We start from the raw sequence: 72,089 nt of genomic DNA on the forward strand, positions 1-72,089 counted from the left end.
CCCATTGGGTCCTCTCCCTCCTCGCCTCGAGCAGGAGGCCTCGGCATCCTGACGTGAACTCCGCTTCGTGTGAGGCTCCCCAGGGAAGGCCTCGGCTGGGAACGCCATCTCCGCCTCGCCCGAGGCTCTCCACAGAAGGCCTCGGTAGGAGGCGTGTTCTCTGTATCGCGCGAGGCCTCTCGCGCGAGGCCTCGGCAAGGAGCCTGATCTCCGTCTCGCGCGAGGCCTCATTCTCCATGTCGCTCGAGGCCGGCTCGTCCGCGGTCCATCGCCCCCTGCCTCGGCCGACTCTCCCGACAACGTGTCATGTCTCATTAATGCTTCAACCACTCCCGCAATCTCAGCCGGACGGTGGCTCCATGCCACAGAACGGCTGACGCGACCTGAGGTCGCATCAGCGCTATGCCGGCCGGGACAGGGCACGGTGGGGATTACCGGCTACTGTGTCCCACCACTGTGTCCACGATCAGTGCCATACCGGCTAGGACAGGGTACGACGGGGATTACCGGCCACTGTGTCCTAACGCTGTACCCATGATCGGCCGCCCGCTTAAGGCCTCGACACTGTACACCGGGGCCTCGACACTGTACACCGAGGCCTCGGCGATCTTGGGGTTCGTGCCTGTCGAGACCCCCCCACCACGGTACAAGCCTCGACACCAACCAAGTCTCGGCCTCGTGCATAGTCCATCCACAGTGGCTTGCACGTTCGCCGCCGCATCCACTCCGAGGCATTCCCAGGGCTCCCACGACGCATAGGATCTGATGGGACGACCACGCCACCCCAGTACCCCAAGGATGGACCACTCCGACGACCATGCCGCCACAGGAACAGGCCACAGGGCTCGGACATGCCGCCCCTGTTGGCACGACACCGTATAGTTAACACATGTACTGTCCTTGTCTTCCCTTCAACTATAAAAGGCGAGGACTTGGGCCATTTAGGGGGAGGAAAAGAGGAGGACACCTTGTAACACACAGACACGCACACATTCCAGCCGCTTGAGAGCAACGTCTCAGACGGCCCACACGACACCCTGTCGAGACCTGGGACTAGTTCCCTCTCTCCCTTAGCTTGTAACCCCCTACTACGAGCACTTCGGTGTAAGGAACATGAGTTCGATCTCTCAGACTGGACGTAGGGCGCCGATTGCCTGAACCAGTATAAATCTTGTGTCTCTTTGCATCACCATCCGGAATCGGGAGCACGCAGAACAAATTCACTGGTCGGTCGTGGACCCCCCGGTCTGAAACACCGATAGTTGGCGCGCCAGGTAGAGGGCTCTGCGTGTCAGTTTCATCATCCCAGCAGGTTCCAGATGGCAGACCCCGTACGATCATTGCATCTCGACACCGTGGTTTGGTTCGGGAGCCTAGAGTTCATGTCTCTAGGGCATGAGTACGACATGGTACTCCTCGCTCCTCGGGCTCCACCATCCGACGATGAAGTTACGCACCGGCAGCCCGGGCGTAGGCGGCGCCTGGGCAGCCGCTCTCGCCGCGCTCGCTAGGCACGACGCGAGCAAGGCCACCCCAACGCTACGCGAACCCAGGGCGGCACGCCACTCCTCGCCGATATCCTGTGACCAGCTGTTGGTACGGGGTCCCTGGCTGGGGACCTGTCTGGCCTGAGCTTGGACAAAGGAAAATCACCGGTGGCTCGCGGCGATGCCCAGTCGTCAAGCTCCGCTGCACCACTCCCTCAAGAACTGACCCCAGCGGAGCAGAATCTGGCGACGACACCATCCCCATACCCCTTTGGGTTGAGAAATGCTGCCGCTTCTTACGCCGACACATACGCTGCCGCTCACGAGGATCCCTCAGAGCGCAGCCAGCGCTTCAGTCTCGACCTAAGCACGCACGCCGACTCCTCGGATGAGGACGAGGCATGGCCCAAAGTGGATTTCTCCGGGCTCCACGACTCTAGGGCTTTACGCTAGTTCTTGGCCGCAAGCGACTACTGCTTTGGTTACTCCGACTCTGACGATGAAGGCACTTATGATCCCACTCGCGAGTGTTTCCATGTCGGGCTTGGGATGCCGAGGGCAGGCGAAGAGGACGAGGCGGCAGGTAGCCGCTCCCCACTTCACCCAGGGGCGGGCGCCGCCACGCCCCCACGCATTGCCCTGTCGGCCGCATGAAATGAGAACGTCGCTCTTGCACGACCTCAGTGCCTAGACCTAGAGCAGCTCTGTGAGCTCTAGGCCAAGGTCAAACAAGACCAACTCCTTCTGCAGCAGCTTCGAGACTCTCTCGAACAAGAACAGTGAGGCCGTAGTGAAGGCAAGGGAGCCCGACGGAGGGCCCGCGATGTGCATCACCGCATCCACGACGACGAAGGGAGTGAGTAACCCCCAGTCTTCAATCGCGCTAGCCAGAACATCGTGGCTATGGCAATGCTAGTCCGCGCAATGCCCGAACCTTCTACCACGGAGGGGCGACGGGTCCGCGGTGAGCTCCGCGATCTCCTAGAGACCGCTGCAGTTCAGCAGGCTGAGAGTTCCACCTCCCGATGGCACGGAGGCGCCTCGAACCTACCCATGGCACCGCCTCGGTAGGAGAGGGAAGCCCCGGCTCATCCCGAGCCCGACCGAGCGCCAATAGCCCACAGGGTCCCCATGCTTCTGGATCGCCTCGGCAATCAACGCGAGGTGCAGGGAGACCATGAGGTGGTCAGCAGGCAATGACGCCACGACAACAAGGGGCCCGCTCGGGGCTACCACCCACACTAAGGCGGTCGCTACGACAGTGGGGAGGACCGCAGTCCTTCCCCTGAACCACGAGGCCCTTGGGTCTTCAGCAGGGCCATCCGCACTGCTCTTTTTCCCACCCAGTTCCGGCAGCCGGCCAATCTCGCGAGGTACAGCGGCGAGACCAACCCAAAGCTCTAGCTTGCTGATTACCGCCTAGCCTGCCAGCTAGGTGGTGTGGACGATGACCTGCTCATCATCCGCAATCTCCCCTTGCTCCTGTCAGACTCGGTGTGAGCCTGGCTCGAGCACCTTCCTCCCCCGCAAATCCACGACTGGCGTGACTTAGTTAGGATCTTCGTCGGGAACTTCCAGGGCACATACGTGCGCCCTAGGAACTCTTGGGACCTCAAAAACTGTTGCCAGAAGCCGGACGAGTCTCTTTGAGACTTCATCCGGCGCTTCTCCAAACAGTGCACCGAGTTGCCCAGCGTCGGTGATTCGGAGATCGTCCAAGCTTTCCTCTCCGGCACCACTTGTCGGGACTTGGTCCGAGAGTTAGGTCGGAATGTGCCGCGCTCTGCTGCCACGCTTCTTGACATCGCCACCAGCTTCGCCTCGGGTGAAGAGGCTGTCGGAGCCATCTTCCCCGACACCGACACCAAGGGTAAGCGGAGGGATGAGGCCCCCGAGGCCTTATCCTCCCACCTTCCTAAGAGAAAGAAAAAGGGGCGCCTGGGGAAGCAGGAGGTCCTAGAGGCTGATCTGATCATAGCCACGGAACGCAAGAACCCCCGAGGCTTCAAAGGCCCCAGGCCCTTCAACGACATGCTCAAGAAACCCTACCCTTACCACCAGGGCCCGGTCAAGCACGCTCTCGAGGATTGCACCATGCTGCGGCATTACTATGCCAAGCTCGGACTCCCCGACGACGACGCTAAGCAGAAGGGCGCCGATGGCCGGGACGAAGACAAGGACGACGGGTTCCCCGAGGTATGCAACGCCTTCATGATCTTCGGTAGGCCCTTGGCCTACCTTACGGCGCGGCAGCACAAGAGGGAACGCTGAGAAGTCTTCTCGGTCAAGGTGGCCACCCCCCAGTACCTCAACTGGTCTCGAGAGGCAATCACCTTCGATCGAGATGACCACCCTGACCATATTCCGAATCCCGGGCAGTACCCACTGGTCGTCGACTCGATCATTGGCCACACCCAACTCTCCAAAGTATTGATGGACGGAGGCAGCGGCCTCAACATCCTCTACGCCAACACCCTAGAGCTCTTGGAAATCGACCGGTCGATGCTCCAAGGTGACGTCGCACCCTTCCACGGCATCATGCCAGGGAAGCGCACACGACCCCTCGGGCGCATCGACCTTCCTGTCTGCTTCGGCACCCCCTCCAACTACCGTAAGGAAGTCCTCACCTTCGAGGTCATCGGGTTCGGGGGAGCCTACCACGCCATTCTGGGGCAGCCGTGCTATGCCAAGTTCATGGCAGTGCCCAACTATACCTACCTCAAGCTCAAGATGCCAGGCCCTAGTGGCGTCATCACGATTGAGTCCATGTACGAACATGCATACGACTGTGACGTCGAGTGCATCGAGTACGCTGAGGCTCTTGCGGAGGCCGAGACCCTCATCGCCCACCTCGACCAACTCAGTGGCGAGGTGCCTGACTCCAAGCGTCACGCGGGGGCGTTCGAGCCTGCTGAAACCATCAAACTCATCCCGGTCAACCCCGCCTGCCCCGACGACCGAGCGCTGAGGATCAGCGCCACCCTCGACATCAAATAGGAAGCCGTGCTCGTCGACTTTCTCCGTGCAAACGCCGACATATTCGCATGGAGTCCCTCGGACATGCCGGGCATACCAAGGGAGGTCACCGAGCATGCCCTAGACATTCGGGCTAGATCTAGACCGGCGAGGCAACGCCTGTGCCGCTTCGACGAGGAAAAGGGTAGGGCCATCGGTAAGGAGATACAGAAACTCTTGGCGGCCGGGTTCATCAAAGAAGTGTCCCACCCAGAGTGGTTGGCTAACCCCATGTTAGTCAAGAAGAAAAATGGGAAATGGAGGATGTGCGTAGACTACACCGGTTTGAACAAAGCCTGTCCAAAGGTCCCTTTCCCATTACCTCGAATCGATTAAATCGTTGATTCCACCGCAGGGTGCGAGACCTTGTCTTTCCTCGATGCGTATTCTGGTTACCATCAGATCAAGATGAAAGAGTCCGACTAGCTCACGACTTCTTTCATCACACCCTTCGGCATGTACTGCTACGTGACGATGCCCTTCGGCCTTAGAAACGCAGGTGCCACGTACCAACGATGCATGACCCAGGTCTTTGGCGACAACATTGGGCGGACCGTCGAGGCCTACGTGGACAACATCGTGGTCAAGACCAGAAAAGCCAAGGGTCTCGTCGATGACTTAAGAATAACCTTCAAATGCCTTAGAGAAAAGAGCATCAAGCTCAATCCCGAGAAGTGTGTGTTCGGGGTCCCCCGAGGCATGCTCTTGGGATTCATAGTCTCGGAACACGACATCGAAGCCAACCCAGAGAAGGTCTTGGCCATAACCAGCATGGGACCAATCAAAGACCTCAAGGGAGTGCAAAGGGTCATGGGATGCCTTGCGGCCCTGAGTCGCTTCATCTCACGCCACGGCGAAAAAGGCTTGCCTCTGTACTGACTCTTGAGAAAGTCCGAGCGTTTTTCTTAGACCCCCGAGGCTGAGGAAGCCCTCAATAGACTCAAGAGGCTGCTCACCAATCCTCTCGTCCTGGTACCCCCAGCCATGAACGAGGCCCTCTTACTCTACGTCGCCGCAACAACCCAAGTGGTCAGTGCCGTCGTAGTGGTAGAGAGGCAGGAAGAAGGGCATACTCTGCCCACCCAACGACCTATTTATTTCATCAGCGAGGTGCTCTCCAAGACCAAAGCACGCTACCCCCACATCCAAAAGCTGATCTACGCCATGGTCCTGGCCCGGCACAAACTGCGCCACTACTTCGAGTCGCACCCAGTGACTGTGGTATCATCCTTCCCCCTAGGCGAGATAGTTCATAACCGGGAGGCCTCGGGTAGGATAGCCAAGTGGGCTATCGAGCTTATGGGGGAAACCTTGACCTTTGTGCCTCGAAAAGCGATCAAGTCTCAGGTCTTGGCCGATTTCGTGGCTGAATGGATAGATACCCAACTGCCACCTGCTCAAATTCAGATGGAGTGCTGGACCCTGTACTTCGATGGATCCCTAATGAAGACCGAGGCAGGCGTGGGCCTGCTCTTCATTTCGCCCCTCGGAGTACACATGCGCTACATGGTGCGGCTCCACTTCACCGCCTCTAACAATGTGGCCGAATATGAGGCCCTCATCAGCGGCTTACAAGTCGCCATCGAACTTGGGGCGCGGCGCCTCGACGTCCGAGGCGACTCATGGCTCGTTATAGATCAAGTGATGAAGGAGTCAAACTGCCTCGACCCCAAAATGGAGGCTTACTGCAAGCTATTACGATGCCTAGAAGACAAGTTCGACAGTCTCGAACTAAATCACGTCGCGCGAAAGTACAACGAAGCCGCCGACGAGCTGGCAAAGATGGCCTCAGCACGGGCCCCAGTCCCTCCGAATGTCTTCACCAGAGACCTCCACAAATCATCCATTGGCCACACCTCGGCAACAGAGGAGGGTCCACCTGTGGAACCCACGATGAAGCTCGACGCTCCCTCTATTGCCGAGACCCCCCTTGACCGAGCCTGAGGTCATGGAAGTCAACACCAAGCCTCCGCAGACTGATCAGAACGCGGATTGGCGAGTCCCATTCCTCGATTGGCTTGATCGAGGGGAGCTCCCTGACGATAGAACCAAGGCGCGACGGCTTGCGCGCCGAGCCAAGACCTATGCCCTCTACAATGATGAATTGTACAGACGAAGTCCCTTAAGTGTCCTCCAATGGTGTATCAGTATCGAGGCGGGCCAAGCCCTACTTTGGGATTTACACGCAGGCGCTTGCGAGCACCATGCGGCGCCTCGGACGCTCGTAGGGAATGTGTCGGGTACCTTAGTATGGGGTACCCCAAGCAAAACATCAAATAGGGTTGCTAAAGTCCCATCTAAAAAAAATAATAAGAAAAGCTAGAAGGTAAGTCGTGGGCCCCTCACCCGCCACGACCGAGCCCACTGGGTCCTCTCCCTCCTCGCCTCGAGCCTCGAGCGGGAGGCCTCGGCATCCTGACGTGAACTTCGCTTCATGCGAGGCTCCCCAGGGAAGGCCTCAGTAGGGAACGCCATCTCCGCCTCGCCCGAGGCTCTCCACGGAAGGCCTCGGTAGGAGGCGCGTTCTCCGTGTCGCGCGAGGCCTCTCGCATGAGGCCTCGGCAAGGAGCCTGATCTCCGTCTCGCGCGAGGCCTCATTCTCCGTGTCGCTCGAGGCCAGCTCGTCCACGGTCCGTCGCCCCCCGCCTCGGCCGACCCTCCCGACAACGTGTCATGTCTCATTAATGCTTCAACCACTCCCGCAATCTCAGCCGGACGGTGGCTCCACGCCATAGAACGGCCGACGCGACCCGAGGTCGCATCAGCGCCATGCCGGCCGGGACAGGGCACAGCGGGGATTAGCGGCTACTGTGTCCCACCACTGTGTCCACGATCAGCGCCATACCGGCTGGGACAGGGTACGACGGGGATTACCGGCCACTGTGTCCTAACGCTGTACCCATGATCGGCCGCCCACTCAAGGCCTCGGCACTGTACACCGGGGCCTCGACACTGTACACTAGGGCCTCGGCGATCTTGAGGTTCGTGCCTGCCGAGACCCCCCCACCACGGTACAAGCCTCGGCACCAACCAAGTCTCGGCCTCGCGCACAGTCCGTCCATAGTGGCTTGCACGTTCGCCGCCGCGTCCACTCCAAGGCATTCCCAGGGCTCCCATGATGCACAGGATCTGATGGGACGACCACGCCGCCCTAGTACCCCAAGGATGGACCACTCCAACGACCACACCGCCACAGGAACAGGCCACAGGGCTCGGACATGCCGCCCCTGTTGGCACGACGCCGCATAGTTAACACATGTACTGTCCTTGTCTTCCCTTCAACTATAAAATGCGAGGACTTGGGCCATTTAGGGGGGAGGAAAAGAGGAGGACACCTTGTAACACACAGACACGCACACATTCCAGCCACTTGAGAGCAATGTCTCAGACAGCCCACACGACACCCTGCCGAGACCTGGGACTAGTTCCCTCTCTCCCTTAGCTTGTAACCCCCTACTACGAGCACTTCGGTGCAAGGAACACGAGTTCGATCTCTCAGACTAGACGTAGGGCGCCGATTGCCTGAACCAGTATAAATCTTGTGTCTCATTGCATCACCATCTGGAATCGGGAGCACGCAGAACAAATTCACTGGTCGGTCGTGGACCCCCTGGTCTGAAACACTGACACTGAGCTACCTTCAAATGACTCTGAATAACACTAACTTGCTCTCGAGCTTCTTTGATAAAATCAGGTCCAAAATAACAATGGTCACCCACTTCAACCCAATTAAGAGGTGTTCTACATTTCTTGCCATACAGGGCCTCAAAAGGTGCCATACGAATGCTTTCTTGATAGCTATTGTTATAAGAAAACTCAGCTAGAGTCAAGCATTCGTCCCGCCTCTCTAGAAAAAGAGATGACACAAGCCCTTAATATATCCTTAAGGACCTAATTGACTCTTTCTGTCTAACCATTAGTTTGCGGATGATAAGTTGAACTTCTGAGGAGACTAGTACCAAGACATTTCTAAAGTTGCTCCTAGAAACGAGAGACAAAGACTGACCCTCTATCAGAAATAATGGTAAGAGGAACTTCATGTAGGGTCACAACCTGATCAAAATACAACTTGGACTACTTCTTGGTTGAATACCTTGTATCCACCGGGAGGAAATGAGCGGACTTGGTAAGGTGATCCACAATGACCCAAATAGAGTGATACCCCTTTGGTGTGCGGGGCAAACCCACAACAATGTCCATGGAAATATCCTTCCATTTCCAAATAGGGATGGGTAAGGGCTGTAGAAATCTAAGCGTACGCATATGGTCGGCCATAACCCTTCCACAAATGTCACATTCTAAGATGTATTTGGCAATGTCATGTTTCATATTTGGCCACCAATACAAGTGACGTAAATCATGATACATCTTGTTACTTTCTGGATCAATGGATAACTTGGAGTTATGAGCTTCATCCAAAATCTTTCTCCTAAGCTCCTCACTTGACAGAACAACTAATCTGTTATTGAACCTTAGTACACCTTGACCATCAATACTAAAATGTGGACCACGCTCTTCAGTGATTAACTTCTTAATCTGAGGAATTCATGAAGTATCTTGCCTTTGCTCGATAATAATTTGCTCAAGTAGATCCGAGACTAGAACAATGTGAGCTAGCACCTCCGCATGGTTGAGAAACAAAGGTGCTTCTTCAACTTGATATGACTTTTGTCTCAAAGCATCAGCTACCATATTAGCTTTTCTAGGATGGTAATGAACCTCCACATTATAATCCTTGATTAGCTCTAGCCATCTCTATTGCCTCATGTTTAGCTCGGACTGAGTGAAAATATATTTGAGGCTCTTGTGATCCGTATAAATATGCACTTTATTTCCCAACAAATAATGCCTCCAAATTTTTAGAGCGTGCACAACTGCAGCTAGCTCTAAATCATGGTGGGATAATTCAACTCGTGCTTTTTCAACTAACATGAAGCATAAGCTATCACACGTCCATCCTGCATAAGCACACATCCCAATCCAGTCCTTAAGGCATCACAATACACATAAAATGGCCTATCAATATCTAGTTGGGTGAGAACAGGAGTAGTGGTAAGAAAGTGCTTCAGAGCTTGGAAAACTTCTTCACAAGCTGGACTCCATACAAACTTGACATCTTTCTGAAGCAACTTGGTCATTGGTTGGACTATTTTGGAGAAGTCAGGAATGAAACACCGATAATAACCAGCAAGACCAAGGAATTGACAAATCTAATGCACTGACTTTGGAGACTTCTATTTTAACACATCTTGCACCTTGCTTGGGTCCACAGAGATACCCTCAGGTGTCAGAACATGTCCCAAAAACTGCACTCGATCTAACCAAAACTCACACTTGTTGAATTTGGTATATAATTTGTGTTCCCTTAGCCGAGTCAATACTATCCGAAGATGTTGTGCATGCTCTTCATTGTTCTTGGAGTATATCAAAATATTATCAATGAACACCACTACAAACTTGTCCAACTCCGGCATAAAGACTAAATTCATGAGGTACATAAAGAATGCAGGAGCATTGGTGAGACCAAAATACATGACTAGGTACTCATAAAGTCTATACCTAGTAGAGAAAGTTGTTTTTGGTATATCTTGTGGCCGAATTTTAATTTGATGATACCTAGAACAAAGATCAATCTTTGAAAACACCATTGCACCAACCAACTGATCAAACAAAATATCAATATGAGGTAAAGGATACTTGTTCTTAATGGTCACCGTATTGAGAGGGCGATAATCCACACACATCCAAAGAGTGTCATCCTTCTTCTAAACAAAAATAGTTGGGCAACCCCGTGATGAAGAGCTAGGACAGATAAAGCCCTTCTATAAGAATTCCTCTAACTACTTCTTCATTTTTGCTAGTTCTTTAGGAGCCATGCGGTAGGGACACCATGAAATAGGAGCAGTGCTAGGTTCTAACTCAATAGTAAACTCCACGTCCCTATCCGATGACAACCTAGGTAGATCTTTAGAAAAGACATCCAAAAACTCACAGACCATAGGAATAGAAGCAAGATCAAGAGGAGCTTCAACATGAGCAATAACTGGTAAGGCTAGATCTGAGGACATAAGGAGAGACATCCTATCCTTGGAAGAAGGAAGCTGTAACGCAATAACTCTCTGCTTAAGGTTCAAGACTACCCCATAAACTCGCAACCAGTTCATGCCCAGAATTGCATATATGCCTTGCCCAGGCAGCATCATGAACTAGAGATGGTAAGTGTGAGTGGCTAGCACTAATCTGATTGTGTCCATCCGAGTATTAATGCACAACGCACAGTCGGAGTACTGATTCTATAGACAATAGGAATAGCCATAAGAGATATATTGTGCCTCTATGCAAACCCTATACTCATGAATGAATGTGATGCACCAGAATGAAACAACACATATGTTGGGTGGGAATCAATGGTAAACATACCAGCCATCACAGGTTCATTCTACAAAATCTCCTCAGTCTGAGTGAAGTTGACTTACCCAGAGCGGCTTATGGGCACCTTCTTCTTGATAATCGTCCTCTTGACCAGACGGGAGTTGTCTGAAGGCTGGGAAGACTGCACAGGCTTGTTCTGTGGACACTCCCGAGCATAGTGGCCCTCCTTGCCACACTTGAAACAAACACCAGACTTGTTCCCCTGTCCCTGACGAGGCAGAACCTACTGTCCCTGAGGCTGCTGTTGCACCTATGAAAGGTCCTAATATGGCTAGAGAGGGTGAATAGCCTATTTAAAATCTACAAACCAACTAGAGCAATTTGATTAGTATGACAAATAGCAAAAAGCAAACTTGCTCTAGCTCTACAAGGGTTGCAAGCCACCTATCCAATAATTCTAGTTACTATGATCACTAGACACATAATTTACTAAGTCACTACTCACTAAGAGCTCTTACACTTGTTACACTAAAGAGTTCCACTAAATGAACTTAAGCTCTCAATTCTAGCTACACTAAAGAGCTTACTACAACTAGTTTGCGGGTAAGTAAATAAGTAAGTAAGGTGATTATACCACCGCATAGAGGAGTGAACCAATCACAAGATGAATACTAACTCAATCATCAGGAGAATACCAAAGGGCAAGAGACAACCAATTTTCTCCCGAGGTTCACATGCTTGCCAACATGCTACGTCCCCATTGTGTCAACCAACACTTGGTGGTCCGATGGCTAAGAGGTGTTGCACGAACCTTGTCCACATAATTAGACACCGCAAGAACCTACCCACAAGTGAGGTAACTCAATGACATGAGCAATCCACTAAGGTTACCATTTGGCGCTCCACTGGAGAAGGCACAAGTCCCCTCACAATCACCAGAAGATGGCCACGAACAATCATCAACTCGTGCCAATCCTCCTTCGCTGCACCAAGCCATCTAGGTGGTGACAACCACCAAGAGCAATAAGTGAATCCCACAGCGAAACATGAATGCTAAGTGCCTCTAGATGCAATCACTCAAGCAATGCACTTGGATTCTCTCCCAATCTCACAAAGATGATGAATCAATGATAGAGATGAGTGGGAGGGTTTTGGCAAAGCTCACAAGGTTGCTATGTTAATGCAAATGGCCAAGAGAGTGAGCTTGAGCTGGCCATAGGGCTTAAATAGAGAGCCCCCACGAATAGAGCCGTTGGCTCTCTGTTCTATAAAAAGTTAGGCCAATTGGACGCACCGGTTAGATCGACCGGATGTAGGACCCCAGCGTTTGGTCGCACGATGCACGCCACGTGGTCCCTACTTCAAATGCTGATCGCCCAATCTCAACAGTCATCAGTACATTTAAGTTGTGACCAGACACTCTATAGTGTAGGACCGAACACAGGACCCTAGCATCTAGTCACTTCTAGTAAGGTACCACTCGCGACTGGATGTGTCAGTTCGATCACAATCAAACATAGAAGGGGCAGCATACAGTCGAGTCCAGAGAGCTCTCAAAGCTACTCAACTATGACTAGACATGTTCGGTCGGTCATGATCGGACACAGCAATAGCGTCCGGTCCTTCTCCTCTTCTCTGCACTGCCACGTCAGCGGGACTAAACGCACCCACTTAGCGTCTGGTCAAAGACCGATGCTAGCGTCTTCACTGCTTCCATTGACCAGACATGCCGGTCCAGTTGAGGCAAGTGTCTGGTCCACTCTGTGAAACCCTATCTTTTCTGTATAGGGCGCCGATGGGACCATCGGACTATCCACACTCTATGGGCAGACACTCCGCCAGTGAAGTTTCGAACCCTTGCTCCCAAGTGCTAAACACAATGTGTATCACCTTTGTGCATGTGTGTTAGCATATTTTCACAAACATTTTTAAGGGTGTTAGCACTTCACTAGATTCTAAATGCATATGCAATAAGTTAGAGCATCTAGTGGCACTTTTATAACCACATTTTGATATGAGTTTCACCCCTCTTAATAATATGACTATCGATCCTAAATGTGATCACACTCTCTAAGTGTCTCGATCACTAAACCAAAAAGCTCCTATCAATTTCACATTTGCCTTAAGCCTTTTGTTTTTCTTTCTCCTTTTCCAAGTCCAAGCATTTGATCATCACCATTCCATCACCATCATCATGTCATGATCTTCACATGCTTAATCACTTGGAGTAGTGCTACCTATCTCATAATCACTTTGATAAACTAGGTTAGCACTTAGGGTTTCATCAATTCACTAAAACCAAACTAGAGCTTTCAATCTGCTGAGTAGGTGCACAATAGTGGGTGGGAGGTGCCTGGTAAGCCTGCTGAAACTAACAGGACATCTGTCCACCCAGAGAGTGATAGGACATCCTCCTGACAATCTACACCTTCTGAGCCTATGGGTGACTGAAGATCCAGTGATCACCCGCTTGTGCTTCCACTCCACCTGAGAATCACGCTGAAGTCCCTCCATAGCAATGGCTGCATTCATCAAAGCACCAAAAGTCTGATATCCCCCAGTGTATAGCTCCTTTTGCAAGATGTAAGAGAGGCCACGATAGAAATGGTCCCTCTTCTTCTCATTAGTGTCTATATGGGTCCTAACATACTATGCAAGATGGTTGAACTTGTTCACATAATCCATCACAATCAAACTCCCTTGCTTTAGATCTAGGAACTTAGTCAACTTCCTATTTAGCAAACCAATGAGAATATAGTACTCACGGAAAGCAGTGGTAAACTCCTACCAAGTCACACGGTGGTTCGTCGGCTGCATGGCATTGAAAGTATCCCACCATGCACTGGCAGACCCTAGAAGCTGCTAAAACTTCTACTCTAGAATACAAAGCTAATGCTCTGCATCTTGAGGCTCATCAATTAGCGTGAACATGGGCGGGTATGTCTTTAAGAAGTCCGAGTAGGAATAGGGCCCCATAGGAGCACGAGCACCACCTCTGTTCCCACCGTTGCCATTAGGGCCTCCACGGGCGAAGCCACCAATAGCTTGGGCAAGCATCTCCAAGGCACGGGCTGACTCGCATTGAGCAGCCAACATCTCTACCATCATCTTTGCATGGGTCATCGGAGGTGGTGGTCACAGAGGAGGAGCCAGAAGTGGGGCCTTGTGGCTGTCCCCAGTGGTGTTGCCATTGTCCTCACCATGACCGTTATCACCCTGGTCTACCCCAGCGCTAGTACTCCCCCGACCAGATCTTAGGTTCATCTATAAACAGATAAGAACCAACCATTAGGGACAACCCTCCAGATTAGGAACAAGAGACTTAAGAAATGATAAGCCTTTTATTAAAACATTCTTTTAGGTTATCCTATCAATTCACTAATCCAAATTATACTTGTGGGGGAGATTAGTTTAAGCAAGATTTTCTTTTCATGATGCATGCATCGTCCTACCCGTTCACTCAAGCCAGAATATAGTGGCATTTGCAAAAAAAAATTGGCACATCGTACGCTCACTTTCCGCTTGCTAAACGATTCTTATGCAGCGTAAGTTAGTGTACCTATAGAAAATTGATTAGATAAAACCAGTGCTGCTATCCTAGATAGACCATATTGCTAGGGCTTATACTTATTTACATAATTTTATCGCATCCTACTTTTCACAAAGCTTATGTTGGTCAAATTTTATGTTTTGAAAAGAATTTTTAAACTCATAGACTCATTATTGTCTCTAATACCACCTATGGCAGAACCACCCAAAATAACACACCTTTGAGGCACTTGTCTTCCACTAGACGTTAAGCACCCCGAAAGTAAGCTACACTAGATGGTTCTGTCGAGCACACCCCAAGGGAGAACTCAAACAATCTATGTTTTTCATCTAGAATCTAATAATGAGAACGAGTTTATAATACTTAGTCTATTTTATACAATAAGAGTTCTCGGAAATACATTATTACAATACCAAGTTTAGAGTACGGAATTTAAATAACGGAATTTAAATAAACATCTAATGATAAGATACAAGGATCCGTCTATGCCCACCAGAAGAATCCTCTACACAACAACCACTCCTCAAGTTGCACCTACAACAGGGGTAAATAAACCCTAGGTACACAATATACTTGTAAGACTTATCCAACTAGTGGGAATAATTTCCCGACCCTAAAGGATATGATAAGCTTTATGGATTGCTAGGTTTCCTTTTTGTGAAAAACATTACTAGTAGTGAATCCTTATGTATGTGTTTTATTAGCAGTCATGATTAGTTCATTAGCTAACCGTTCTATGTAAGCACCTGTTCTAGTTTTAAGCAAGAGTTGAGCAATCAGATCCATTCATCCCCTTTCATCTTTCAATTCTTACTATGGTGCTAGACCATAGCCAAGTCGTATCGTATCATACGATGATTCATGAACCAATGTATCCCAGCTAGATACCTCGAAACACATGCCTCGCTTATACCCCAAGCACAAGCAAGACCAACCCACCACTGTCCTGTCAAGGGGTCCAGGTCCCCGTCCAAACTTGGACTCCAAGCCCCCACTCCTGAGTTCTGGACTTAGTGTGGTGCTTAGACCTCCACCATCCTCACCTCCAATTAGTCGGTCCGAAAAGAGCCAGAACCCATGATAAGAGAGCAATGAGCCTTCCCGCTTATATAAGCAAGTATGTGCTCAGGATAATAAGTCTGTGACCTGTTTACCATCTATAACAATGGATAGTTCTTAATCGATATGGATAGGGAAAATAGTGTAAACAAGCTATGCCCTATTGGCCATAGGACACAACCTATTACACCCACCAATACCTGTGCCACAGCCCTGCCCGGTCTCCATTTCCTTTTACCATTTTATCATGAGAGTAATAATAATAATCACCTGTTGTGAGTAACGGTAGGTTACTCACGCTATCGATAGCCTAAGCATATCAGCTACTCGACCTATGCTAGTAGGACTCATAGGTAAGTTTATCTACGCATGTAGTTTCAATATAAATCCTATAACGTGAATGCATATCACATATATATATCTAGTGATTATTCAAAATAAGGGTTATGCATTGAGGCTTGCCTTGGGCAGGCGGGGTGTCAACTAAGTCAGTCGCTGGTGGCTCCGAGGCTTCCTCCTATATAAGAACCTTCTCCTCATACTCCTCAATCACCTCCTCGTACTCCTGCTCTCCGGTGGTCACGAACTCCACCAACTCGTTCTCTGCATGTATGCCATGACGATGCAACACTTAGCATTTATGCAACAACAACTCTTAAAATAAGAATATGCATACTAAGCTACTAAGCTAGCTCTAATGACTAAGGCACTAAGCTAACTATCATCTTTACCAAGCAAAGTGTTGGGTTCAACTAACAAACACCAAGCTTTACAAACGGATGATATATCTTTATTTCTACTAATGATTTAATGTATATTTGAAACAAAGAGCATTTAACTACCTTTATGTTTAGTCTATTCTAAAGCTACAAAAATTACAGTGAGCACATAATAATACCACGATGCTGCTATAAATTTTTTAGGGCTAAAACTATCACCAATTTACCACAAAAATTCCTACAATAATTCTTCTAACAATATTAAACATTTTCAAGTGATTTAATAGCTCCTGGTATCAACATGCATATATATGAACTAAGTATACTAATAGATAGAGCACAATTTTAGGACTTAATAGAATTTATTTCATAATTTTTGGACACCTACATGATTTTATATGATTTATCAAAGATCAGCTCAAAAATTATATTAGAAAACTATTTCTAATTCCTTATGAAAAAGAAAAATGAATTCTCCTGCGTGGCCCACGCGACGCAGCGTGCGCGTGAGCACATGGCAGCCAGCTATGCGACCCATGCGGAGATGGCCCGCGACAGGGAAACCCCACGTGCACTGATGTTTTTGCAAAATAGACCCTTCTCCTGAATTACAACTAAGTACTAACACTATTTCTCCCTCTCTTCACTTCACACTTAACCCCTAGGCCTTTCTCTAATTCACCCGCGTGCACCCTCGGTGACTCAGTGCATGACAGCACGGTGAGCGGCAGCACTGAGCACCTACACTAGACACCTAGGCCTGAGTGGGCCCACCTAACAGGTCGACACCATCTTTGACCTGAGCGGCTATGCTAAGCAGCGGTGCAGGGTGACACGATTGGCTAGAAAAGGTTGCTGCGTGCGGCCATCCACGACGGTGGCGCCACTGTTCTAGTGGGCTGGGGTAGCTACAGGCCTAATTGATTAGCTCATGAGCATCAAGAGGCTACCATGGACCAGGCTGAGGTGACACTTGGGGCGAAAGATGTTGGAGGAAGGCTGGGCATGTGCGGCTGAGCCGTGCGGTGGCGCACCACGGCGACACGGTCACGTCAGCGATGAAGGGGAGATGATAGCGGTTCAACTAAGGCGTGCAAGTGGAGAGGGAGTCAAGGCGATGCTAGTTGTGTAGAGGAATTTGCACAGGGGGAACTGATGGAGGCTAGCCAAGGCACGAGTGGTGATGGGTCTTAACGGTGCGGTGGTGGGGCGAAGCTCCAAAATTGAGGCTCGGCTGAGCCGCAATCAAAGCGGGGTGGGGGCGGCTGGAGATGGGATGTGAGGGCGGGGGTACAGACAAGAGGGATTGATGAGAGGTGACCCAACGCAGCTACGGCGCCAGTGTGATTCGACGGTGGCAGGGAGACATGAGCAGAAAAAGACGTGGTACGGCAGGTGGGCTCAGCTCGTCCTCGCCTTGGCGAGACGCGAGCGGTGTGATCAGCACACCCACGTGCATGCACTACAGATAAGGTGTGCGCGCGTCCGACCAGCGTGGCCCATGCGGCCATAGTGCCTTAAATGATATGGCGACGGTGGCTCGGCCATGTGCGCGTGGCAACGACAGCCTTGAACTGGGCTAGCAACGGTGCGAGGTTATAGTGGATAGGCACAGATGCAACAATGATGCGATGGCAGCGGCAGCGTCATGACACGAGGCTCGTCGATAGTACTATGATGCGATAGAGTGCAGCGCGGCCATGGCGGCACCAATGGCGGCAGCGTGAGGCAGGGCAGCAGTGTGCAGGGCCAACGGCTCACTGCGGCTGGCCTCGGGGTCACTGCGTGTGGCGGCACAGGGTGACCGTGTGAGACACGGCCATGTGCGCGGCGTGGGAAGGCCGCGCGGTGACTGCGTGCATGGCGCCAACCAACCTGAGACATGTGACGTGCATGAATTTTAAAGCGTTGATCACGACCAAACTGTTGCTCCTAAATCTAAATTGGCTTCACTACACTCCAGATGGCATATGGAACTACTAAATCAAATCATAGCACTACACCACTCCTCAACCCAATCTCTCCAAATAAATTGATAAACATAGCAACGTCTAGCTATCCACATGCTTAAAAATTTCTGTGTTTGAGCTAATCTTAATTTCAGATTGCATTTCTAAGCTACTAAAAATATTACTTAGCAATATTCTTTTTTAATACCAAGTATTTCATTGTCATCTACAAAGTTTGTACTTCAAACTTTATTTAAGTGTCATATACATGTTCTATAGCATTTTTGTTCAATAAAAATTAGTTTACACCCCTACTTGTTAACTGTATGAATCATGGAGCAACTTCTGTTTTGCATTTTTGTTGATCGTTTTAGTTGCAATGCATTATCTACTCACTTCACGACATGCATTAACACACAAGTATGATGCTCATGACATATTTTAGTAAATGATTTAGGGTGTAACACCGAGGGTGTTACAGTTTATGTACGAGAAGGCAAGGTCTCACCCTATTCGGTTTGCCCTCTACTACACTTGTATTCTCTTGTGCTTGTGTAGTTGCTAGAGTAGCTCAACTACTTGAGTTGATTACTTCGAGTAGCTACTTATTGTGTAGCTCGATTAGTTCAGCAGCTTTCCTTGGTTAGATTGAGTGCTCTAGTAGTAGATGTAATCCTTGCTACTAGAATTATTTAGGAGGCTTGCATTAAAGTGCACTAGGCTAGGCTTGTAGTGGCTATTAGGGCTATCTCTTGTACTAATCACTTGTGCCTACTGTCGTTGGCTTGTTGCATTGAAGGAATTTTTAATAGGATATTCAGACCCCCCTCTAGCCATCCTAGATCTTTTTAGTTGTACAGTGTTGATAGTCATATATCAACTAGAGCATAACATAGTAATACACATTCATGTTTAATGTAAAGTGTTGTTATTAAATCTAGTGTTGTAGATAATAACAATACACAAAACTTCAAGCTTGCTTGCAATTAGTGTAAGGTAGAGATATGGAGTCAATTGGAAGGGACGCGACTAGGACTACAAGTCCTCATATTTGCACTCTACGATAGATTTAGGATAGCTATGCCTATTAAATATATACTAGGTGATACCTCGCGCACTACAAAATCTTTAGGATATTATTTCCAAAATGCAAATTTGAAAAGTATGTGTAATAGTATAATTGAAACTTACTGAAGTCATATAAGAACCAAATTCCTTAGATGAATACATGATTGGTAAAATAAAGATAAATGGATGATTATATTGAGTAGGAAATAACATAAATGTGTAGTATATGTGAAACTTGGGCACATTGTGTAAGAACCAATATTCCTTAGATGACAATATCTACATGGTTGGAGACAAGTAGATTTGTGGATGGTCATCCAAATGTATGGTAAGAAACATGGTTCAGGTAGAAAAGAAAACAAAATTCATACATTGTGTAACCGTAACTACATTTGGAATGATAAAATAAAATTCATGTATACCATATATGATGTGATCATTCGTAGCAACTTTTATAAATGAAATAGCATCGAAGAAATTAAGTGGTACTAAGATTTGTACATTTTTTTCTTTTGCTAAAAATGACCTGGAGATGTGAATGTGAATCTATGTTTTTCCCTTTTGGTGTGTAACAAAATAGTGAGAACAACGTGATTTTTTAACAATGTGATTGGATGATTTACCTATAGATCCATCTACATAAAATTTTTAGCATTGTGGTTGCATTCATATATCTTCTGTCGATGCCGCGCCTACACTACGGCCGCGGGCGGTGCTTGCACTACCGCTCTAGGCCATGCCCCTCCCGCACCCACGCCACGACGCCATTAGCTCGTGCCACTAAAAGTCCCAGTTTGGTTTTGATAATTGAGTGATAATTTCACCGGACTAATGAGGTTTCATGTGAGATGAACAATGAAGGCCATGGAGGAGAGATGGCATGTGCATGTGATGCAAGTGCTCAACTAGTGAATAGTTAATGAAGATGGTGAGATGATAAAAAAAGAATAAGCATATTGATTATGATATATGACATGGTCTCATAAGACAAAAAGATGGTGAAGATCAATGCAAGGCTTGGTTGCAAATGACCATGTGCAAGTGAGAAGGGCAAGCAAGAGGCTCAAGACATGATGACCAAGGCAACGGAGCATTTTGTCTAATCCTGGATTATCTATTATGTCTCGGCCATGGCTGTCCTGTATTGTTTCGTTGCGTGCTTCACGTGTCCATCGCTTCAATGCATATTGTGTGGGTAGTGTCAAAACACATGTTGAAAAGTAGTGTTAAGACTAACAACATCACCAAAATATGCATAGTCAATGAGCATTTTAGCGTCATAGGTCAATTTGCAATGCATATTGGAACGACGGGTTCTCAACAATTTTGTCCTGGAAGTACAAAAGCATGCTTCCTACTTGACCATATGCCATCTCCCATTACCGCTTGCCTCGTAAATAGCTCTTGTGATCATGAAGTGTGTAACTAAGATTAAGTGAGCCACCAACTTGGATAATGGCTAACTCATGTGCCGCTTTGGGCTAAATTCCTGCATCATCTCAATCTCAAAACCTTGTAAATCTGAAATTTTCCTATGGGACACCATCAAATGTGAAGTTTGTGGCAACCGAAGAATGTGATCGTGTCCCAAAATTAGATCAGTCACTTTTAATTTTCCTTCTCTCGGTCTAGAATAAGACCCATGCGAACTTGACAATTGGTTATAGTTTCAGCTCTTGGACACTTTGTTAGATGACCTCTTTTATCTTGCAATCAATGACCCTTATTTGCACAAACAAATCTGCAGGATCTAACCTTCCCATCCGACTTTCTTTTGTTTGTGTACCTTTTTTCTAACCTCAAAACTCTTTTGACCTCCATAGCTAACCAAAAACATCTAGGCCTCATTTATATTACTAAATTCCATGCCAACTTAGAGGTAACAAACCAGAATGAAACACTCTGTACAAATAAAAACTAATGATGAAAAGATGTTATATCTGCTGCTAAGTAAAAATCTGAACAACAGAAAAGCTCTATCGGATCTCATGGACAAAAAGGAACAGCCATGGTGTAACACACCTTTTTTCTCTTCCATCTTGGATATTCAGATTTAGTTTTGATGCATGCAACAAATTGATGTTTCCCTCGATCTGCCATCTCAATTCTCAAACATGCAGATTTTCCCTTGAATCAAACCCAAAACAACCGAATGAGTTACTAGGGAGGACAAAAGCAATTAGATCAAAGTACGCTGGAACCTGAGCACCTAGCACGCACCCTGAGCATGCGGGACGACGAGACGATTGCCGGCACCTGAGACTGCAGCAGGATGATGAGACGAAACATGAGCAGGCGTCCTAACCTCGTGCCAAAAAAGCCAAGGGCCGCCCTAAAAACAAGAAGGAAAAAAATCCATTTTACCTTTCTAAACTATCCTCAGTTTAGTTTTTCTCTCTGAACTTCAAAACCGGGTAAACCATCTCCCTCAATTTTTAAAACCGTTCATTTTACCTTTCTGATCCAGTTATAGGTGGGTTTCAAAGATGGTTTTGTCTTTTCTTTTTTATTTATTTTGGCTGAATTTTTTAAAAATTATAGTAAATCACAGAAAAATTATAAAATAGAAAATCTAATTTTCTTGGACTCCACATGAGTACATCTACAGTGAATATATAATATGGTATACTTTCGTACAAAATTTTTGCTATAGCTTTAGATCTATGTTTTTCTGTAATTAATTTAAAGCTACAGTTTCTATGATCTAATTATGGTGAAATTTTTATGATGGGCTAATTAATATATTATTGAACTGTATTAAAAATTTTATGCTCATTGGATCATCTATAACTGAGTTATAGATTTATTTAGTTTTATGCTTGTTAAATAGTTTTAAAATAGTTAAAAGTGTGTAAAAATAGAAATGAGTATAAATTTTTTACTACAATTAAAGCATATAATAATTAGACCACCATAAAAATTTTACTATAATTGGACCATAGAAACTGCAGCTATGAATTAATTACAGAAAAGCATAGATCTAAAGCTACAGCAAAAACTTTGTACTAAAACATATCATATTATATGTTTTTGTATATATCTACTCACGTGGAGTCCAACGAAATTGGATTTTCTATTTTATGATTTTTATGTGATTTACTATGATTTTTTAAATATTCAGCCAAAATAAATAAAAAAGAAAAAGATAAAATTGTCTTTGAAAACCATGTATAACCCGGCTTGAAAGGTAAAATGAATGGTTTCAAAAGTTGAGGGAGATGATTTTCGAGTTCAGAGACGAAAACTAAACTTTAGAGGATAATTGCCCAAACAACAAACGCCTCGGCAAAAAGAAAGAAAGAAAACGAGCCGCACAACTCGTTGTTCTGGGAAACAGGCCGTCTCTTCATGGGCCGAGGACCAGCTGGCTGGAAGCGTGGTTGGTCTCCCGAGTCTCGCCGTTGGATGGAAGTGGACGGTCCGATTTTGGTTAGTGCAGCCATACGTCGCTCGGGCCAAGTCAGGCGATCTGATTCCCTGTCTCCCACCTCGGGCACTCTCAGGCGCGAATCGGATCCTGGCGGCCCCCTCCCACCGGGCACTCTCAGCTGTCGGCGTGGTGGCGTGCCTCGGTTCGCTGACTTCGGCTCTTCTCCGCCCTTCTGCCTCGAGGTCTGCACCTCCTCGACTCGTCGCCGACCTCCTGTGATCCTGCCTCGACCTCGGCCCTCCACTGCAGATTCAAGACATGGAGGATTACCCAGCCATAGGTGCACAAAGTTGCAAACTCTAGCTTGTTGTGCTCTACAAATAATAAAGAATATGCTAGGGTTTATGTAGATTTCGAGATAAATAAACATTGTTGTGCATTGATGTAGAAACTTATCTAGGAAATTCAACAATAACTTGTATAGATCTGTATATCTGTTTTCCAAGTTCTCCAAAGGAAACCTTTTCTTATCTGCACAAATTTAGACACGTCATTTATTGAGTTTTACCATACTGTTGAGTTAGTTGGTAAGCTGAGAATGATCTATTTCAACTTCAAGTGAAGTGTAGCATATTTTGGAATAAGCAGGAGCCTGGAAGATTAATTACAAAACATCTTTTCAAAAGGAAAAGCATTGCAAAGCAGCATAGAGTCATGTGGTGCAACGGTTCTGCTATACTGAACTGGAGAGCCGTTTTGTCTAGAGAAACTGTCAGTTTTCACTCGTGTAGTATAGTGGCACTATATTGTGGTCCAAGTTCAACAGGTTTTACAATATTTGTTCGACATTTGCATAACTCAGATTCAGTTGTCTGATCAAGAGTTTTTGTTTATTTAGGTTTCACTTATTTGGGGGAGTTTGGTGACGGAAAGAGCAGCTGTAGAAAGCTTCTAGATGGGCATAATCGATATCGCTGACGCAGGAAGCCACAACCAGATACCATGGCTTCTGCAAGCTTTATCACATGCCGACAAGGTCTCTTCTTTTTACCATTTTCTATGTTTTTCCCTAGTCTATATTTGTTTCAATAGATCTTCAGAGTTATGAAAGTGTAAAACCGATATATGCATACATAAACCATGAAAAGTACACTGGTGATCAGCTCTACCTCCCTGCTTTATTAAACTTGTAGAGCTTGCATAACATTTCAACATGTTGCAGAACTGAAAAACATGGTTCATAGGATGCTACTCCACCATGCTGCACTTTTTTTTTTTGCCCTTTCAGCTATTTTCTTTCATGCATTGATCTGCCAATGGTGCCCTTATATTTGATGCAAGCTCCTTCTAATGCTTTTTAGATCCCAACTGCCCCACCAAACCTTTTAGATGTGCTGCCCATAATGTTCTTCACCACTTGTGGTGCTTACAGAGATGCAACTTAATCAGAAACCCAATCTGAGTTGCTTCTTTCTTCCACTAGAACTGATCTGCATGTGAGACTTGCCTTAATATATTGCACTATACATGCAAGGCTGAGTTTCATGTATTTTGCTCTGCCAAGTGACAAGTTATGTTTAGCCAACAACAACAACAACAACAACAACAACAACAAAGCCTTTAAGTCCCAAACAAGTTGGGGTAGGCTAAAGTTATGTTTAGCCATGGAAAAAATATGCTGATTCAATTAGTTTGTTTGTTCATTTTGTCAGAGAAATACTGGATAATGCCATGGGACAAGTAAATCTTTTAGTACTCGATTTATAGTATCTCAGTGCTAACTAACCATCCACCTAACCAAATAAAACTAGCTATACACATCATGCCGAATAGAAATTAACTTACTACCATGTAGTGCATTTGTAGTCACTAAGCCTTTCCATTTAGGCTCTGAAAACTGCTGTCACTTGGTAACATTTCTTAGTTGGTTATGCATACTTTGTCATGCATCTCTAATAATTTTTCCCTTGCACAGAGAAAGCAAAAATGCTTAACCACAAGAACCCACCTTTTTGTCACCACCTGTTGGGGAAAGCCCTTTTGTGTATGATCTCCCGTTGGTCAGTACTTGGCGTTTGCTTTAGAAGAGCCTGCTGCTGTTTTAGTCAACTACATATTTTGGTATGGAGAGGGACCTGCAATGCACATACTTCTGAATCTACGATGTCTCCTAGCAACATGAGCAAGACAGATGTGTATTGGAGCAAAGTCTAAACAAGGTAGTAATTTCATTTATATCTAACCGAATTGTAAATCAATTAATTAGGCATTGACATTGTTGCTGATCACCAACGCAGAACGCAGTGCTCCATCCACCGGCCCTTCAGCATTCACAGATTCACCTTTTAGTGGCAGAGGACCACAAACTTTGTGAGCAGGTAGAAACAGCCGAGTTTACCCCTTCACATGTTTATTTGACATTTGGCATTGAAGAAAACTGTTGTTGTTTTAGTTGACTAGACACTTTTGTGAACTTCTTTGTGACATATTATGGGTGATTTCTTTTCATATTATAATCATGGATCTGCTTTAGTACCATGAATGTAAATTTAGATCAGTGTTACAGAATACCGGATAAAACATTTCATACTTAAGAATTCTGATCAGCATGATATATGGCTAGAAAAAAAACCCAAATGGGCTGTACCGTGCTAGGCTGCTAGCTTACTAGCTGAAACAAACAATGTCTATTGCTACATCCGTCCAAAAATGATGCAATTCTAGATATGGCCAAAATCAACTATCTTAAGTTTGGCTGAATTTATATAAAACAATATCAACATTTATGTCTCCAAATAGGTTTAGGCCTCCTTAGGTTTACAGGAATTCCATGGGAAAAATGGAGGATTTCCTTTTCTATAGGATTGAACACTGTAGCACCCTTTGGCTCCTAGGATTGAACCGTTGGAAATTGGAAGGAAACATTCCTGAGCAGCTGATTTCATAGGAAAAGTACGGGAAAGAAATATCCACTCCTACATCTTTGTTTCTGTGGCTTGCGTAGAAACGAGGCCAATCAAGAGCCAAATCAATGATATCACAGAGAAATAAGAGCTAGAAGACAAGCATCACATCACACCACGGGAGATTATACAATTCCTATTCCTATGAATTTCCTATACCCATCCAAGCACCTACCTTGATCCTCTGTTTTGCAATTGTATTCATGCAAAATTCCTATGTTTTTCCTATTCCTATGCTTTTGCAATCCTACGTTCTAATACTATGAAATATATTCTATAATTAATCAAATTTGAAATCTCTCTCTCACGTGGCCATCCTCGATGTCCCAATCATCGAAGCCAAGCAAGAGAATTTGGAATCCGGCCAGTTGGGTAGCCAGTTCCAGCTTAGGATGGATATATGTGGGGAAGAAGCTCCTAGCATCGTCCAGGATGACTTTCGTTTCCTATTCCAGTCTCGCAAGATCCGAATAGGATTGTGAAAGGCTGTGAATTTTGAATGGTTCCATAGGAGTTTCGCCCACCCTGGTACCTATTCAGTATCATAAATGTTAGCACATTTTTGTATAGATTTGGTCAAACTTCAAATCGTTTGACTCATTGAAAAGTGAGAATTACATTTTTTTTTGGGACGGAGGCAGTACTTTCTAACCATATGTGCAATATGGCCTGTTGTTCCTTCTCTTATGTAGCATACCTGTCTAAATAACTCTACATATATAACTTTACATTTCTTAGTTGTAATGTGTCAGATCCGGTTAACAACAATTTCAGGTGATATATGTACTGAACCAAGAGAAACATCTTCTTTCTCTAAAAGGGCGTACCCAGTGTAGAGAGCTCCCGCTCTGTGCAGGGTCTGGGGAAGGGTGTCAGTGGCAAGCCTTACCCTCGCCTGTGCAATGCGAGGAGACCGCGACTCGAACCCGGGACCTTCCGGTCACAGGCGGTAAGACTCTACCGCTTGCATCAGGCCCGCCCTTAAAACATCTTCTTTCTCTATTTACAATTATAATTTTCTGAGAGTTGGAGTGATAAGGCGGTGGGACAGGTTAGCTTTCAGCTTGCCTTGGCAAGAGAAATTTTTGCATCAGTTCGAGATCGCCCAAGACAACCGCCAGCTTTCCCCTGGAGAAGTATGGCTCAAGAACAATCTGAAGAAGCATAGCTTGGCCCTCGCATCCCTCAAGCGCACAATGGCTCGCTTACGCTCAAGGATCAGCTGGCTCAAAGATGGTGATGCTAATACAAGACTCTTCCATATGCACGCCCGGCACCGGAAAAGGAAGAATTTTATTGGGAAACTTATTACAGGAGAACGAATTTGCACCAGCCATGAGGACAAGGCTGCAGTCATTGATGATTTTTATGAAAACCTGCTGGGAACCTGTACAGTTAGGGAGCACACAATCAACTTGGCTGATTTGGGAATTAATGCACAAGACATGTCGGAGCTTGAACTTCCCTTCACTGAAGATGAGGTGTGGAGGACGATCCAGCAGTTACCTTCAGATAAAGGCCCTCGGGCCAGACGGGTACACGGGTCGTTTCTATAAATCCTGCTGGGCTATTATAAAAGAAGACATCATGGTAGCAATTTCAGCGGTATGGAGCAGGAAAATGGTAAATTTTGAAACTCTGAATTCAGCTTACATCACCCTCCCCCAAAAAAGAAGGTGCAGAACAACCCAAGGATTTCAGGCCCATAAGCTTGGTCCACAGTTTTGCCAAACTAATAACAAAGCTGCTTGCTAATCGTCTTGCCCCTAGGCTGCAACAGATTGTCTCTCCTAACCAATGCTCCTTCATAAAAGGGCGTTTTATACAGGATAACTTCATGTTAGTGCAACAGACAGCAAGGTACCTTCATCAGCAGAAGCAGCCCCGAATTCTACTCAAGTTGGATATTTTGAAGGCATTTGATTCCGTGTCCTGGCCCTTCCTACTTGAGATATTGCAGCAGCTCGGTTTTGGACAAATTTGGCGGGATATAATCAGCGGGCTGTTATTTTCTTCCTCAACTCAAGTCTTGTTAAATGGGATCCCAGGTGACAATATTGCACATTGACGAGGGCTGCGGCAAGGCGACCCTCTCTCCCCGATGTTGTTCATCCTGGTTATGGATGTATTGGGGCACATGATTTCGAAGGCTGAAAATGAAGGCTTGCTGCAGCCACTATCTAGGCGCAGCTTACATCATAGAATATCCATTTATGCGGATGATGTGGTTATGTTCCTCCGTCCAGAAGTTGGTACATTGCTGTAACCTTGGGTATCCTCAATTTGTTTGGAGAAGCAACGGGGCTCAAGACAAACTTACAAAAGAGCAATGTGTTGCCCATCAGATGTGGCGATGCGGAGCTTGCAGCAGTGCAAAACCTGCTGCCCTGTGCACTCACTGACTTCCCATGCAAATATTTGGGATTGCCTCTCTCTTTGAAGAAGGTTACCAAGGATCAAATTCAGCCTATTATTGACCGCATTGCTGATCAGCTTCCTGGCTGGAAAGCAGATTTGATGAAAGGTTGGAAGAAAGGTTCAAGTTCAGTTTGTGCTCACTGGTATGCTCATCTATCTAATTATGGCCATTGATATTCCACCTTGGGCTATTAAAGCAGTGGATAAAATTTGGTGTGGGTTCCTTTGGAGAGGCCGCAGAGATGCAAAAGGAGGGCACTGTCTTGTTGCTTGGGGTAAGGTTTGTATTCCTAAAGAACCTGGGGGTTTAGGAATTTCAGACCTTAAATCCCTTGGCTGGGCACTGCGAATGAGATGGGTCTGGCTACAAAAAACAGAACCGCATCGCCCATGGGCTAATCTTCCAATTCATGTTCCAGAGCAAGTCAGAACCTTCTTTGCAGTGGCTGTTTACTCAGAAGTTGGGGATGGAGCGAACACCCTTTTCTGGACAGACCGTTGGCTCCATGGCCAATGTATCGCAGATCTTGCACCTCGTCTTTTCGCCGTCATCCTAAAAGGAGGACCAAACAACGAACTGTCCAGGATGCCCTCACCAACCAGACTTGGATTTCTGATATAAAAGGGGTTCACACGGTTGGCGTAATTGTTGATTACCTCCTCCTATGGGACGTCCTATCTGATTTCCTTTCGCAACCGGATGTTGAAGACGGACATATTTGGCGGTTTTCCTCAGATGGACAGTATTCGGCCAAGACTGCATACAAGGGACTTTTTGTGGGGTCTACATCTTTTGAGCCTTGTGAAAGAATTTGGAAGACTTGGGCACCCGCCCAAATGCCGCTTCTTTGTTTGGTTGGTGGCTCACAACCGATGTTGGACAGCGGATCGCCTTGCACGCCGTGGACTCCCTCATCCTGAGCACTGCCCTTTGTGTGATCAGGCTGCAGAAACTATTGATCACCTCTTAGTCCAGTGTGTCTTTGCAAGAGAATTTTGGTTCCGTTTCTTTTCTCGGATTGGACTCCAAGCTTTTTCCCGCAGTCCACAGAAACATCCTTTCACTCGTGGTGGGAGAGTGAGCAATGCTGCTAGTGACATGGTAAGGAAAGGAATCAACTCTCTCATAATCCTGGGAGCTTGGACCTTATGGACACACCGCAACAGATGTGTTTTTGATGGTGCAGCCCCAAGTGTTGCAGGCGCTCTTGCTGTAGCGGAAGATGACAGAAGGTCGTGGTCTTTGGCGGGGGCTCGAGGATTATCCCTCTTGGATGCCCTCGCTCCGGGTGGTTAGCGCCCTGTCTATTGTGGTCGTGTTTTCTCTGTCACGGGTGCGTTAGTTTCCTAGCAGCAGCTGCTGCTGCTGCAGAGTGGGTTGTGTGTGTTGTGTTGTTGTATGGGTTCTTTCCCCTTTTTATTATCTTCTTAATATAATGAAGCGCAGCTCTCCTGCGTTTTCGAGAAAAAAAATCTTTGCTTTCTTTCTTTTTTCATCCAAACTGAAGAGTTTTCTGCAGCTGCCTTTGTTTGGCTGGTAGGGCACGCAAGGAGCGCACCAATTTCTAGTGATATTTTTGGCAACTTTCAAACATACCATGTTGAGGATTTAAATGAACCTCTTATGTTGAAATCACTCTAGCAATTGAGATTGGTGCAGCCCCCTTAGTTCCTTCTTATTGTGTTTTTGCTCGCCCTTGGTGTGGCTTTTTTTATATTGAACTCAAATCCACCCTGTACATAATTTCTTTTCCCCTTAATTGAGAGGCAGAGCTCCTGCCATTTGCGTTTAAAAAAACTCTAGCAATAGCAAGTGGGATTGCTATGCTGACAAATGACCTAAAGTAATGTTGCATCTTTAATTTGACAAGTGTGATTTCAAGCTCATGAAATTTCTACGTTTCTGATACATGACTTCATGCTTTATGGTTTGACACTGCCCTCCGAATGTGGTCCATTTTGTCTTTAGTCTTTATGCTATTTATATACCTGCATAGTGGAATTGTATTAAAAGGCACACAGCCAATGCAATACTAGTCAAGTTCTATTTTGTCATTCCGCAAAGTGCACCTGTTACTTATTGAAATCTATAAATATGCCATGCCTGCACACACTCTGAACAATCATTTCATCTCATCATCCTCCAAGGAATCCAGTGCCTACCTATTATTATCTCCAGCAATTCTTGAACTCCTTATGTAGCATCGCTTACCCTTGTAAGCTGACTATTGTCACTTTGGCACTCAAGTAGAAATATTCTGCTTAGGCCTTTCTGAAAGTAAAGGTACTTCCCATTTTCAAATAGCAGTTGCTAACTTGCTATGATAAACTGACGGAGCATTCTAGAGTCTTCAAATTGTAACTTGAAATAATAGAATTGCATTCAAGCGATTTTTTATTCATATGATAGATGCAAGGACATTGAATCGAGCTAATTATATCACTTTGTTAAATCTGAAATGCATACTATTTGCGTATTCACCTTTTCCATAAAGAAAAAAAGGTGTATGCAATGTGGAATATGGTTCTTTAACTTTCTTACTAAGTCGTGTCAATGACACCCATAAGCAAAGATTCCAATATTATTATATTCGTGCATTAACCTACACATGTGCAATAATATTGCCCTTACAAGTACAATTTGATTAAGGGCCTATTTGGACCCATTAGCACTAAAAATTAGCTAGCTAATAGCTAATAGCTGCAATTTTTTAGCTAGCTAATTTTTAGTAGGGGGCCGTTTGGATCCACCAGCTAATAGGTTGTTGGATAGTGAGTTGAAGGTGCATATGAGCTATTAGCACCTATTAGCAACTCCAAATCAGCTAATGGAACTAATAGTTAGCAGCCCCCTAGCTAATAATTAGCAGGTTTGTTTGGATCCACTAGTACTAATTTTAGCTGCTAATTTTTAGTGCTAATGTATCCAAACAGGTCCTAATACTCAAGGGACTTTTGTAGTTTCTACCTATACTTGTTCCAACAGGTGTGTATTTATTTTTCAAGGGAGGCAGACTTCATCACCTTTTCCTGCTTTATCTATCCCTTTGCATATCCATTTTTTATAATCTTTTCCATATCCAGTTAGTTTGCACTGTCTCCATAGCATGACATAAACTACTCATGAGAAATGACTTAACGCTTTAGGTGCCAATGGTATTCAGGACTTACGTTTCTTGAATCTGGTGTTACCTCAGTGTATATTTGTCATGGCTAACATGATTGCTGGTATTACCGTAAACTATGTTTATCGTTCCTTGCAAGTTATGGTTGTGTTCTGTATGTAGGGGAGTTCTGCTCCAGTAAACAGTTTTACTATGTGGAAGCACAAGTCCAGCTATAGTCACACAAAAGCAACCCGCTGAAAAATCTACTTTCAGCTATTTTATATGTCAATTTATGCTTCGAGAAAAAAATATTTACGCAATGTCATTGGCCGCAAAATTCCCATGGGAACCATTTCATTGTTCTTTTGGACCACTGCCATGCATTGGCTGGTCCGGAGTGCTACAGTAATCAATATAGTTGCATCCTTGCTGGTCAAATGCTTCATAAATTTATTAGTGTTCTTCTCTACTGTTTTAAGAAAAAAGTATATTTATCACAGTCAATCATTGTTAGATGAACAATACAGAATAAGTGAGACAATGAAGCTGAGGAGTCTTTAATCTTTACAATAGTCTAGTGCATTAGATGGACTTGTTATGAGATCTAAACTCTTTTGCTTAATAACCCCCTATTCTACCCTATAGCTATTTCTATATATTTGCAGTCAAGTTCTAGGCTAGTTTCTGATAGAGTTTACCTGTTCTTTATGTAACATTCTACAATATGAATTCACTTTTGGCTGAAAAAGTCATCAGCAACATAAGAGGCTGGAAAATGCCTGTAGTTATTTAATATAAATAGACTACTTCATAGGATTGCACAGGCGAGGGTAAGGCTTGCCACTGACACCCTTCCCCAGACCCCGCACAGAGCGGGAGCTCTTTGCACTGGGTACGCCCTTTTTTTAGACTACTTCATAGGATAGATTCTCAGGCTTAAAAGGTGTAGTTGTATATTTCAAGCTACATGAGCATGCACCTTTGCCATTACTATAATCAGTTATCAAAACACAACAGGCAAAAGCACTGAACAGGAAATTTGTTCTGCGTTGTTAGTGGCTCTGGCCCCTTTTCTTTGTTTACAGTCGAGATACCCAAAACTGACACCTTTTCTAGTAGTTTATTTTCACACCATTATGATGGATCACAAAATATGGTTGAGTACTTCTTGCTTGATAAACACAAATTACAAACCATTATGATGGATCACAAAATATGGTTGTGTACTCCTTGCTTGATAAACACAAATTACAATAAGGATTCTGCTTCATCTGTCTATTTTCTAGAAGAAAATTGTAGGCATGTACTGAACTTTACTGTTCTGACCTCTGACTTTCTCATTAGTGAGCATTATGCTTTAGTAGCCCTGCATTTTATACGGGAGGTGCCTATACTGAATGAACATCAATTTTTTAAATATGTATTTAGTGCAAATGAGTACAATGTTCTACACTGCACAATTGAAAAGGACGAAGTGACATCAACCTATAATGCTGTATTATCCTTTTCAGTGTAAACTGCCTTTTCTGCAAAGAACCTATGTATAGTACACACCTTAAATTCGACAATCTACGAAACAAATTTCTTTGTGCCTGCTGCAATTTGCCATTCTATAAAACTTTTCATCTGTCATTTTGCTTGTAAACCTTAAATGGGTATACTCCTTTGTCATTGCTTGATTTCTGTTCCTTTCTCTTCCACTGCAGCAGTGCAGCCCAAGGAATCCACTTCTATTGAGGTGTGTACGATTTTCCTTTTTTCAGTCCCAGGCCCTGGCTATCAATTGAAGCATTCCTTCATAACTCTGCACAGACTGCCTCTTTTTTGATGATGTAACAATTTTCAGCCTATGGCCAAGTAAATGCCTTTCTCGGATACTGCTTGAAACTTTGTATTGAGTGGGAGGAATTGTTACTGCCCATTACATGTTCAAATCATTCAAGGTCCTAAGCAGTGAGGTATGATTTCTACCACAGTTATTTTGACTACTATTTGTAAATGGAGGTGGCACTATGCTATTATGTTACCTTTTTTTCATAATATTTTATTTCATATCATGTGCCATTGTACTGGATACAATTAAGTCCTACTCTCTCCTTTCCAAATTATAGCCCACTTTAACTTTGTGCTGAGTGAAACTTTGATCAATTTTTATAGAAAAATGCACCAACATCTACAAACATTAAATAGTTTCATTAAATCTACCATGAAAGATATCTAAATAGTGCATTTATTTGGTATTGTAGATGTTAATATATTTTTCTAAAACTTGGTCAAAGTTAGAGAAATTTAACTTGTCACAAAGCTAAAGTCATGATTATACTTTGTGTATGTCACTAGCAACTCATGCCTAGACAAATACTTACCCTCAGATCAATATCTTTTTTCATGATATGGCATATTATTGATTAATCAAGGTTATAAATTAAAGGGATTGGCATAATGTAGCATGTTTGATATTGTTGAGCCTCATTGATGCTTTATATAGAGTACAACAAATCTTGGAGAGCAAAAAGAATTTCCTAGAGATAAGGCAGTTGTCCTGGGATTGATACAAATTCAAAACTAACGTATCTCGAGATATCCCAGTATACTCTTAAGTATTAACACCTTTTCCCCGCCCTCCCCCATCCAGACTTAAGCTGAAGATATCCCTTACTGCTACTTGCACTGAGTCTTCTGTTGTTTCAACCTTGACTTGTTGCTGGAAGGGTATACTTCTACATGCCATGTCCTGTAGTGCTCTACCTGCAACAATGCTGGGTCTGAGATGATTCATGGCATGTGAAACAGCATTCACTCCTACCGAAAGGGTAGTTGGAGCTGTTTACTCACCAAAATAAAGGAAACAGCATTCTGAGTGCCTCACTGCAAGAATCCCCAAAAGCGATGGCTCAAGAGATCTCATTGTACGGTAGTGGGCTGGGTACAGAGGAATCTAGTGGGAATCCTGGAGCAAGTATACTGGGAGAATGGCAGGCATGGGCTACGTCTCAGTGGATCCTCCATCATTGGAAGATGGATCCATGTAGCATGTGCTGAGTGTGTGCAGCAGGAGTGATTTGGGTCTGATTGGTGCCAAGCAGGGTACTGCTCTCGTGTAGGGCAAAAAGGTCACAATTTGTTGCACCCACTGAGGAAGCTTGTTAGGTTCCCCATTTTTTTGGTGCCCCACAGCAGGTGGGCGTTGGTTTCCTGGGGAGGAAACTGGGTTTTTGTGAGTTGTATTATGTGCATATTGTATGTATATCTTCTTAATGCTAGCAACAAAGAAAATGGTGTCTGGTTATCAGTCAGTGGAGAATACAAGAAGTTAGGTGCATGGTGAACCCATTGTATATATATAGCTATGTTGCTCAACAGAGCACACCACACCGGAATGGCATCATTAGTTTCAGTCCTGCTTCACACCTGGCCCTGTTTTGCTTGACTTTTTAGCTGTGATCAACCTATATGGTGAGCTAAAAAAAAATGCTTTTCTTGTCCTTGGAACTTATCGGATAACCACTCATTTATAGTTCACCCATGAGAAAATTTTGCTTCTGCTTACTACCTCATTAAAATTAGAAGTACATAGTTCCTCCTATGTTTTCATGTTCTTTACATCTCCATTAGAGTAGAGACTACATAGCTGGCTGTGCTGCATAAAAGTAGGAGTAGGTGAGGTGGAAAGCAAATTAGCAGTAGGTTAAGGTAGTAAGATAGTGAGGACACCTGTCTTGAATTTGAAACTTTATTGAAATATTCAACCGTCCATCATTGCATTAGATTCTTTCAGTTATGGGCAAATTTTGGTTCATTCGAGTGGAACATGGGATTTTGGCTTAGTGCAATGACAATTCTGGTCATTCTTGTTTGTTTGGAGTTGACATTTTGAATTGTTAGGCCCTACCAAGGAGAGATGTTGGGAACACCACTATTTTGTAGGGATCTTCTGAATGCAAAAACGAAATTAGGTATAGCACTTGGTCAGTCGGTTTGTAGGGGTCATTTGTCAGGTGCAGTGCCACGATAGTGTGTTACAACATGAATTGCTGACGGCTGGGAACTTAGGTCTAATAATTCCTTGATGCTGTGATGGAAACAAGATAGTCCATGAACAATCATTGAAAAAGTTCAAGAATGCTGAAATTTCCGATTTACCTAGGCCCTGCCATTCAGTGTCCCAATTCAAAGAATCGTCCTAAACATTGTTTTCGGCTAGTGATTTTCATGGTACCAGACACTGATGTAGCTACAATTGTGCCAGATGCTGACCAGTTCTTATTTTTGTGGATGCTTCTAGGATATTGTTTCAGGCAAACAGTTCTGTGGATACTTCTAGGTTAGCTTCAGGAGTAGAACACACATTTCATAACATAGTAGCTTACATAACTCTCTGAGAATCATTCATCTTTAACTGCATGAGATCATTGCTGGGGCATTAGATATGGCAGAATAAATCATGGCACACAATGGTTGCAGTTGCTTTTGCTAATATATTAACTTCTACTATCCTTTTTAGGCATCTTTGCTTTAGCAGGCTTAGCTCTTACAGTTTAAGCATTAACTATGTACTTAAATCTTGCCATGAAAAAAAAGTATATTCTCATGCTTGTTTTTTGAGGGCTATTACACCTCATGTACAGTTCTGTTATTAAACTATGTCACTAGGGTCTGATATCCTATGCATGTTCTCTTTTGTGAGACCTTGCCACACCTCTGCCTGAGTCACTAAGTGATCCTCCATGACTCACCTTTCTATATTATTTTGGGATGGGCGTACTTGTTCTGAATCAAATTGAGACTCCTACATAGAGTATATAGGGCACACAACTAGCTTAGCTAGGCCATGCATTCACAAGCTGTGCATAGAACTCTAGAAGACAGACACCTTCAGAACTTCCTCCTCTCTTCTCGTATTTCCCTACTGTCTTCTAACTCATCAAACAACAAGGAGTCCCACTAGATTGCCCAGGCACCGACCTCTTGAAAAGAACCAGGATTCTTATAAAGCATTCGCATCAGTCTTCACAGTGTCTTCCGGAGATGCACACAACATATCTCCCCTATCCTTCTCTCTCGCCCATGCCTTCATAAGCAGCAAAGTTGGCTGGTTATTTGTACACCATGAAGCTTGAAGCCAACACATCCATTTCTCGCTAGTAAGATCAAGAAAAACCCACTGAAGCCTACTTCCTACCTGAATCTTCATGGATCCTTGGAGTGAAAGTGAGGGCAAGAGAGCCCATGATCCTATCTTCAAATGTTCCAGCCAAAACCACCACTTCAAGGAAATGAGCGCAGATGCTGCTGTCGCTCTTTCTGAGAGATGTACATGCATCTGGGTTTCAGGTCCAATTATCGTCGGTGCAGGACCATCAGGGCTTGCTGTTGCTGCATGTCTCAAGGAGAAGGGGATCAGCAGCCTTATTCTTGAACGTTCCAGCTGCATAGCTTCCCTCTGGCAGCTCAAGACATATGATCGTCTCAGCCTTCATCTTCCTCGGAAATTTTGTGAGCTTCCTCTCATGCCTTTCCCTGCCAACTACCCGATATATCCCTCAAAGCAGCAGTTTGTAGCCTACCTGGAGAGCTATGCTGCAAGTTTTGGCATAAGTCCCACATACAATCGCACAGTGGTGTGCGCAGAGTATGATGAACAGCTTCTGCTATGGCGTGTGAGGACGCAGACTTCTGGCACAACGGGACAGGAGGTGGAGTATTTATCCCGGTGGCTTATTGTGGCAACTGGTGAGAGTGCTGAGGCTGTGCAGCCAGATATTCGTGGTCTGCAAGAGTTCCCGGGAACAATCATGCACACCAGTGCATATAAAAGCGGCAGTGCATTCACTGGGAAGCGTGTTCTCGTTGTCGGGTGTGGAAACTCCGGGATGGAGGTGTGCCTAGACCTCTGCAACCACAATGCAGAGCCCCATATTGTAGTAAGAGATGCTGTACGTGACTTCTCTCTACTTCTCAATTCCTTTTCTTTCCAATGTTATTAAGCATTCTTAATTAGTTATACTGTTCTGTGACTTATATCTGTTTCCTACTCTTAATTCTGTAAAGTGATAGTGGTGTAAATAACAAGAGGTGCCTCCTGGTTGCTATTTTTGGTTGTTTACAAGTGCTGGTTTAGCCTTGTGCTAGTTATCAGCAACTTGTACTCTTCTCAAGCTCATGAGCTTGAGGAAGGGTTAGAGCCTGAAAAAAATCATTTTGTTGCATTAAAAGCAAGACCTTTCATGAGCAGCTTTATTTGCATTAAGTTATGCTAGTTCAGGGTAGTTGTCACTTAGGAAAGCGAGATATTCTTGAGATTTAAGGCTTCTGTGGCTGCTATTTGTAGCCGCATTAGTTCTTTCTTGGGATTCATCGCCATGCGCGTGTACTTGCAGCTACTCTAACCATCAGTGTGCGTGCTTCACACACATGTATGTTTTGGTTCTTTCATTGCTCCCTGCTAATATTTTTCTTGCCCCAAGGGTAGTGCAAAGTGTATTCTCGTCTATACTTTAGTGAGAAAACTATGGTTTGCATGCACTAGCCATGGGTCCCCATCACCACCACGAGAGTACTAAAAAATGAAGTCGTTTTAGATAAGGCTTGGGTCAAACATTGGGAATATAAATCATGAATAACTTTTAAGTTGTTGAGTTTAGAAATGTGAAAACCATTTGTATAGATTTGTCTTGAAAAATACTTTCACAAAAATTTACATATATCACTTTTTGATAAATATCTTTATAAAAATAAGTAGTCAAAGTTATGCTTTGGAGACTGTGTCGCTGTCCAAAACGACTTCATTTTTTAGTATGAGGGAGTATAGCATAAGTTTGTCACTTTAAAAGAAACATTAACAAAATGGCTTGAGAACCTACCTTTCCCGACTAGGTGCATTCCTTTCTCACAGCTCTTTCAGCTTTGAAAGAGCTTAGTGTAATTAAAATAGTTGCAATCTGTGTTTGCATTATATACTATGTTGGAGATAAGGGAATAAGTTTGGTCCAAGGCCCGCGTTTCAAAAAAGAAAGTATGGTCCTGAACATGTTGCTACTTGTAGCATGCAGAAAGCAGCATTTGGAGAACAGATATTTATTCTGATTAATTGTCTGATCCAATCATTAGTCAGATGTTTCCTTTTGTTGTGAGCCCAGGCTAAGATTGTGTTCATCATTGGCAGGTACACATCTTGCCCAGGGAGATGCTTGGTCACTCCACCTTTGGTCTGTCAATGTGGCTGCTCAAGTGGCTCCCAGTCCACGTTGTGGACCGTGTTCTACTGTGCATAGCATGGACCATGCTTGGGGATACTGCTCAGCTTGGGCTAAAGCGGCCGGCCTTTGGTCCTCTTGAGCTCAAGTCACTGTCAGGAAAGACCCCAGTTCTTGACGTCGGCACATTTGCAAAGATTAAGTCTGGTGATATCAAGGTCTGTTTTCACGCATTTGAGGCACAAAGCACGAGAGATTGATTGTTGAGTGGAATCAACTGATCAGCCTCTGTCTTGATTTAGTCCTGACATGTATCTTCCCCCATTGATTGAACCGTGCAGGTACGACCTGCCGTAAGACAGATATCAGGAAGAGTGGTAGAATTTGCGGATGGTGGGTTGGAGGAGTTTGATGCCATTGTGCTTGCGACTGGCTACAAGAGCAACGTTCCCTTCTGGTTGAAGGTACCTTTAATCAAAATCTGACCATGTAATGAAAATATTGTAATTACTTAGAACAATAAGCTTGAAGTTAGACAAGAAAATAGTCATAATCATGCCTTTTTGCCAATTTTTGTAGTGGAAATAGATCGGTGAGATACTGTTCTTATGATGCATCCTTGATAGCTAAATCGAGTTTTGCTTTGAATTGGTCAGGACCGAGAGTTATTTTCTGAAAAAGATGGCTTGCCAAGAAAAGCATTTCCGAACGGGTGGAAGGGCGAGAACGGCCTGTACTCGGTTGGATTCACCAGGCGTGGACTGACGGGGACCTCGGTCGAGGCCAGGAGTATCGCCCACCACATCGAGCAGCAATGGAAGGCCAAAGGGATGCATCCGGATGGTTCCTCCAGCTCCCGTCGCTGTTGTTTACCATGATGACGGGAGCTGTGTCGTCTGTCATCTCGCCGAGAAGCTTGTGAATACACTAGTGGTAGGTTTGGTGAGTGATACGATATTTGCCGACTTGGGTGGTGGGCTGTGAGTTGCCAAAGGGTGTATGCATTCTGCTGCTCTGTTACTTGCGTGTGTAGTGCTTGTATAGGGGGTATGGGTACTGTACTGTCATTTTTTGCGTTTGTTGGTTTTGATGATGACTAACCATCCTAAAGGGCATAGGCATGCTCGTGGGGGTGAATACTGAGGTGCCCGTGTTCTTCAAAAGTCGGGCTCCGCCCAGTTGACTTGGCCTCTACTGATAATGAATCAATCTTGCCTGGTTTTGTGTACGGTTTCGTGGCACTCGCTTTGTTGTTGCTGTGGTCACTGGTGACCTGTTATTATGTTACTAACTAATGTACTACTAGTACAACGATGGCTTTGCTCCATCACGTTACTTTCGGCACGGAGCTTTTGGATCCTTTGTTTTCTTTGGATGTCCCTCACACTCCAGGACCGTGCCCTACAGGCTACAGACCTATGCTTGAATAAAGGACAAGATCGGCTACCTACCGGGAATCCGTTCTTGCTTTTGGTGGCCGTGCACAAAACCAAAAGTTTCGGTTGCTGGGCAGCGAGCAGGAGCAGCAATGCAATCTTTGCGTTGCGTATCCCCCGGCGATATGACAGTTGGATCGTGCCTGCCAAAATGCCAAAGGGAAAGAGCCTCCACCGCTCCGGGCTCGGTACAGACTACAGAGCAGGCACGATCCCACAGAGGTCACTTGGCAGAGGACGACGAGGCTATTCCTGGCAGTGGAAAGACAGCCGGAATATTCCACAGGACTTGCCTTGCCTTTCACTGTGGGAAAAGACAGCATGCGACGCTAATATCTGTCCTTGACTTGCTCACGAAACCTTTTCATCTTTTGGCCTTGTTCGTTCTGCTGTTACTTACGTCTTGATTCTTACTTGAAGCAATTCGACCACGTAAGCTGATGCGTGTTTAGTCACATAGGCAATGTCGTTTCCTGACAATTTACTGTGTATGCATCAACGCAAGATTTCACTGGCCGGCCGGCTGCTCTAATTTATGTACACCGATGGCGCTGTGGATGAGTTGGTAACCACGCGTCAAGCGATTCAAGGTTCAGTAGCCAGCTAGCTAGATGAGATCTCTGGACTGAAATGAGGATGAGCAGAGCAGTGGGGATGGAGGCGTCCGTGACCGTGAAGTTAGCAGGCTGACGAAGCGGAGATCAATTTTTAAGCGTCATGGCACAGGGCACAGCGCACAGCGCACATGCGCGTCTGGTGCATCGATGCATCACATTCACGTCGTCCCTGCAAGCACCAAGGGCTAGCGGCTGGATTTGACCCCGTCGAGGTGTCACAGCACGATGATGAGATGAGCTAAGCTAGCTAGCTGGTCGATAGCAACGTTTGTGATCTCTCAACACCACGGCCGGTCACGTTAGAACGACGGCACCGGTCAGTCGATCGCGTCGGTCACTGCCACTGGATCTCTCCTCGATCTCCTCTCTCGAATGTCTGCCTGGTACGGTCGATCTCTGATGGATCTCACTGAGAATCACGAACCGTGCATGCACAGCACACCGACGACGGATCGTCGTCGATCGGCTATCATGGGACTTTGCACTCGGTGCAGTATGTGCGTCCATGCATGCTCGCATCCAAGGAGAAGCGAACGGAAAAGGGAGTGCATCCATTGTAGCTAGCCTCCGTCCGCCTGGACGACAAGCTAGTACGTTATGGACGGTTGCCATCAGCCGAGCCAGTTGCAGTGGCTTAACTGGGCGGGCGAATCTAGCTGTGATGTTACGTTCAGGCCGGGGGGCCATCGTCATCATCATGATGACTTGATGAGACCTGATAGTTTCGCCTGACCAGACCAGACATGTGTACGTTTACTCCTAGTAGCATGCACTTGCCAGTGGACGCACGCATATTCGCGTAATCATGTCCTGCGCCACTCTAGCCACTGCAGCAGCGCGTTGTTGTTGTGTGCAAAGTGCAGTGCAGATCCGTTTCCCGGTCGGGATGGACGATCGACAGCAGCGGCCGGCCGCTTGTGCACGCCGCCCGGTTTGGACTAAACAAGGCAACAAAAGGCTCGCGCCGAGGCCCAGAGCTAGGAGCCGACGACGCGACCCAAAAGGAGTGGACGGCATGCAGCCGATCGAGATGTGTAGATGGAGCACCCGGCCGGCGCGGGCGCGCGAGACCGACGAGCTAGCTAGCTAGTAGGGAGTAGAGCACATGCTGCCCGGCAAATTGCAAAAAGTGTCCCGCCGGGCTAGCTAGCCGGGCGGAACCCAAGGACTCGGCACATGCGCGCGTGCATGCGCATGCAGGCAGCTGGGACACGGGTGCGCGCCGTGCTCGCTCATGATACCTACCAGGCAGCAGTAAATTTCTAGCCGGAACAGTATTTTTAGCCGGAACAGTATTTTTCTCTCACACAAACCAGCCAGCAGTACTTCTTCACAAACCAGCAACGATATGAACCAGCCAACCGAACAGGCTTATATCTCCTATCGCCGGCCATACCCTTCTCCTCCTCTGATCCCATCCCATGCCATCCGGGCCTTTTATTTGCCCTTTTGCCATGAGAGAGTGACCACGCGTACCACCGCCTGCACTGTAGTGTAAGCCCAGGTAGTAGCCTCGCCACTCGCACGCAGTACTGGCACACTGCACCTCCCAGGTCCTTGGAACGAAAACCCGTGCCTCGCTCTCCTGCTTTCGAGCATGGCAGGACCGGCTTGCCTTGGCCTCTCTCGCTGGCTGTGGCTGGCTGGCTTTCGATCGTGCCATGGTACGTGCCGTAGAAATACATACACGCATTCATATTTCTCCTACCACCTACTTGGAGGAGTGCACGCAATTGCAATGAAGAACGGTGTGCAGTGCAGTGCAGGGCTGGACCGGTACATGCATAAAGCTGCCCGGGTGCGTGCTACTATCTACTAGTATCTCCTAGTATCTCCTGAATGACAAGGCCTCCTGATCCTGATGATGAATGATGAGTGACGGCCGACCTTCCGTGGAACACTTGGTGCCACTTGCCGTCTTGTCAGGGCATATACACCGGAGATTCTCGTTCGTAGCCATGTCACAAAGGTGCAGTACAGTGAGGTGAGTGCGCGCTGCAGGTTACGTTAATTGGCTGCCATTTGCCGCCTGAGGCTTTTGTGGCCAAAAGCGAGAGCATTGCCATAGGAAGCCCATCACAGCCATGACAAGTCAATGCCAGCCAAGCAAGGCTGTCTGTGTTAATCGATCGATCGAGCTAGCTAGCTAGTAGGAGACCTAGCTTTCATTTCGGTTCTCATGGGATCCATGGTAAAATCTTAGCTCTGTACTTTTTGCCTTTTTTTTTGTCATGAAAATCCAAACAAGTGGGTTAAAAGTGAACAAATAGGGTGAACTAAAGTTTTACCCATTTACACCTCGAGGGGTGCAAAACTAGACTAAAATGTTTTGGGGGCGCACTGGACAACATATAGCCCCCCCCCCCCCCCCCCCCCCCCCTGACTTAAGCGGTCATTGTAGGATGAAGGACTAAATTTTTGTTATGGATCCAAACATCTCACTCAGGACTAATCAGCCGGCTTATCAGTTGAAATTTATAGTATTTTTCTCTCACAACAAAACAACTTCAGCTGGCTTATCAGCCGGCTTTAATACTAGCCGAACATGCCCAAATTTTAGCCGCTAAACTTTTGCCATGGCAAATGCATCCAAACAGGGTCCAACTCACACGCCTCGCCCTTGATGCATGCTTGGTGTAAATGGAGTAGCAGCCGCTAGTGCGTACTCGGACGGTGTGACCGGTGTGCTCTGCTCGATCTGTGCTCTCAGTGTGCTTGCTTGCATGCTCTGTCGTACGTCCTCGCAAGTGCCTCTCCGGCCAGCTCCACGGAAGGGCTCACCTTTTGGCGCGCGTCTCCTCCTCCTCCTGGCCGGGCACTGCATCTGCATCTGCATCTGTATGCACGTCCAGCGGTCGTGCCAGTGCTGGTATGGTATCTGCTAATGCGGTGTAGAATCTATGTCGACCTGACCTGGCCGGCCGGGGATTTCATGCTAGCATCCACTACTGCCGCTCCTCCACAACCATGAACAGTGTAGAATCTATGTCGACCTGACCTGGCCGGGGATTTCATGCTAGCATCCACTACTGCCGCTCTATGTCGACCTGACCTGGCCGGGGATTTCATGCTAGCATCCACTACTGCCGCTCCTCCACAACCATGAACAGTACTCACTCCGTCCACCCGTGTCCAGATTCAAAACTGGAATTGTATTTTTTTTTCTGGACGGGGGAGTAGCATCCACCAGGTGCAGGTGGTAGGCTGCGAGCAAGTGCTTGACGGACGGTTCCGACTGCCTTTATTCCCAACTGAGGCAGGCATGAATCTAGAGATTCATCCAAGTGCATGCTTCCCTGGGCCTTGAGAGACGCAACGGCTTACGTCACGCCCATGCACCGTACTTACGTACGTGCGTGCTTACACCAGTACTAGCGCCAGAGCGTGACGAGCAGCCGACAGCCGAGGATGTCATCACAGCACAGGTAGAGAAGTGGAGCTGATGCGTAGCAGCATACGTACGTGTGCAGGCAGCACATCATATATATTTCGATCATTGTTGGTTTGAGGAAATAAAATTTTCTTACACTGTATCTCGTCTATGCAAAATTCGCGCGCTCCCGCTCCCATATATCCTTCAAATTTAAGCATCCTTTTGTCATGTACATACCGAACGCAGTTTATACTTTATACTCGAGTTGTAAGATGTAGACAAGAAACGAAGCCCGGAAAGGCCCATATAATGTCACGCAATACCGATAAGCCCAAGTATATTCCAGCTGGAGGTCCGGACGGAATACAGACAAGCTCCGGTCCGTAAAATGGGCCACATTTTCTTGCTCAGCTCGGTCTTGTTTTCCCAAAGAAATATCTAAATTCAATAAGGAGCTTTGTTAGCCCATGAAAGTGAGGCAGGCCATCGTTTAGGCCCAACACGAAGCTTTGTTGGCCCATGAAAAGTAGTCAATACCAACCCAAACGAACGAGCTCAGAGGAGACGCTCTAAAATTCCACCATCTATGTCTCTATTTGTGTCGGTTTGTGTCGGTGCGAAAAGTGATCAATAAGTAAATATTTGTAGTTTTGCTATATGCTGTGATCGGATGTGGCCTAGTACTCAATAACGTAGGATTTTATACTGGTTCAGGCAACGTGCCCTACGTCCAGTTTTAGTCGGTCGGTGACTTTATTCCTGAGTTCAGATGCTCAAAATTTGCTGTGGGGTTACAAACGAGTAGGAATGAGAAGGGGGTGTTAAAGGCCTGGTCGAACTCTGAACCGAAGCGGCTGAGAGTGACAGGTGCTCTAACATATGCTAAGTATTAGAGCGTATGCTCTGTATAGCTGTTGGGTTCTAGAACTCTTGAGCTGTTCGAGTGCTCAGGTTATCTAGAGCCAGAGAGAACCTCTCTTTTCGAGGGATAGCCAGAGCAAGCCAAAGAGAACATCCTCCTATAGAGGAGAGAGCGTATCCCCTTTTATAGTTGAAGGGAATGGCCTTACAAGTCAGAGAAAGAGAGAATGGATACGTGTGCTACCTAGTCTTGTTGCCCACGTTGTTGGGTACGAGACGCTCCTCCGCGTCCACAATACTATTTATGTTAGATGCATGTGCAGGCTCTACTGTGTTCGTCTGGTACACCAAAACATCAGTGCCTACAATACTGTTTGTGCTCTAACACGCCTATAAGGTTGCATAGTGTCCGTCTGGCATGACCTGGTGAAAGATCCTAATGGCTAGAGGGAGGTGAATAGCCTAATAAAAATTTCTACAACAACACTTAACAAAAGGTTAGACAATTAGGAGGCGAAGCAAGTGTTGCGCTAGCCTACTCAAAATACAAGCCACCTACCACAATTCTAGTTTAGATAGTGTCGATTCACACAAGAGGTATGACACTACCCTATGTTAGTGTGCTCTCAAAGGCTAACTAAAGAGCCATACTAACCAAGCAAGCTCTCACAACTAGTTACACTAAAGAGCTTGTCAACTAGTTTGTGATAATGTAAAGAGAGTGATCAAGATAGTTATACCGCCGTGTAGAGGTGTGAACCAATCAATCACAAGGATGAATAACAATGAAGACCAATCACCTCGGAATCAAAGAATGAACACAATGATTTTTACCGGTCACTTGCTTGCCGGCAAGCTACTCCTCGTTGTGGCGATTTACTCACTTGGAGGTTCACGCGCTAATTGGCTTCACACGCCAAACTCTCAATAGGGTGCCGCACAACCAACACAAGATAAGGATCACACAAGCCACGAGCAATTCACTAGAGTACCTTTTGGCGCTCCGCTGGAGAAAGGTCAAGAACCCCTCACAATCACCACGATCGGAGCCGGAGACAATCATCACCCTCCGCTCAACGATCCTCGCTGCTCCAAGCCGTCTAGGTGGCGGCAACCACCAAGAGTAACAAGCGAAATCCACAGCGAAACACGAACACCAAGTGCCTCTAGATGCAATCACTCAAGCAATGCACTTGGATTCACTCCCAATCTCACTATGATGATGAATCAATGATGGAGATGAGTGGAAGGACTTTGGCTAGGCTCATAAGGTTGCTATGTCAATGCAAATGGCCAAAGATGTGAGCCATAGCTAGCCATGGGGCTTAAATAGAAGCCCTCACGAAATAGAGCCATTGTACCCCTTCACTAGGCACACTATGCTCTGATCGGACGCCAGCCCTCAGCGTCCGGTCGCTCGATGGACGCCACGCGTCACCAGCTTCAAACGCTGTACGTCATATTTCAACGGCTACGAAGCTGATCGGACGCTCCGACGAAACTGACCGGACGCTGAAGCCCCAGCGTTCGGTCGTTTTCAGTAAGCTCCCCGAGGCGTATTTCTTCGATCGGATGCGTCCGGTCCACCTTGACCGGACACAGACCAGCGGTGCAATACCCTAGGTACTGTGCCGACCGACCAGTTCGACCGGATGCAAGCTGCCAGCGTCCGGTGCTTTCAGACCCAGCGTCTTTGCGACCAATTCGTTTTCACTTCTAACTTCTTCACCCTTGCTCAAATGTGCCAACCACCAAGTGTATCACCTTATACACATATGTTAGCATATTTTCACAAACTTTTTCAAGGGTGTTAGCACTCCACTAGATCCTAAATGCATATGCAATGAGTTAGAGCATCTAGTGGCACTTTGATAACCGTATTCCGATATGAGTTTCACCCCTCTTAGTAGTACGGCTATCAAACCTAAATGTGATCACACTCTCTAAGTGTCTTGATCACCAAAACAAAATAGCTCCTACAAGTTATACCTTTGCCTTGAGCTTTTTGTTTTTCTCTTTCTTCTTTTCAAGTTTAAACCCTTGATCATCACCATGCTATCACCATAGTCATGCTATGATCTTCATTAGCTTCTCCACTTGAAGTGTGCTACATATCTCATGATCACTTGATAAACTAGGTTAGCACTTAGGGTTTCATCAATTCACCAAAACCAAACTAGAGCTTTCAATCTCCCCCTTTTTGGTAATTGATGACAACCCTTATACAAAGATATGAAATAAAATTCAATTGAATCCATGTTGCTTGCCCAAGCATATTTACCATTTGTAAAAGGATATGGACAAGTTTCATGAACCCCAAATGGTAGCAATTGCTCCCCCTACATATGTGCTAAGAGTTTGGATTGAAGCTTGCACATATGCTTAGATAGGAAATATAGGAGTCAAAGTCTACCAAATGATGCTAAGGTATAAGAGATGGACCTTTGAAGCGTGATACCAATCGGAGTGCACCAATATATCATCCTTAGCACCATGATTAGCTCAATACCACTTGGAAAATATACTTTTAGAAAGATACCACTTGTAAAGACTTACTTGGAAATGAAAGTTATCTAATGATTGCATTTCATCATTCAATCTTACAACTAAACATTCATGACACAAGCATGGATGTTTAACTTTAATCCTTGTGCCATGCAAGCAAACATATGAAATGCACATACAAATGCACCATACAAGTTTATAAGCTTGCTCCCCCTACTTGTATGCTTAAAATTTTAATTGATCCCTTTCCTTTGTCATATCTCTCCTATATCAAGATATCTTTATATTTCTCTCCCTTTATGACATTTCTCCCCCTTTTTTACTATTTTTACTACTATCTTTGTTTCTCTCCCCCTTTGTCATCAATGACCATAAAGGTTCTAAATTTAGATAGTATTACTTGTAAGGTCGAGATTATCAATGTCAATCAATGGGGTAAGGATCATTTTCCTAAATTTGGTTTAAATTAGAATATATGCCAAAGATATTTAGCTCGGTTTGATCCAAGGACAAGCTTCTTCACACCTCTAAACAAGGGTTATCTTGTACCATGTTGAGTTAAACACTTAGAGCTCATTTTCTAGATCAAACACTAGGTTTACAAGCCCATAAACATGTCATATGCTATCACTAGATCAAATCAAGCATAGAAGCAATAGTGATACCATATAAACATCAAATTCATTTGATTTTCATGAATGAGCCTAATAAAATAGAACCATTTGAAAGGTCCTAATAAGATTAAAAATATGACTAGATGCACTAAACATGTCCTTAGTAAGGATGTATGCTATGCCAATCAACTTTTACCTTGGATTGCTTGAAGAAGAGGCATGCCATATGAGTGGGGAGTGCATCAACACATATTTGAGAAATCCAATATGTTCAACTCATTCCTTAGCTTGCAAAATCTTTTCTCATCCAATGGCTTGGTGAATATATCGGCAAGTTGATCTTTGGTGCCTACACTCTCAATGCAAATGTTCATTTTTTGTTGGTGATCTCTTATGAAATGGTAGCGGACATCAATGTGCTTTGTTCTTGCATGTTCAACCGGATTGATGGTTAGCTTGATTGCACTCTCATTGTCACATAGCAATGGCACTTTCTTGAACTTGATTCCAAAGTCACTCAAAGTGGCCTTCATTCAAAATACTTATGCACAACAACTACTGGCAGATATGTATTCAGCTTCGGTGGTTGATAATGCAACACTATTTTACTTCTTTGATAACCATGAAACAAGTGATCTTTCCAACAATTGACATGTGCCCGAGATGCTCTTCCTTTCAACCTTGCATTCTGTATAATCCGAGTCGGAGTAACCCACTAGCTCAAACTTTGCTCCTTTGGGATACCATAAATCAATATTTGGTGTATGCTTCGAGTACCTCAATATTCTCTTTGTAGCCTTCAAATGACTTTCTCTTGGTGAGGCTTGAAATCTTGCACACATGCATACACTAAACATGACATCCGGCCTTGATGCGGTCACATAGAGTAGGCTTCCAATCATAGACCAATATAACTTTTAATCCACCATGTTTCCACTTGCATCACTATCCAAGTTGCCATTGGTTCCCATTGGTGTGCTAATGACTTTATTATCAATCATTCCAAACTTTTTGATCATGTCCTTGATGTACTTGCCTTGACTCACAAATATACCATTCTTCAATTGCTTGATTTGAAGATCAAGGAAGTAACTCAACTCTCCAATCATGGACATCTCAAACTCATTAGCCATCATCTTTCCAAATTCATCACAAAAATCTTGATTTGTTGATCCAAATATGATGTCATCTACATAGATTTGCAATACAAATAGATCTTTTTCAATCTTCTTGATGAAAAGAGTGGTGTCCACCTTACCCATTGTGAACCCTTTAGAGAGTAGGAAATCCCTCAATATCTCATACCATGCTCTAGGTGCTTGCTTCAATCCATACAATGCCTTCTTCAACTTGTATACATGGTTGGGCTTCTTATCATCTTCAAAACCGGGAGGTTGCTCAACATATACTTCTTCATTGATATAACCATTGAGAAATGCACTCTTAACATCCATTTGATAGAGTTTGATGTTATGGGTACAAGCATAGGCTAGCAAGATTCTAATTGCTTCCAATCTAGCAACCAGGGCATATGTTTCTCCAAAGTCAAGACCTTCAACTTGTGTATAGCCTTGTGCTACCAATCTTGCTTTGTTCCTTACAACTATCCCATCTTGATCTTGCTTATTTCTAAAGACCCATTTAGTTCTAATCACATTGTGTCCCTTTGGTCTTTCTACCAACTCCCATACTTGATTTCTTGTGAAGTTATTCAATTCTTCATGAATAGCATTCACCCAATCAACATCCTTCAAAGCTTCATCTATCTTCTTTGGTTCAATGGATGACACAAATGAGAAGTGTTCACAAAATGATGCCAATCTTGATCTTGTTTGTACACCTCTTGAAATATCTCCAATTATAGTATCCAAAGGATGATCTCTTGTAATATTTGTTGGTTGGAGTATTGGAACTTGATTGCTTGCACTTGCTTAATCATTGGGTTGAGATGATGTACTAGCCACTTGATCTTGATCAATGTCATGAGAGTCACTTGCACTAGCTTGATTTGTATCATCTTGCACATTTGAGTTGGAGAGCATTTGCACTTGATCATCTTCATCATCATTCACTTGCCTATGCCTCAATTCACCAATATCCATGTTCTTTATGGCATTTGAAAGTTGAATGCCTCTAATATCTTTCAAATTCTCATTCTCTACTTGTGAACCCTTGGTTTCATAAAATTCAACATCATAAACTTCCTCAAGAGTACCACTATCCAAATTCCAAACTCTATATGCTTTGCTTGTAGTGGAATAACCAAGTAGTAATCATTCATCACATTTCTTGTCAAACTTGCCCAATCTTGTGCCTTTCTTCAAGATATAGCATTTGCAACCAAAGACCCAAAAATATGCAATGTTGGGCTTTCTACCATTCAAGAGCTCATATGGTGTCTTTTCTTTCAATTGGTGACAATAGAGGCGGTTGCTACAATAGCAAGCCGTGTTGATAGCTTTGGCCCAAAAAGATTGACTCACATTATACTCACTAAGCATAGACCTTGCCATATCAATAAGTGTTCTATTCTTCCTCTCAACAAGGCCATTTGATTGAGGAGTGTATTTGGCCAAGAATTAATGTCTAATTCCAAATTTATCACATAGCTCATTAATTCTAGTGTTCTTGAACTCACTACCATTGTCACTTCTAACTCTCTTGATAGTTGTTTCAAACTCATTGTGAATGCCCTTGACAAATGATTTGAATGTTGCAAATACATCACTTTTGTCCACTAGAAAGAATACCCAAGTGTATCTAGTGTAGTTATCCACTATCACAAAGCCATATTTATTTCCACCGATACTAGTGTATTGTGTTGGCCCAAACAAATTCATGTTCAATAACTCAAATGCTTTACTAGTGCTCATCATGCTTTTCTTAGGATGGGTGTTTCCAACTTATTTTCTGGCTTGACAAGAGCTACAAAGCTTATCCTTTTCAAACACAACATCTTTCAAGCCTCTAACCAAGTCATGCTTAACCAATCTATTCAATTGTTTTATTCCAACATGACCAAGCCTTCTATGCCATAACCAACCCATGCTAGACTTAGTGAACAAGCATGTAGATAATCTAGCTTCACTAGCATTGAAATCAACCAAGTATAGATTCTTATATCTAAAACCTTTGAAGATCAAGTTAGAGCCATCTACATTTATGATCTCTACATCATCTACCTCAAATATGCATTTGAATCCAAGATCACACAATTGAGCTATGGATAACAAATTAAAGTTCAAGCTCTCTACTAGCAACACATTGGAAATGCTCATGTCATTGAATATTACAATCTTACCAAGCCCTTTGACCTTGCCTTTGCCATTGTCACCAAATATGATACTATCATAACCATCATTGCCATTGGTGTTGATTGAGTTGAATATTCTTGCATCAACGGTCATGTGTTGAGTGCACCCACTATCAAGAATCCAATATCTTCCTCCGGCTTTGTAATTGACCTACAAAAGAAGATCAATTCTTTTTAGGTACCCAAACTTGTTTGTGTCCTTGAAGGTTAGTTACTAAGCTCTTTGGTACCCAATGACTTTCTTCTTTGAGCCTATCCATGGTTTACCAATGAACTTAGCATTTACACCATTTGCACTCTTAGTAAGCACATAGAAAGAATTAATCTTAATAGAGTATATATTAGCATTTTTACTCTTGTTCTTGCTCTGATGCTCTTTATGACCAACTTACTTGCAACTAGTGCAAAGCCGACCATTGTTTTTCACAAAACTAGTCTTGTGAGGAGCAAAGGTCGCCTTGCCATCCTTGGGGATATAGTCCAATCCCTCTTTGTAGAGAGAAGCTCTTTGGCTACCCAAGCATATAAGCAAACGGTCCTCACCACCATAGGCCTTAGCTAAGGTGTGAGTGAGCTTATTGACCTGCTTCTTGAGGTTCTCATTCTCAACCATTAGTGAGGCATCATAAGTAAAACCATCACTACTAGATGAGGTGGAAATAGAGGTACTATAATAAGGGTTAGTGGGAGCAACAATGATAGGCATATATAATGATTCATCAGTTATATCACAAGTTAAACCTACATTGCAAGTTTTAACATGTTTTTTTATTTTGCTCATTAAGCAAAGAGGAATGAGCTTTTTCAAGCTTCTTGTGAGCCTTGCCAAGCTTCTCATGGGCTTCCTCTAGCCTCTCATGAGTTGCTTTGAGCTCATCAAGGGCTTGCTTAAGGACTTTTACCTCCTTATTCAAGCTCTTGCATTCCTTTCTTTTAATGTCAAAGTGTTCTTTAGCATCTTCTAGCATGTCATATAATTCATCTTTAGTAGGTTCATCATTATCACTATCACTATCAATTTTATTTTCATTTTCGTTATTATGTTCTTCATCACTTCCATCATCATAAATTTGTACCTTAGTGGCCTTAGCCATGAGGCATGATGGAGTGTCGAAGAGAGAAGGCTTCTCATTGATTGCAATGCTTGCAAGTGCCTTCTTTTTGGTGGTCTTGTCATCATCACTATCATCATCATCATCACTTGAGGAAGCATCACTATCCTAAGTGACCACATATGAGCCACCCTTCTTCTTCTTGAAGGTCATCTTGTCCTTCTTCTCTTTCTTTTCCTTCTTATCCTTCTTCTTGTTCTTCTTGTTGTCATCATCATTGTCACTATTGTATGGACATTGAGCAACAAGATGATCTTTGCTTCCACACTTGAAGCACCTTCTTGACTCTTCTTTGTTTTTGGATGAAGACTTCTTTCTTCTAGCACGGTAGCCCTTCTTCACCATAAACTTGCCAAATCTCTTGACAAATAGAGCCATCTTCTCATCATCATCATCATCCCATGATTTATCTTTTTCACTTGATGTTTCTTGCTTTGCTTTGCCCTTGGATGATGTGGCTTTGAATGCCACGCTCTTCTTCTTCTCATCTTTCTTCTCCTTCTTTTCTTCCTTCTCATCTTCATCTCTATATATATCATCGGTCATGATGTCTCCCAATACTTGGTTTGGTGTCATGGTGTCCAAACCACTTCTCACTAGAATGGTGACCAATGTACCAAATCTTGAAGGCAAGCATCTCAAGAACTTGTGGGAGAAGTTCTTGTCCTTCACCTCCTCTCCAAGTGCTTTGAGATCATTGATAAGCACTTGAAGCCTATGGACATCTCCGACACACTTTCATCATCCTTCATCTTGAAGCTTGCAAACTTCTCTTTGAGAATATATGCCTTTGCACCCTTCACGGCTTGAGTGCCCTCAAATGATTCTTCCAACTTCTTCCAAGCCTCATGAGCCATCTCAATATTCTTGATTTGCTCAAATGTTCTCTCATCAATTGCATCATGAATAGCACTTAGAGCAATGTCATTGTTTTGGAGAAGCACTTCTTCGGCGGCGGTGGGATTCTCTGGATCACCAATCTCAATTTTGGTTTCTACCATCTTACACACTTTTCTATTGATTGTCTTGATGTGTGTGGTCATTTTTGACTTCCAATAAGGATAATTTGTACCATCAAATTGGGGTGGCTTCTCGGTGTTGTTGATCTGAGCCATTTTAACACCGAAGGTTGTTAAGCCTCAAATAACGGTGACCTCGGCTCTGATACTACTTAAAAGGTCCTAATAGCTAGAGGGGGGTGAATAACCTAACAAAAATTTCTACAACAACACTTCTAACTTCACTAGCTACCAGCGTCCAGTGCTTTCAGACCCAGCGTTCGGTCAGTTGACCGATGCCAGCGTCTTTGCGACCAACTCGTTTTCACTTCTAACTTCTTCACCCTTGCTCAAATGTGCCTACCACCAAGTGTATCACCTTGTGCACATGTGTTAGCATATTTTCACAAACTTTTTCAAGGGTGTTAGCACTCCACTAGATCCTAAATGCATATGCAATGAGTTATAGCATCTAGTGACACTTTGATAACCGTATTCCGATACGAGTTTCACCCCTCTTAATAGTATGGCTATCAAATCTAAATGTGATCATACTCTCTAAGTGTCTTGATCACCAAAACAAAATAGCTCCTACAAGTTATACCTTTGCCTTGAGCTTTTTGTTTTTCTCTTTCTTCTTTTTAAGTTTAAGCCCTTGATCATCACTATGCCATCACCATAGTCATGCTATGATCTTCATTAGCTTCTCCACTTGAAGTGTTCTACCTATCTCATGATCACTTGATAAACTAGGTTAGCACTTAGGGTTTCATCAATTCACCAAAACCAAACTAGAGCTTTCACCTGGTGGCATCGTCCTGAAGGTGCATAGGGCATGTCAGGGTATGGTCCTTGGTATTACAGCCGACTTGAGTGCCTTACCTTATCTGCTCAGCCTAATCCCCGAGCCCTCACCGAGCGGGCGTCCCTGGTCGATCGTTCCCAGTTGGCCCTGATCATGTCTGTCGGGTAAGAATCATGAGTAGAGGTCCACCGTATCCCTGGCCAGAAAAGGAGGTCGGAGTCGTACCTTGCCCCCACCTTGGCCGGGCCTTCCAGTTGGGGACTGAATCGTCGTCCTATCATTATGTATGTGGGCCGGCCAGGGAGGCGAGCATTTGTCACAACACCATTTGCTGGGTCGAGTTTTTTGTAGGAAAGCGGGTACATTGGGGACTCCAGGTTTATGAACCCGACAGGAGTCCCTGAGCCCTTTTGGGACTTCTGTGAAGTCATGAAGGGGCTATTTATACTCATTTTTATGAGCGCACTTGGTGGGTGTAAGATCATGGGTTGCCGTCGAACGAGACGGAGCTCCAACCCAAACGTCGAGCGCGACTGAGGAGTCGAGCGAGGTGGAGTCGCCAACCCAAGCGTCGGGCATAGACGAGGGGCCGAGCAAGGTGGAGTCGCCAACCCAAGCATTGAGCGTGGCTAAGGGGTCAGGCGAGGTGGAGTCACCAACCCAAGGTGTCGGTTGCTAACCCTAGGGTCAGGCGCAACCGAGGGGTCAGATGAGGTAGAGTCGCCAACCCATGTCGGGTGTGGCCGAGGGGTCGGGAGAGGCGGAGTCGCTAACCTAAGCGTCTGGCACAGTCGAGGGGTCGGACTAAGCAGAGTCGCCAACCCAAGTGTCAGGCATGGCCAAGGGGTCAGGCGAGGTAGAGTCACCAACGCAAGTGTCAAGCACGGCCGAGGGGTTAGGTGAGGTGGAGCGCCAACCTAAGTGTTAGGCGCGGCTGAGGGGTCGGGCGAGGTAGGGCGCCAACCCAAGGTGTCGGGCACCAACCTAAGCATTAGGCATGGCCGAGGGGTCAGACGAGGTGGAGTCGCCAACCCAAGTGTCGAGCGTGGTCGAGGGGTCGATCTAGTTTTGTGTGTTACCCCATCCATGATTTTCATAATCGAAGGGGTTAAGCCAAAGTTGCTTGCCTCAATGGCTCGAGTGACGCGCTTGGTGAGCTTAATAATGGGTACGTTCGAGTGGAATCTGGATCAATCCTTCGTAATGGGGTTGGCATAGCCCTCAAGTGGCATTCCACCGCTCCTTAACTCACCTCCTAGCAGATGCCCGAGTCGTTCTGGAGACCGACTCAGGTGGCCCATTGGCCTCTCCTCAATGGAGATTCTATGGGCATGGCTCAAGGTCAGGATCAAACAAGAAGGTCGAGATAACCCTGTCCGCTTTGGAACGGACCAAGCGAGGGCTGTTGGGACTCATCTATGTTTCTCCCCTAGCTCTGTTTGACGCGAGGTGGCCTCGAGCCCTTTGCGGACCGGCCTTCAAACCCTGGTCGGTCGTCGCTCATATCGAATGAGGTGACTATCGCTTCGTGACACAACACGAAGCGTTGTGATGCATCAATTGCATATGCAATGCTTGGATGTATGGGATGAATGTATGAATGCATGCATAGGAATGAATGATCATGCATTAGAAAATGAAAAGGGGGTTTGGTAAAGTTACCTCGATGGCTCGAGTGATGGGTCTGGAGAGCTCCTATCGGATATGTCTGAAAGGGATCTATGTTCGTCGTTCATGATGGGGCCAACATAACCAGCATGGGGCATCCCGCTGTTCCTTACCTATCACTCGACAACTGTCTGAGTGGTCTGATCGACTCGGGTGACCTGTTGGCCTCTCCTCAATGGAGATTCCATTGGTGGGCCCTTCTAAACCCTATCTGGGAAGGCGGAGGGTCGTTTGTGTGCGGTTGCGCCTTGTTTCCTATGCCCGAGTTATAGTAGTGGTGGGCCCTGCCTAGGCCGCGTCCCATTAAACCAGGCGACGTTTCATCAGGTAGGGCATGTCCCACTGCATGCCTCTCTGCCTTAAATAGGGGGAAGGGAGAGGGTTTTCCTCTTATTATTTTGCCTTTCTCCAACTACTGCCTCTTCTCCTTCCTCCTTTTTGCCAAGCCTATTCATGCACCGTGGTGGTTTGTAGGAGAGAGGAGGGTCAAGCGAGGGAGAGAAAAACTCATAGATTCATCCATAAATCCAAGGTGCGATGTCAAACTGAAGGCCTTCTAGCATGGATGAAGAGGTGCTGGCCGCCTTTGTCAAGAAGGGGCTGCTCCCATCGAAGGAGGTGGTGCATTGGAGGGCACCCTGTTCCGCACCCTTGGGCCAATGAGGTCATATCCTTCCTCGCCTTCCACGAGCGCAGGCTCGGGTATCCTACGCACTGGTTCCTACGCGGGCTCCTCAATGAGTGGGGTCTGGAGTTGCAACACCTCAACCTAACTAGGGTGCTGCACATCGCTCGCTTCGTCACCGTCTATGTGGCCTTCCTCAGGATGGAGCCGCACGTGGACTCCTTTCGGCGGGATCTTCAGTGGGCGAGCCCTGTCCGAGGGGAAGCCGCCTAGAATCGCACCGGTTGGGGGATTCACCTTGTAGAAGAAGCCAAAGCCATCGACCCCCTACCCTACATACTCCCCCTATGATTCCAACCGGGGATGGCACATTGAGTGGTTCTATATCAAGAACCGGGTGGCGGCGCCATTCCCGATGTTCACCGAAAAGAGGCCAGAGAGGAGGGAAAGCTGGTCGTGGGGTCCCGCCGATCGGTAGAACAAGCTAAAGGTTATCGAGACAGAGCTTTAGAGGCTTGTGCAGCGTGGCCTTGATGGGTTGCGGGTCTTCCATACCTTCTTTCACCATTAGGTCTCCCTGTTGATGGAGAAAACATGGCCGATGAGGGAGTACTCTAGCTTGATGGATCCCGATCGTGCGTCGCTGGAGGAGCTACCGAAGGATGAGGTCTGGAGTTGGCTCGATCAGGTGCTATAGTTGAGGGATAAAGACTCCCTCAAAGGGACGCCAGGACCTCTTCATGCCGCGAAGCTGTCCAATTTGGTATGCTTCTTTCTCGTGACCTTATCCTCCTTGTTTTGATGTTTTGATTGATCTTGAGTTGCCCATTTTGAAGGGACTCACGGGCTATAAATCCCGACCGCATCTTTCGAGGGGGCTAGAGGGCGTAGCTCGGCAAGCTGCCTAGAGGGAGGCGTCGCTTGCCAAGAAAAAGAAGAAAGCTGAGAAAGCTCAGAGGAGATTCAAAAAGGAGAAGGAGATCAACCAGTGGGTCCAGGGGGCAAGAGTTGGAGTGACATGGAGGCAGAGCTCGAGTCGGAGGAGCCCACAGAGAGGGGTGGCGACGTGAGTGCCTCCGAGGACGAAGAAGATAGGGGCGCTGTTGTGACCTCGGTGGAGCACCATGAGCCCATGGCCACATCCGTAGGGGGCAGGCATGATACAGAGATGCATGGTGACATTCTTGAGTCAAGGAAGCACGCCACGAGCAAAGACACCGCCCTCGAACGATTGATAAAGCGGGCACGATCACCGCGCCCTTCGGAGGCATCGGTAGCTTTACGCTCCCCTGCACCGAGTATGGTGGAGCACGCCGGTCGATCGGGGGGCGTGATCATTCCCCTATGTCATCTGGGTCAGCATGTGTGCACGACCCTCAATGGGGAGGTGCCCCGCTAGTTGCTCCGATGGTTTTGCCACAAGCTGGCGGGCGCGGCTGTTCGCAGGCTGATTAGGGACCGGCTGGGTTGGCTCCTTCCTCGGCTAATATGAGGGAGCGTGGGTCATGAACCATGAGCGGTCCTCATCTGGTCAGCTCATCGTCAGCCGGTTGGGGCTTCAGGGCTCTGCCGCTGTTGTCTAGGTATGCATTCATACTCCCTCCTGTTCTCATAGTTGAGTTTTTGAGTGTGACTAACCTACGCTTGTTTGACAGTAGCCAGGGGCTAGTGGGACTAGGAATCTTCCCACCTCCTCTGTGAGAAGAGTGGAGACCTAGCCTATAGTGGGTCACAACAAGCAGTGGAGGAAGCAGGCTGGCGGCGGTGCGACCTTCCTTACCAGGGGTTGAGTCTTCTTGGCTGGTCGCGAGTACGACGGTAGTGGTGGTGGCGGCGATCCTCATGGTGATGGTGGAGGTCGAGTCAGAGGTGACTCTCATGGTCCCTCCCTCAATGGCTATGGAGGAGGAAAGGAGGGAGACTAGGCTCCCTGCCTCACCCAGCGGAGAAGCACACGGTTCGCTCGCCTGGTCAGAGCTAGAGGGGTCTGGAGAAGCCATGGCCAGGGCAGAGGTAGTGCACCCACATCGGCTGGTAGGCCATGGAGTCCTAGTGGTGGACATCCCCATCCTGCCATCCCAGGAGCTAGTGATGATCCGATCATCGCATGATATTGCGATGGCTGGATCTTCCAGCGGGTTGGGGGTGACCCATGAGCTAGTGTGGCCTTGCCCCTATGAGCTGGGAAAGGCCTAGTTCATCCTTCGTGACAAGGAGGAGGTGAAGCTCTGGCACTTGCTCGGGGAGAGAGGACTATTGATGGAATCTGATCTCACCCTTACCAAGGCGAGGCTCAAGGAGGCCATGGAGAGGGTTGAGCTCGTCCATCAGGCCATGATAGTCGACCTACCATGCATCGTAGAGATAAGTTCTCTGCGTTTTTGGTGTTGTCCTTGACTCCTTGGCCTTTCAATGGTTGTCTTAGCATGTCTGCTTCTTGCCTCATAGGATTTAGAGATGACGTCGATCCGTAAATCCTGATTTCTTTGGGAGGAGCATGGTCAGATGGAGCAGGAAGCAACACCATCATGGTGGGTCAACGAGCTCAGGTACCAGCTGGAGTCCGCCCGTCGTGAGTCCCTAGACTAGGCGACCGAGGCGATGGTAGCACGGGAGGCGGAACTACGTGTAGTTGAGTAGGCGACTGCTGCCGAGCGAGAACTTGACGTGGTGAAGTTCCACCTGGTGGAGACCAATGTGGCACTTCAAAAGTCCTTGGAGGCTCTAGAGGCGGAGCGGAAGGCCCGGTTAGACGCTGAACAAAAAGTGGTTATGCTCCAGGGGCAGATGCTCGGGGTAGAGGAGTCAAACGCTCGACTGCTCGAGAGGGTGACCCGGTAAGAGGAAGGGCTCTCCATTCTCAAAAGCGCCCATCTTGGTATGTATCTGTTCCGTCTTCGGACGATGCCTTGATATTTTCTTTCCTTTGCTTTTGAATTTATTGTCTTTTTCCAGAACTGGGTGGAAAGATTGGCTCTCTAGAGCAAGAGCTGGAGACGGACAAAGCGGTGGTCGGTTGGGGCACCGAGGCGCTAGCCCAATCCCTTGAGGAGTGGTGTGCTCTCAAGGGAGAGCTTGACTAGATTCGCAACGTCGCGTAGGTGGTCGTCTCCGAGGTGTTCGGGTCGAGACCAAGCACCAGTACGCCCGCCATCTAGCTAGCGGAGGTCCCGAACAAAGTTCGAGCGCTCATCTCCGACGACATGTTCTATGAGACGTTATGGGTGTTGACCTCGGTGGTGGCCCATTACCCTGATCTAGACTTCACGGCCATCTACAGAGGGTATGCCGACGGGTGGAGCGCAGATGAAGTCCATGTGTTGGGGTAGAGTTTGGTGCCATATGCACAGATGGTCGCCGAGCAGGTCACCGCGTAGTGGGTGATGGAGGCTCACGCGTTCGAGCGTGGCTAAAGATGTGCGCCAGGAAGATGTCATCAAACCTGTGGAGGGAGTGGAGACCGGGACAGAGGCGAGCGTCGTCCCGCCCCCAATAGAGCTGGACATCAACCTGACCAGAAGCGAGCCGCCTTCATCCTCGTCACCCGTACCGTCAACTGATGCTACTGGAGGGCCATAATAGGGTTAGAGTAGAAATAGTCAGTTTATGTAAAAAGATGAGTTCATGGAGGAGCCCCCGTGTGAACAGTTTTTACATTCGTGAATACTTTAAGTTCATTTTGTGATGAAATCACTTGTGAGGGGAAGCTTGTCCCATCCGCCCTTGTTTTCACCCTAGCGTAGCTTTGTTTTTTGTCCTTTCTTTTTTGTACCTGCCCATTGACACGTTGGCTGCAACCTTAAGAACCCGGGCATGGCCCGTGAGGCTCAACTGCTCGTAACCGTAGGTCGTGGCGGGGTGTGATCGGTCAGGAGGTTAAAATGCAAGTTATGTATGGTAATTAAAGGAACGGAATGCCCTTTCATTTGGGCGACGCCCTTTCATTTGGGCCAAAAGTATTACTATATGATAGTAAAAAAGAAGGGTGGTATCACACCCTCATGGAGCCCTCGAGCAACCCAAGCTGAGAGTGCTTGGGCTAGGGTGCTGTAGGAGCAAACGTTGAATGGAAAGAAAAGGTAAGACCAAGCTTTAGAGGAAGAAACGACGTAATTGTTCGTTGTTCCATGTGTTGGTGAGAACATTGCCATTATCATCCTTCAGCCGATAGGCGCCTAGTCGGATCACCTCGATCACCGTGTAGGGTCCTTATTATGGTGGAGAGAGTTTATGCTTCTCCTTGGTCAACTGGGTCCTTTGGAGTACAAGATCACCGACCTCGAGGATTCTCCCTTGATTTTTCTTTCATAGTACCTGCAGAGAGTTTGCTAGTATCGAGCAGAGCGGATGATGGTTGTCTCAGGAGCCTCCTCGGGCAGGTTGATCTCGTCCTGCTGAGCCTCCATGGCTCGGTCTTGGTCAAAGGCCTTTACTCTCGAGGCACCGTGATAGAGGTCGGAGGGCAACACCGCTTCGGCTTCGTATGCGAGGAAGAAAGGGGTGAACCCTATGAACCGGTTTGGGGTTGTTCTTAGGCTCCATAGGATCGCTGGGACATCTGCAACCCATCGCCCAGCATACTTTTTGAGTCGGTCGAAGATGCAACACTTGAGTCCTTGGAGGACCATGCCATTGGCCCGCTCGACCCGTCCATTAGTACGCGGGTGTCTGATGGAGGCCCAATCGATCTAGATGCCGTATCCGTCACAGAAGTCCAGGAACTTCTTTCTGGTGAAGTTTGTTCCATGGTCAGTGATGATACAGTTTAGAACACCAAACTGATAGATGATGTCGAGGAAGAACTTGACCGCCTCTTCCGAGTGGATATTGGTGATGGGCTTTGCCTCTATCCACTTGATGAATTTTCCACTGCTACGAGCAGGTGAGTGAAGCCGACCGAGGCCTTTTTGAGGGGTCTGACCATGTTGAGGCCCCAGACCATGAATGGTTAGGTGATGGGGATGGTCTGAAGCTTCTGTGCTGGCAAATGAGTTTGCCGAGCATAGAACTAGCATCTTTCACACCTGCAAACAGCCTCCTCTGCATCTCACAGCGCAGTGGGCCAGTAAAAACCTTGGCGAAAGGCTTTCTCGATAGGCTTTGTGCTAGGCCCCTGCTAATGGGTTGGGTTACAATGGGTTTTACGGGTTGGGTTTTGATATGGAGTTCGTTTGGATGGGTGGAAACTAGTTTTGGTAGCGATTGGGTTGGGGCGGGGTGGGTTTTCTGCATAGGCGGGTTGATTTTTTTTCTCGAATATGTACGAGCATTGCGTATCATTGTATTAAGAAGATAGAAGTTTAAAATACAATAGAGACCGTCCCCGGCCGACGGTTACCTTAAAGGGACTACATTTTGACTATGACAACCTTGAGATCCATTAGGATCAACTTAGACTACGATCTAGCTAAAGTATCAGATCGCGCTGCTCCACCAGCAATCGCCCTGTATGCTGGGAACAACGCATCAAACGCCTCGACATTTACTTCTGATAGGGGATTTGAGTCTTCTTCACAATCACCTCCCTCATGCCTCCCGCAGCCGCAGCGGCCACTGCCGCCACTCCCACGCCTGAGCATTGGATCCAGGCGCGTCTCACCCCTCGTCTCTATCATGAGCGGCGCGTCGTCGAGGAGGGCGATGGAGCCGCCCTAGAGCGTGTTGTCGTAGGCGAGCACGCAGCTGATGCGGACCAGCCGCAGCAGCCATCGTAGCTCCCCTTGTCGGCGTCCAAGAACGCGGAGTCGAAGGCACCAAGGTTGGTCTCATCTAGGTCGAAGTACTCCCGGCTGACGTCGATTGCCACGACGTACGACGCGGCCGTCGGCCGGGAATCTAGGATGGCGAGGGCGGCGGCCATGACGCCATGACGCATCGGCTGCTACATAGAAGCAGAGAAGGCCTGCTAGGATTGCTGCAAGGCCTGCTATCGCGTCTATCAGAGCAGCGCGTCTCCGTGCAGCCGGCACTCAGAGCAGCGCGTCCCTAGAAGGCAATGTCCGGCGCCATCTCCGACACCCATAGCATACCCGCAATGGTGGGGCGGGTTGAGGTGGGTTGATCAGCATAATTTATGGGTGGGGTCGGGTTGGTAATTCTTCACCGTGAGCTGTGGGATGGGGTGGGTTTAACCCTATTAGCAGGGCTATTTGTGCATGCATCCGATAAGTCATAAGGCTATCTCCAACGACAACACCAAAAATACAAAACTCATTCGTCCTTTGGACAGTGATAGACAAAAGGTTCAATACCTATTCGACAACTTTTCCAACGACAAGACCTAAAAGAAAATTATTTCTGTAAATGGGTTTTCAGAAGAGAGGATGCCCATATTTAGGTTGTACCTCTCAGGCAAACTAAAATAGGTCTCCCGTACAGGTATTCTGTTGGAGGCTGATTTTGGATCTCTTGCTATCTATTTTAGATTTAGATGTCCATACCTAGTCTGGTGACTCTGGTCTCGCATTCCCCGTCGGCCGTCGTCGTCATATCGATTGGAGTATGGGACGGACGCAGCGTTTGTTCCTTGCATTGCATCTGCCGCCAGCCCCGCGCTCATTGCAGTACGTAGCTAACCAAGGTTCAATTAATAATAATAAGCCAGTCGCTTGCTCTCAAATACTTCCTCAGTCCTAGTATACAAGACGTAATCACCTCTGGTTTAAACATTAAGGAACGTATTTAATTATCTCTGTCAACACTAGTATAATTACGTCGATGCATATACCTTTTAAAAAAACATGCTTTATATTATGGGACATGAATAAAAAATTGTTATACCTTATATGTTGGGACGGAGGGAGTAAACAGGAAGAAGATTCAAGGATGGACTAGCGCTGCCCCGCGGGACGCGGCACTCAGCCGGACTAATAAGGAGGCCGGAGGGCCGGTGACAGATCACAGTCAGCCGCGAGCCGGGCAACTTTAATTTGCACGCTCGCGATGGCGATGAGCCGATGACCGATGGGGCGATGATGATCGATGAGCCGGCCAGCGGAGTCGTCGCCGTCGCGTGTCGGCCAAGAGCTGACCTGTGCTGTGCCACCACCCCACACTGCGGCCACAGAGTAAAGCACGAAGCCGCCACGGAACGAAGAAACCCGGGTCCTTTTTTGTGGGCCAGATGAGTGGTTGTGAGTTGCCACGCTACTGACTGAAGCAGCGGACAAGCGAAAGAGCTAGAGCATGCAGGCCCGCCGCCCCGCCGTCGCCGCTCGCCGGCCCGTCGGGTCAACACGTATTCCCTCCCTCCGTCCTAAGAAAAAATAAAATCGTTTTGACAAGACTTGAAGAATATAAATCATGAATAACTGTTAAGTTGTTGAGTTTGAAAATATAAAAGCCATATAAATAGATTTGTTTTGAAAAATACTTTCATAAAAATATACATATATCACTTTTTGATAAATATTTAAAAAAAAACAAGTTGTCAAAATAATACTTTGGAGACTGTGTTGCTGTCAAAAATATTTTTTTTTAGTATGGAGAGAGTACGTAGTTTTCCATGGATCGGGCAGTTGGGAGAGTGCAACGATAATTATCACTGCCTGGAGACATCTAGATGGATATTTATCACTACCTGCTGGAGAGTAAACGTCGTTGCATTAATTAGCAGCAACGTTTTTCCATGAGGGACATCGACTTTCAACCGAAGATATTTGATGTTTCCTTGTCAACAGCAGCATTTCGTTCTTCGTCATAAATTATGAGTCGTATATTATCTAGATATATAGTAGAATCTGTGCAAAAAAAATTTCAAAACTACTCACACACACACACACACACACACACACACACACACACACACACACACACACACACATATATATATATATATATATATATATATATATATATATATATATATATATATATATATATATATATATATATAAATGCATGCAGTTTTTGGGGTGCAATGAATTGGGATTAGAATAGATGTCGTCGACATCAGTTGATGTATCGTTCGTCGTTGAGACGACGGAGATCATATATATATATACACCGAAAAAAATGCATGCACTGCGTGTTTCGATCTCCGTCGTCTCAATGATGAACAATACATCAACTGATGTCGACGACATCTGTTCTAATCCCAATTCATTGCACCCCAAAAACCGCTATGTCATATGGAGACAGAATCTTATAACTTTTACAACCTTAATATTACTAATCGGAGACCTCCTAGACATATCTAGGTCCCAACGTCTGTTCCGCTCGGGGTATTTTCACTTTGAGTTAGTCACGTTGTGTCCCACATTGATGTTATTGGCCCTAGAGTTGATTTCAAATATGGACGCATGGTTGTTTGTTAAGATTAAGGACACTATAAGTTTCAAGTTCAAACTTGGTGTTCGAGGCACTTGATGTGGATGTAGCGTCTCGATCTTTACTTTTATCTTTGGCAATACTATTAGGGGGATCGAGACTAGTTGCTTGATGTGAGTCAAGTCAATTGAAAGCACACACGTTTGGTATACTCTTACCAAGTCAGCACAAGAGTGCCCCCAATTGGGTTGGTTTTAATAAGTCTAGGATCTCAAAGAAGTTGAATTGAACGAGTTCGGGTTTAAAACAGGTTGAAAATATGCATCGGATGATTGGGACCCTCCCGACGGATCATCCGGTGGCGTTGTGCACTGCTTAGTCTAGTTGTGGCCACGGTGCTGGAAATTCACCATATGACCCAATGTGCCTATGTGGCACTCAAAGTATCATCTGACGACCATGTTATTGATTGTGTGTTGAGTAGCCAAGCTACTCGATATCGCCATATGATCTGGTGGTGCTTGTGTGGCCCATGGCTATCATCTAGTATCTAGTGGAGCATATTCTTTTCTATCCGTTGGAAAACCGTCATGAATAAGACCACCTTATGATCTAGTGTGGAAATTCGCTTTATGATCTAGTGTGCCTATGTGACACTCAACGTACCATCTGATAATCTGACGAATCATCTTGTGATGTCTATGTTTGCGGACCTTTTCCATTGGCTACTAACCTCTTCACACTCTATATATATGTGTTCCCTATCTTGTTCCGAGCTCTCTTGAACCCACAGTTGTGTGCTACGCATATAGAGAGAGCTTGTGAAGGGTTTGAGGGAATTCCAAACATTGTTCATCTAAAAGCGTCATTTAGCCTTTTTACACACCATTCATGCGTTGCAAGGTGGTACACCGTTTCCGTTTAATCGATCATCTATCAAACGTCCGTTTTGCTCATTTAAGTGCTTGTTTAGGTCGAATAATGGCTAAACGACAAGTGACAAACTCTTTAGTGTTTACCGTCCAGTGCTCATTTAAGAATATGATTTTAGTTGTTTTTATATTTTTCTGAGTTAAACAAATTTTCTATCAATTTTGTAATACTAAGTCATATTTTAGTAATTTTTAAATACATCTTTATTTCAGAAAAAAAATATTTGGATATTTTTTTGAAAAATTATTTCTGCATATTTAAAGGTCTATTGACATGCAGCACATCATATATATTTCGATCATTGTTGGTTTGAGGAAATAAAGTATTCTTACACTGTATCTGCTCTATGCAAATTCGCACGCTCCCGCTCCGTATATATATATCCTTCAAATTTAAGCATCCTTCTGTCATGTACCGAACACAGTTTATACTCGAGTCGTAAGCAGTAGACAAGAAACGAAGCCCGGAAAGGCCCATATAATGTCACGTAATACTGATAGGCCCAAATATATTCCAGCTGGAGGCCTCGATCGAATAAGGAGGACTCACAAGCTGCCGTCCGAAAAATGGGCCGCACTTTCTTGCTCAGCTCGGCCTTGTTTTCCCAAAGAAATATATAAATTCAAAGAAAAAGTCAACATTACCTTCCTCAACTTTCGCAAAAGTCCGCTTTTCCTCCTTAAACTCCAAAACCGGACAAAACACCTCCCTTAACTTTTAAAACCGTTCATCTTATCTCCCTGGCCCTGTTATAAGCGGTTTTGAAGGCGATTTTGTCTTTTTCTTTTTTTTATTTATTTTGGCTGAATCTTTAAAAAATCATAGTAAATCACAGAAAAATTATAAAATAGAAAATATAATTTTGTTGGACTCCACATGAGTAGATATACACAGTGAACATATAATATGGTATGCTTTAGTACAAAATTTTTTATGTGGCTTTAGATCTATGCTTTTCTATAATTAAATGGAATAATTCGTAGCTGTAGTTTCTATGGTACAATTATGGTGAAATTTTTATGGTGGGCTAATTATTGTATGCTTAAACTGTAGTAAAATTCCATACTCATTGGATCATATATAACTTAGTTATAGATTTTATTTATGTTTATGCTTGTTAAATATAAATAAATCTATAACCAAGCTATACATGATCGAATAAGTATGAAATTTTTACTACAGTTTACTCATACAATCATTAGTCCACCATAAAAATTTCATCACAATTGGACCATAGAAACTACAGCTATGAATTATTCTAATTAATTACATAAAAGCATAGATCTAAAGCGACAGCAAAAACTTTGTACTAAAATATACCATATTATATGTTTACTCTGTAGATCTACTCATGTGGAGTAAAAAAAATAGATTTTCTATTTTATGATTTTTCTGTGATTTACTATGATTTTTTAAAAATTCAGCCAAAATAAATAAAAAAGAAAAAGACAAAACCACCTTCAAAACTGCTTATAACAGGGCCGGGGAGGTAAGATGAACGGTTTTAAAAGTTGAGGGATGTGTTTTATCCGGTTTTGGAGTTCAGGGAGAAAAACGGACTTTCACGAAAGTTGAAGGAGGTAACATGGACTTTTTCCAAAATTCAATAAGAAGCTTTGTTGGCCCATGAAAGTGAGGCAGGCCATCATTTAGGCCCAACATGAAGCTTTGTTGGCCCATAAAAAGTAGTCAATACCAACCCAAACGACCAAGCTTAGAGCAGACGTGTTCGTTCCTCTAAAATTCCACCATCCATGTCTCTATTTGGCTATTGAGTTCACTATAGGGCCCGTTCGTTTCTCTCGAAATTATGTCCTAAAAGATTTCCACCGGATACCATAGGCTAATTTATACATCAATTGAATAGCCAAAACTAATCCGAGACTCATTCCGAAACAACTGAACGAGCCCTAAAAGATCTTTTTCCATCGTATCACTCATCCCTCTAAGAGACTATCAAGTCTCGCTTTATGGGCGTCAAAAAAAGTCTCACTTTATGTATCCATTGATTTATATTTTGTTGGTGTTTACATCAAAATTTGGGAAGAAAAACGCGAAAACTCAAAGCTTCTAAGAATGTGTCAATCAAGAAATCAATTGCATAAGAATCGATATCAGCTGATTCAGATGCGGCACTGGAATCGGTTCTCTTCGAATGACGTCAGCAGATAACGACAATGGGCTACGGTTGACGTCGGGAAATACATATCAAACTCTATAAAAATGAAAAGATTAGGGTCCAAGTTATCTTAAGATAGAAATGTCTTTTATACAAAAGATTATAATGAGTCATACTTGAGTAGGATTAATGCTTAGGCTCCGGGTATAAATATTAGACCCCGGCTATTGTAAAAATACATCCAATCAATCAATATAAATTATTTTTTTGGCTTTACGCCAACCCTTAGGAGTAGTAGTGTAGATCTCGACGAGTTCTTCAAAAGCAAGGTTGCATCGGTCCGGCCGACCTTCGGCTTGTCTGTAAGTACCGTCATGGCTTATACTTCTATTTGTACGGCTACATCGGTTAAGTTCGACCTCCACTGTGAACTCTAGTATAAACTAGTTATCGACTCTTATCTAGTTCAAGTACGACTGCATCGGTTAAGTTTGACCTCCGCTGCTCGAATTGGATTAAGGTCAAGTTATCAGCTCTACCTAAGGGTGGCGTCCTACGAGTAGATTCATTAAGTTATCGATCTTGCTGATATTCTTATTGTTATTAATTTTCAGCAACATCAACCTGTCCGGTCGAGATCGATCTAGATCGGCATTACATCCTTTTGGTCCGTCGTTTGCTTTGTTATAATACGATATTTCTTACTTTGAGCGACAAGTTATGCTTTATTGGCTGTTCTATTTCGATCTTGATCGTGCATAGTATGCGGTTAAAGCATGTCCGATCTTGAGGAGGTTTGCTAGCTGGTTAAATCTGGTCTATAGTTCGCTGTTATGGCTGCAACGATCCAGTCAATCCTCACTGATGGCACTTTAGATCGGAGGATGCTAGTTGATAGATTTATTCTCGATCAGGCGTGATCTTAACTGTCTGTTATGCCTGCATCGGCTAAATAGCCGATCGCCTATGTTTTAACATCTACAGTGTGTTTTTATGATTCTGTTAAATGTAAATAGATCTGTTTATTTTTAAGGTTTGATTTGTTGTCTTGATCATGATTGCCATCGATCCAGTCGAACCCCACTGTTAGAGATAGCAGATTAAGTCTGATGAGCTCATAGATTTATCCATGTTAAATAGTCGATTATTCACATGATGTAGTCCCTTTTCACCTGAATCGGCTATTTTAGCCGATTCGCCTGAGCTTTCACACATATAGTATATCTTTCGGAAAGCCTGTCAATGTATAGACGGTTTTACTGATTCTTCGGTTTTGGTTCGTTATTATCATCATAGCTGTCATCGATCCGGTCGAACCTTATTGTTGGTGGTAACATATTAGATTCAAGAGTGTTCGTAAATCTATTTGTACTAAACAGTCGATTTATTTGCATGTTATATCCTTTCTCGTTAGATTCACCGGCTCAATGCTTTACCATGGTAATACTCACCTAGCTGATGATTTTACTCAAATCTACGTGTAGTGTACTTGTCAATATAAAATCAATCACGATACATGAGCTTTACAGTCCGTAAACAGCCGATTTCTTCTCATATCGGCCGTTTAGTCGATTTTTCCCATCTGGATGCTCCCGAAGCGGCGCACTTGAACTGTCTAGATAAAAACCGGTATGTTCCACCTTGAATTACTGATAAACTTTCTCTTCTTGTCAATTGCAGGTCAAATTGACTGTCACGTTTTGGGAGGAATTCACAGGATTGGTTAGCCCTGCGTTGAAGCCAAGCGGATCTACAGCCTTGCTCCATCAAGCAGATCATTCCGGCTTGCTGTGTGCCCGGCACATTGACACGTTTTTGCGCTGACAGTTGGTATTAAAACTAACATGAATTTTGATATGATTTTTCCTTGTTTTCTGAGAATTAAACAAATCAATATAATTTATAAAAACAATCAACTTTGATGAATCTTAATTTAAAATCTATAATGAGTTAAATCCAGTTAAAATGGGATATGTTATTTATTCTAACAATATACAAATAGATGTGATCTTAGGAGCTTGATATAGTCACCTTCTGAACTTGAAAGATGGAGAAATGACTGAAGTTTTGAAGCAAAGCACTGTAAGTGCAATGGCTCTACAGCTTATTTGGTTGGCTGGTTCGTATTATTGCTGGTTTGTGAAGAAGTACTGCTGGCTGATTTATATGAGAGAAAAATACTGTTCCGATTGAAAATTTACGATCATTTACGACAAGCCACGACCAAAGTAACATGCTATAGTTGTCAGCGTTGTCAGCGTCACTGGAACGAAGATGGCGAGGCACGCAGACTAGCCCGATTTGTCATGACCGAGTGGAAGGATAGCGTGTGAACAGGGAAGACGTCTTTTACTCATGCTATTGGTTTTTTTTAAGAATTACACATTCACAACGCACGCATATTTACCCCTATGAATACACGTACGCAAACCCTATACCTATAACCATCTCTGAAGGACTGAGCCGGCGGATCACGAGATTCACGAAGTCACCATAGACGCTTTGCTGTCGACGAGAACGTCACCAACTATTAAAAGTATAGCGTCGTTTAATCCTGGAATAAATTCATAAAAAATATGAGCATTCCACCGCAAGGAACCCAGTTCGCACGTGCTATTGGATTCTAGCGGTGATTTGTACGTGTTTTTTTTGAAGGAAGTGATTTCTACGTGTTGCATGCCAAAATATCGATGTTGCGTCGAGTACCGAGTCATATAGAGATGCTCTTATCCCCAATATGTTTCTTTGCCCTGTTTACCTCGCCAGCCCATCTCTTGCCTTGCCTGGCAAAGCCAAGCAGTTTCTTTCTTCCTCCTTCAGTTCGTGAACCAAGGTCCTCAGAAAGCTCGATTCTGGAGGATTAAGGCTCCATGTGAGAGGCACGAGCTTGATCCAAATCGTGGTGCGAGCTCAATTTGATGTTGTCTGATTCCATTTTCACTGTGAAGTTTTTCTGAGAGGCAGCTGCGCTCGAATCAGGCAACGTGGGCTCGATTTACCACTGTACGATCGATTTTTGGGGGCGCCCGAATTCAAACGTTGGCCGTTGGTCGTTCGATCAGACGATCAGCGGACGTGCAGTCGCCGTAGAGTGCCGCCGATCCGACAGGATGGGTTTCCTCGTGAAGTATGCGGGGCGGGATCGGAGACAAAGGCACAAAGGCCTCCGCGTCGAAAAGGCACGACCGGGCCCGTCGGTTTCTCGCCCTCAGGCCAGTCCGGCAGTCCGCCAGTGCGCGTCGAATCCATCCGATCCACATCCACCACGGCACCACCGCCACCGCGCCCGCAAAGGCGAAGCGAGTGTACCGCGACGACAGACAGACACCCCCGGCGACGGCGAGGCGATTGGCCGCTTGGTTGCGACGCCGACCCGGGCGATGACGTGCGCGCATAGCCCTCGCTTTTGGCTTGGCCCCGTCCCCGCACGCGACGATCGGGACGCCGGAGCGCGCAACGTGGCCACGCGGGGAGGAGGCGACCTGTCAACGACACCAGCGTCCGCGCGCCCCGGCCGGTTGCTTTCCATTGGGCCACCGTTTCCGTGGGCCTGCTGGTGGCGCGCGTGTTGTTGTCCGCGCCGGGCACAAATGGATTCAGGCGGTTGGCTGGCTAGGCTAGCACGGGCACCTCCACACCTGCGCTGCACATATTAAGCAGCTCCATCTGGTAGTCCATGATACGTCTATTTCAGTGACACGATCTCTTGGCCTGTCAAGTGCGACGTGGTGGGCTTGTAATCGTCGAAGGGGAGGGCTTTACTAGACTGGTTAAGTACCATGCTAACCATTCTCGGCTCTGTGTTTTGGATGCATTAGGGTAGTTCCAATGCTAGAAACTACGTATAGTTTCTATACCTATTAATTTTTATAGACACTATGTATAGAAACTATGGTTCCAATGGATAGTTTCTACAGAACAACTTTTTATCCAATCACATACATACTCTCTCCATTCGCTACCAATCACATCCCTTCGTGTCTTGGTTCTCGTGTAGACATGGTTTCTAACTTAGACCCGGTTTCTATGATTTTTGTTCTATCTCTTCAATAACTACCTTGCCACATCAGCAAAATGCTTAGGTGGCAGTACAATTAATGTCCATAAAAACTATAGTGGTTTCTGCATTGGGAGTGCCCTTAGGCAACAAAAGCGAGGCAAGGAATCTGTCTGGTGCACCGCACTTAAGATATTGCTGTGCTATGATGATTACCTTGACTTTAGCAGCAAACGTGCCAGACCGACCTCAGTTGATCGTTCTGTTTCCGGAGGTCCTTTGGCCCGTTTGTTTCGTTGAAATTTAGCTTATACTAAATTATTATTAGAGAAAACGGTGTTAGTTCGCTAAAAAGTATTATTGAAATAGTACCGAGGGTGAGTTGTGTGCCCTGTGGGTCCGTCCACGCCACAAGGCAAATAAACTAACCAAGGTGAGGTCTGAGGAGTAGAGTGACCCGAGTCCAATAGTCTCTCCCAAGATACAAGTAGCACAAACTCTACCCTGCAGCCCCTGCTCGTTGTCGAAGCAAAGAGTTTGGAGAAATGCATGAGAATAGAGAGCGGATCTGC

At 45.6% G+C, this 72,089-nt stretch overlaps 1 protein-coding gene and 1 pseudogene across 1 annotated transcript; both read left to right on the plus strand.

Annotated features, from left to right (window-relative positions):
- Positions 1-22,671: 22,671 nt before the first annotated feature.
- On the plus strand, positions 22,672-39,503 carry LOC136456497 (indole-3-pyruvate monooxygenase YUCCA2-like; annotated as a pseudogene).
- On the plus strand, positions 26,749-27,620 carry LOC136460973 (uncharacterized). The gene is made up of 2 exons (XM_066460474.1): positions 26,749-27,087; positions 27,381-27,620. The coding sequence occupies exons 1-2, from the start codon at positions 26,749-26,751 to the stop codon at positions 27,618-27,620; spliced, it is 579 nt and encodes a 192-aa protein (XP_066316571.1).
- Positions 39,504-72,089: the final 32,586 nt, after the last annotated feature.

The sequence above is a fragment of the Miscanthus floridulus genome, chromosome 6 (genome assembly GCF_019320115.1).
Source record: "Miscanthus floridulus cultivar M001 chromosome 6, ASM1932011v1, whole genome shotgun sequence".
NCBI lineage: Eukaryota > Viridiplantae > Streptophyta > Magnoliopsida > Poales > Poaceae > Miscanthus > Miscanthus floridulus.

Coding starts and splice junctions, on each gene's coding strand:
- LOC136460973 (XM_066460474.1), top strand. CDS start 26,749: ATGGCTCGCTTACGCTCAAGGATCAGCTGGCTCAAAGATGGTGATGCT. Junction 27,088..27,380: donor AAGGCCCTCGGGCCAGACGG/GTACACGGGTCG, acceptor CGTTTTATACAG/GATAACTTCATGTTAGTGCA.